Source organism: Glycine max, chromosome 6, assembly GCF_000004515.6.
Source record: "Glycine max cultivar Williams 82 chromosome 6, Glycine_max_v4.0, whole genome shotgun sequence".
Taxonomy (NCBI): domain Eukaryota; kingdom Viridiplantae; phylum Streptophyta; class Magnoliopsida; order Fabales; family Fabaceae; genus Glycine; species Glycine max.
The window spans coordinates 15,672,778-15,741,807 of record NC_038242.2 but is presented as its reverse complement, the minus strand read 5'-3'; the positions used below and the strand labels follow the sequence as shown (position 1 = coordinate 15,741,807).

The window sequence follows — 69,030 nt, the reverse complement described above, 5'->3', positions numbered from 1 at the left end:
GATGGCAAAAATATTATTCTTGATATTTGTTTTTGCTGAATTTTTTCTTGACATGTAAAAGTCCTACATATTGTAGTAGTTCAAATGTTGCACAAAAGCAATTAGTTGTTTTTTTCTAATTCAAAATTTACACTTTTAGATAAAATAGCATATTAACTTATATATAATATCTTAATTTATTAAAGTAGATTGTAATTAGAGTATTTAAAAGAAATTAAATAGAAAAAATAAATCAAATTAATTTTGTAAATCATTGTACAAATTATAAGGTTTTTTGGTGAAATTATTTTAACATTTTTGAAAATATTTTTTAATTATGCACAATTTTTTAATATATAGTTATATGCATATTAAAATGATTATTTTATCCCTGCATTAAAAAATATCCCTTACATCGAGGACGGATACAAACACTAGTTAGATCTTGTAATAAGAACTGTAATTAGTAGTAATCAAGAAAGGAAGGTAGTAACCGCGGCGGCAACACCACATCTTTGTTGACCCTAACATCATCATTGTAGCTAATCATTAGTTATAATACAATAAACTCTTCACTTAGTGATGAACTTTAACCAAACATTAAAATGATTTCTTATTGGGTTTGTAACATATTGCTTGTAGGATTACATGCATAAGTTCATTGGTATTTCTTGCGTTCTCTTTATTTCACACGTGTTAAAGAAAATTAATTTACTTCATTACATTATATTATTTTTAATTATTTATTTCATTTTAAAATATAAGTTGTTTAAAATATTGAATTTTATAAAAATACTATAAGTGATTTTCTTAATATATCATTTTATCTCTAATTGAATAATAGGTACTCTACAACAAGTTCTCTTTCATAATAACAAATTTATATACAAACTTAATCGATTAAGATCTTTCTATTTCACTTAAGTAATTAAAAAGTATTCATTGTATTTAGTGCTATTTGTGAAAAAGTGAGTGATTTTTAATGCATGAGTAAATATTAATGACTTAAAAAAATAATTCTCGAGAATTAAAAAGAATATTGTATTAATATATGAAATATTGATTGAGGATAATTTTAGAAAAAAATATTTAATGTAATTTTAATTTTGTCAAATGACTTATATTTTTTTCTCTAAAACAATTTATATTTTGGAATTAAAAAAATCATAAACTATCATTAATTAATTATAATTTGATATTAAACATAAATTTACTCTTAAATAAAGAGTATTTTGAGCACAATTTCATTAAATAAAAGTAATTAAACTTTACTTATATTTAAGAAGAAGAAAAATAAGTTTTTTTTATTATGAAAGAGAACATAGGGAGTAGCACTGAGGAAAGAATTGATTTATTATAGCTAGATCGACTTTGGAAAACAGATCTGTCATAGTTAATTATATTAATGACGATGTGGAAACTATAGGTCAAGATCAAAACGAGAATTCAAAAGTATTCATCCCAAATTACACTGTAACTTTCCATTTAGCTTTTGTTTGTGTTTTTACTAGATTTGCAACCTGAAAGAAAAATATTTGTGTAAAGTATGGTTTGTAAGTTGAGCAGAATAAGTACTTATTCTTTTGAGATGGATTATCGAATATGCATTAATGTATTTGAAATAGACAAATGAATTCTTGTTGATACTGATTGAAGTGAGCTTTTATCTGCACGGCCTACTATATTTTCATCTTCATTAATTAATCAGTTTTTTAATTCAACTATTTAGTTTCACCCGATTCCCCGGAAACAAAAAATATTCTAATATTTTGTGAGACAAAAAATAATATAAATTTTACTAAAAGAAGTATTAGAGAAATTAGAAACAGTAAAATTTAAACGATAAACGAGGAAAATTAATATTAATTTATTTTTTCTTTTCCCTTTTCTCTTTTATAACTTTTAAGAGGGTGTATTGGATTAAAATTTTAAAAGAATATTTTGATATAAAAAATCATGTAAATTTTAAAAGGCTTTGGAAGAATATAATAATTTTTAAGATTTTTTGAAAAGATTTTTATGATTAGGATTTTGTAGTTTAAATTTTAATGGATTTACAAAATATGAATTCATAAGATTTAAAAAAACATTATAGATTTTTAAGATTTTAAAAGATTTCATATAAATTTAAAAGAAATATTCAAAATTATTGATAAAGATTCATGAATTTTTTAAATAAAAATCTGTTACATAAGAAATCAATTTTCCATAACATATTTACTAACTCATTGGTTCATTTTCCTTTAATCATCAATTATTGTTAATTGTATAAAAATTATATACCACAATGTTTGTTACTAGTATGAATACTTGTAGTTGTTTCTATAATATAGCAATCACCCCAAACAAAAGATATGTCTAACAATTATTTTAAACTTCATTTATATATTTATCCACTTATAAATAAATCAACTTTTCACGTTCATTAAAACTATATACTTTTCATGATTATATATATTCGTGTACACTATATCTATAAGCACATAGTTGAAATGTCTCCCAAATTCAAAGAATTAGAAAAATCTCCCATATTATATGTTCTAAGGCATGTTGACCATTACATTGGTTGAAAGAGTAAAAAAAATTATAAATGATTATCACTTTCAATAAAGAGACATGAGATTATATGTCACGAAAAAATAAAAACATGTCAATTTACAAAGAAAGAAGGAAAAAAAATCTCCTGAAATCTCAAAGATTTATGTGAGATTATTTAATGTGTATTTTCTCATAAGAATCTCATCAAATCAATCAAAATTCTTCTTAAGAAAAAATCCATCAAAATTTATATATTTTAAAATATCAAAAGACTTTTTGAAGTTGTAAAAAATTTTAATTGAATACCAACGGACTTTATTAAATTTCTTAAAAAAATCATAATAGTCATGATTGAATACCATAACACTTATTTCTATTATTTAAAAATCTTGATTGAATATCTCAACATTTTTTTAAAAAAAATATTTTAAAATTCTAATTAAATATATCCCCTTATATTCATCTTTTTTTTTTAAATGTCTTGTTGTAAAGGCAACGTCTACTTTTTTATGGTTGTATAAAAATATTTACTCAATATATTCAACTAATATAAGAAAAAAATAATTTATGGAGACAATTACCCTGGTTAGCCTTCAAGTAAATCCGCCACTGGTCAGTCACTAATAATTAAACAAAAAAAAATAAAAAATAGTTTCACAATACTTCACAAATTTTTTTGGCTTTGATTGATATCTACTGTGATCATGGCGATCGAGTTCATTTTGTTCGTTCTTTTAGTTTTTCCAGCTAATTACTCATACTATAATATTGAGAGATAAAATGAAGTTATTTGTAAGCCTTCATCGATCCAATATTAACAACTATAGTTTTAAGAGATAGAGTTGATTACCAACTTAAATTAATCTTAAAATCCTTATAATAAACTGATTAAGAGCTTATCTCGCATGGTTTTATTAATTTAACATATAATAAAAAATATGAACATCTGTCAAAGAAAAAATGTTAATTAGTTCTAGATAAGTACTTGACAGTTACTCTTCTTCCAATGTCTTCAATATTCTTCAAAGTACTTGCTTCGTGATTTTTACCACCAAACCAAATTAATTAATTGCCAATATTCCTGGAACCATCATGAAAGATTTGAAAGTAAAGCATATATAGTTTACTGTCAAGACGGTTTTCCTAATAATAATGATTAAAGCAAAAGACCAAAACTTTCAGCCATTTGTGAAGTGCCCATTTACTAAATCTTAAGAAACAAAAAAAAGAAGGTTCCTCCAAGGTTACATAACATACATACATGAATATTTGAGTGTGTGTAAAAAGAACTTCATGATGTATTAGTGTCTATACCCTAGGCTTCAGGATTCATCATGTCAAAAGGATTCTTCTGGCCAAGCTCCAATACAATAATAAAATTTAATGAAGAGTTCTTCCTGGATCCGTGATTGACAAAAATTAATAATAAACAATAATTAAAAATTTATTTTATTTTATTTGAAAATATTGAAATCATATTATTTTAACTATTTTTTAAAACTTTAATTATCTAAAAGGATTTGTATTAATTTATTTAACTAATATTTTAAAATTTTTACTACTTGATTAACTGCTTACACATTTAAATTTAAAATCATTTGTTTAGTTATTTATTACGAGTTGTAATAGTAACTTTAAAATAAGGACTCTCTATTTTTCCTAAAATTATAAATAGGAAAACATCATTCTACAAAAATCATTTCAAACTTATTTTTTATATTTTCGTGATTTTATCAGAAAATTTACAAACTAAAACTTATCTGTTTATATTAATATTGAATTTAATATAATTAATCTCCATAGAAAACTAAAATATAAAATATGAAAAAAATTAACAAACACATGAAATATAAACGTTACTATTGTTTTCGTACATGGGAAAGTAATCAAGGGGAATAGGATATGGATAAAGCAACTTAGACACATGGCACGTTTCTTGGCTAAAATGTCAGTGCAAAAATTATGACACAACAAATCCAGCACAAGTGTTCTAGTTTAGGTAAGTATTTCTGGACTTAGCACCAGCTTCATATCAGAGTTAGACTCACAAGCTATCGAGGTAATTCCAAAAAAATCCCAAGCAATAGAAAGATCATTCTTCATGGCTAATCAAGAAATATAGAAATAAACTGATATTTAAATTAAAAAAAAAGTGCAATTGCCTAAAAAATGAATCTAATGAGCATTCAAAAAATTTTAAAAAAATCTAATATTAAATTATTTTTAGATATTCATGAGAATTATTTTTCATGTAGTTTTATCATATTTGAGTCCTTTTTTTTTCAAACATTAATTGGATTTTATAATATATTTTTAAAATATAAATGATTAAATTGAACATTTTAAAGCATAAAGAACCAAATTGAATATAATCTAAAACATAAAGGACTAAAAAGTGTATTTTAGCCAACTATCATTAGTTTTAGTATTATTCTAGCAAAATTGAAAAATAATTGAATATTTATTTTAATTTTTTATATATATTTATTAGGAATAAATTTTGATTTTATATACAGTAATCACATTAGTAAAATGAAAATCAATACTTTTATGAATACATAATATATTAAAATTATATTTTGCTTTTTTATATTTACTATAATTTAATTTTTTTTTATATTTTGAAATTTTGAATTTTGATCTCTATAACTTATACCTCATTTAGATTTTGGATTTTGCGACCAACAATATACCACCAAACTTATGTAACTCTCTAGAGATAAATATATCAAAACCAATTATAGGGATAAACCCAAACTTTAATATATATTGATAAGATAATGCATTACATATCAATTTTATATACTAATTACAAAATTCTCTTTTAGTATAATGTAGTATTGGATTGTAAGTGTAATACTGTAGAATTTCAAGGTTTATGTATATTGAGAATTGAATTTTTTAATCATTAAGGTTTAGGTGATTTAAATGTAAAGTGAAATATTACATTTTATTAGATGAACCTTAGTTGAATAGATGTATTGAAAGTTGTTCTTGTTTCAATTTCCAACAGAGCTTATTTATTATAGTTGGTGATATTCTTCACTATAAATGAAGTAGAGAATTAGTAGAGAAACACAACAGATGAATAAAGAGTGTGTGAGAAGAGAGATTGTGAAACAAAGTCACTTTGTTGAGAGAAAAATATTTTTGTGTGAGAGTGTTATCATTTCTTGTAATCATTGAGTGGGGTACTCGAATTTTTAAAGTGATACACTTTTGGGATGTGTTATGATTTTGTAATTATTTTTGTGATAGTGAAATACCTTTTTTAGACAGTTTCGTGGACGTAAGCAAGAGGTGTAGAATCATACTAAATTTTTGTATTTGTTATTATTTTTTTATGATATAATCTTTGTTGTGTTCTCATGATTTTTTTTTAATGTAGGTAATTTTGTTTATAGGAGCGTTAAGTTCCCTACAAATACCTCCACCAACAATGCTAATTATGTTTAACAAAAGTTATACATACACCTATAGAAACAAATTCAATACTAATCTGTTAGCTAGTGTGTGACTTTTTTTAGGTGCTTATAGTTATTATTGCATCATCGCTGGATACAAGCAAAAATTCATAATAAAATCTACAAATCATCGATGACAACTATTTTATTCGTGAACAAAACTGCAGAAGTTTTTTTTTTTTTTTTTTTGCCTTATGCAATGGAGGGCTGAGGCCCACTAAACTAGAGAACTGCACGACATAAACACCAAAAAAGTGCATCAAAAGCAATTAAAAACAAAAATGTAAGTCCTAGGGAGGCATGATAATTCCTCAAAATCTGGCATAATAGGTAATTACTTAAAGCACCTCATTTCTTTGCTTAGTGCACCTGATTATAAATAAATGACACCCTAAATAGACATTTTTGTCCTTCCTTTCTCAACCAAACCCTAACACCCTTCCCTCTTATTCTCTTGTCATGAACCCCAACCCTTGCTCCCTATCGCATTGGTCATCGTCATTGAAGCAACGCCTTTTGTCATAGGTCCAACATCATCATTGTAGTAGCCACGTTCATTGGTGAAGGTGAAGGCACCGTTGCAGCCCATTGCAATTCCCTTTAACATTCTTAGTCACCCAACCATCATCGTTGAAGGCAACACAAAAGATGCACTCGAAGATTAGTTAGTGTGCATTTTTGTGGATATGCATTATGGTCTACATATTAAGTAATCTGTAATACGAATGTGTTACAAATTATTCAATCCATAATACATTTATATGTTTACATATTGATAAAATGTTAGAATTAGATATGATCACTATAGGTGACAAAACTTTATATTTGAGTATTTAACACAACTATACATTTAAGACTTAAATTCAAATTAAAATAATTTTATACTAATTGATTCACATATTTAAAAGTATATATATTTATGTTTAAGTATAAATACAGTTAATATTATTTAAGACTTGAACTTCAAATCACTAATAAAATTAAAATTTTGGACATTCTTGATGCTTAACTATACGTCGATACATTAATACTATTCTTTTATTGATATATATACTTTTTTAAAACATTCTTGTCATTATACTGACGTACCTAACTTATTTATCAACATATGATATTAGATGAACCGTATGTCATAAAAAATAGTATACAGTTCCAAAAATAATAGTACTAGTATTATGTTATTATATACACAAGTTGAAAAGTTGTGCATGCAATCATGCATGCATTCAGACGAGGAGATATTATATTTGAGTGAATTATGTGGGATGGCTTCAAATTTATAACTTCAACTAATAAAAACATAAAAGTAAAATAATGTTATTGAAATTTTTTTGAGTCTAAATAATAATAAAGCAAGTTATACGTAAGCAATAAGAGCCATCGATCGGATGTTCTTAGAAATCAACGGCTTCCAACCTATGAAGTACAATGTCCCCAAGATGTTTTAGGTGCATATTAAAATTCAGAGAGAGAGAGAGAGAGAGAGAGAGAGGAACAAAAGAGAACCACCCACCGAATAATCGCAGATACGACACCAAACAGTCAAAACTCAAAAACATTAAAAAAAAAAAAAAAGCAGCAAAAGCTACACAGAAAAGAACAAGCACAGAACTAAAGAGAAAAAGGAATTGAAGCTAATTGAAGCAGATGATCAAGCCGTGACATGGTTTCTCACTTTCTCTCGTATGATACAAGACCATTCCAGAAGTGTAAAATTAAAAGGTTAAAGGGCAATGCAAGAAGTGATGATGGTGGGTCCTCATTGTCTGATATTGTCCCCTGCCTATGTCATGCACCACCCACTACTAACCTATCATAAGCTACGCTATCACTATGCTTTGTGATCTTGCATTTGAACCTTTGATCATGGTCCTTATTTCTTTTCTTTGCTTGCACTTAAAGCTGCAATGTTTTGCATGCTGTTTTTTGCTCTCACTTTAGACCGCACAATCACTCCACCTCTCAACATGCGCACTTCAATTTATCCACCATATTCCTCCTTCTGCTCTTCTTCACGTTCACCCTAGCTACAGTGAATTTCACTTACACCTCAAAATGAGTCATATTGAAGGAACTAGCATAAAGGCACTTATTTGGTTCCCTAGCCAAGACATATTGTGCAAGTGCAAGTGCAACTGTGCATAACAATCAATCAAAAACAAAGCCATGCCTACATCCCATCACTACACCAGAACCCAGAATATGCTTCTCAAATGTGTCATCCCCCAATGGCTCGATTGGGCAAGCAAATATTTTCTTAAATTCGTGTAACATATTCCCTTGTCCTCCCCACTCTGTCACCTGAATGCACCTTCAGCCTTCTCTTCTTTTCATATATTCAAAATTAAAAAATTGACTAAAATTAACAATCACACAAGCATTTAAATTTCTCAAAGACAGACACAATAAATAGTAAAAAGTAAGTCATGGGTCATGACAACCGAATAATCCAAATTCTTCCAAACCTCTACAAAACGACACAAGCTGAATTATAAATAGAATTCCAAAATATGACAATATTAAAATTATCCAGCTATTTTGAATTTTGATTATGATATAGTAGTAAGTAGTAACTAACTGAAGAAAAACCAAAGTAGAAATTCTCATTCTCTCCTCAATTGGCAGTGGTCCAAGTCATGTCGTTCTCGAAAATCCAATGGCACACTTCAATTTTCCCAGGGCCAAACCCCAAAGCCAAGAAGGCCCCATGTTGCGGGCCCCAAGCTGACGTGTCAAGGTGACAGATGGCAACCCCATGATTGATCATCTCCTTGGTGTCCACGTCAAGAATTTCAGCTTCGTATACTCTCACTTTGGGTACACTGTGGCAATAGTACAGTAAGTAAGGGTACAAACTCTGATGACACGACACTGACTTGGTCACTTTTCCACCGTCGATTGCGTAGACCTTCCCAATCATCACACTCGACCCTGACCCGTTCACGTTCTCGGTGCTCCGAACCGCCACATTGGGACCCAAAACCGAAACCGCGAACCCTATCATTTCTTCCCCGGACGATACGCACCGTTTCGTCTCGTCTTTGCTTGGTTCCCTCTCGCACTCTTTTAACGCGTTCACCATCACGCGCTCTGTGGAAGACCCCTCCCGCGCGTGGAATATTTCCCTCATTTCGTCGATTCTCGACGACGAGAACGGTAATTTCGACGCGATCGCGAGGGGTAAAAACGACCTTGCAGGCATTTTATCTTTAATATCAGGCATTGGAATCACGTTTCCTTCTCTTACCGTAGATTCTCTAAAAAACTTACCCGGCTCCACCCTCTTATTTACAACTTTGCCACTGGCTGCGCTGAAATTTCGATACTCAGAAAACGACGCGCCGTCTTTGTTGTAAACTTTAAACCCACGGCCTAACCCGTATGATTTAAAACCGAAAGAGGTTTTCCCCGTTGCTCCCTTTCCGTACTCAGTGAAACTGTCGTTTCCGACGTTAAACGACATGCCGTAGTTCGCGAACGTGGCGGCACCGGACTTCGACCTCGCGGCGTAGCTCTGGAACGAGTCGTCGCCGACGTTGGCGCGGTTCCGGTAACTGATGAAATTGTCAACTCCGGAAGCCGATCCGGCGGCGTAGCTTTTGAAAACGTGCCGCGGATTGTTGCCGTTGAAGCTGTAGAACTTGAAGGAGTCGTTGCTCGCTCCGGTGCTCAGGTCGCCGTAGCTGTTGAACTCCGACTGAAGAATGTTCGCGTCGTCGGCGTAGCTCGCGAACTCGCTCGTTCCGCCGCGAACGCGTTTACCGTAGCTTGTGAAACTTTGCGATCCAGAGTTAGTCTCATTTCCGTAGCTCGAGAACGAGAGTTTGTGATTGCTTGCGCCGGAGTCGTAGGTGGTGAATCCGAGATTCGGAACGTTCACCGTTTTGTCGTAGTTGCTGAACTCGCCGGAGGTTTGATTCGCGGCGGAGCCGTAGCTTGAGAAGTTCGTGTTGGCGACGTTGCCGTTGTCGGCGTAGTTATTGAACTGTTCGCCGCGGCGCGTCGAGGCGGCGCTGTACCGCCGGAACGCGTCGTTGTTGGCGTTTAGGCCGTTGGAGTAGTTCTTGAACGAGTCGACTCCGCCGACTCGGGACGATCCGTAGTTGGCGAAGCGTTTGTTGTTGTAAAGGGCAAAGTTAGCGTCGTCATTTTTACGTGTTTGAGCGTTTGGTGTGTCGTCGAAGGAACAGAGTAAGTTCGGTGAGGAGCAGAGAGAGTGGTGAAGGTTTTCATTAGGTCTAGGTTTTTGGTTGGTTAGGAGTTTGTTGAGAACGGCGTAGTTTTGTGGAGTGAGAGGTGAAGCTTTTGAGAGAAGAAAATGAGGGATTTGATTGTTATTCGAAACGCGAGTGTTCCAATAACGAATGAGTGAGGCTTTGGGGCTGAATGGGTTTATGAGTTCATGTGTTGTTTGAGGCTGAGGCAATATTCTTCCCTTAATTGCTAGAGAAACCTGCATTTATAGAACAAAACATCAGAATGAAAGAAACAACTTAAACAAGCAATGCAATGTGGTAATAAAGATTATTATTATTAATATGAGTAGTTTGCAATTAATTTATAGAGGTGAAATTGTGTGGGTTGTGTTTGGTTCTTACATGGAAAGATGAGAGCGACAAGAAGAAGCAGAAGAAGTAGTGAATGCTCATTCTGAAGAAGTTGTGAGCGTGTTGTGTGGGGAGTGGGGAGAAACTAGACAGTGATATAGAAGAAGGAAAAATATAGAGAGACCATTGATCACTTGGGGCCAGGGGACAATAAATTTGTGGTCTCCCCAGACATAGTTTGCTTTTCTCTGCCCGAACATGGTATCAAAGACTAGGTACCATTCTTTTCTTTTCTACTTTTATTATTAACAATAACAGTAATCAATTGATTTAGAGATATTCATACGCTTTTTACTCATCCCTAACAATATATTTTGTAAGAATTAAAATCATATTTTTTCCTATAAATTCAACTTATGTTATCTAATGAATTACACTCTCATTGCATACTTGCTTTTGTTTTATGGCAGCCTCTGAAGATATGTATGGGTATGTTTATACTTTTACTATATTTATATGAAATACAGCTTTTCAAGAGTTTTTTTTTTATATATATATTTGCTTGTCTTTTCTGCTATTACACTCCTCAGACAGATGAATATGGCAAGGTCGATCGTGCGTGGCCTCGTTATAAATGCAGGTGGTGAAGGTTTTATTAGATAGGTTCGGATAGTTAGTGGACCGCAAATGGTTCAAACAGAGTGAAGAACCGCATAGAGTTTATATTATTATTATTATTATTATAATGATAATAATGATCAAGTGGATGATGAGAATTGGATCAGAGTTTTGAACATTATTTAATTGATTAGGTATGGTTAAAGAAGATAAACTAGGCAATTCTAATTGGAGATTGTACGTTGAACTCTGAACTCGGGTTCTGTAGAGTGTAGATAGTAGATGCTTCCTTTTTGACTTTAGCTATCCATTAACCAAGTAGTGGGGCCTTCCTTTTTTCTAACTACGTTTTTATCTTATCATTGATAATTTGATGAGTTTATTACTTTTATAAAAACTGTGAATGTGGACAAGTACTACCGTTTATCCTAAAGTTGTGCTGACCACAGAGAATGAGTCGGCGCATGAATGATTATTTTTTAAAAAAATCTTGTGAAAAATTAATAAAAGAAATACTTATTTCTACAAAATAATTTGTATTAAGCACACAATTAACAATGTGATGAGTTGGGACATGCTTAGCTAGTGTTTCCTTCAAGTTCAAGCTTCGGCGGTACACTGTGCATACTTATTAAAGGTTTTCTAAGTCCGTGTGTTTGTGGGTTTGTTGGCTTGTTTGTTCTGTTATGTGAGATCCTAGTCAAATGTGTAGAGGGAGATAACATGAAGACCTTGATACTTTGATTCTTTAATCAGTTAAGGTTAGAGGTATATATAATTTAGTTGGCGAGGTAGAAATTGTGTCTCATACTATATTGATATTGACATGAAGTTCCTTCTATGGACTTTTTTCTTAATGTAACTAACTGGATTAGGTAAGATAAATTAAATGCTGGGGTATTCAAATTATTTCTAGGCTATAAGGAGCATCTTTCCCCTTGTGTTAGCTGTTGGTGTCTCAGTCCTTCTTAGCATATTAATTGGGTCTGACAGGTTATGTGTTCCTATCCTGAAACCATTGGATACTCAAGGCAGAGTAGGTTGTTAGCTCTAGTACAGTTAAAACTTATCAGAAAATATTTTGAGACAAACCTAACTCAATGAATGAAATTAAATGCTTATTCCTATTTTTAAATTACTACCTTGCGTATTGATAGTAGTGCTGCTCAAATGCCACCCAATGGGTGTTGATGGCACTTGGAGTCGTGGTAAGGCAACACAAGGCACAATATGACACTTAGAGTTTATGTCAAAAAATTAAAAGGAAAGCAATTATTGAAATGTATAGAATTATGTTATTTTAATTTATTTTTATAATTTAACTCGAGTTTTACAATAAATATTTTTTTCATTAATTCTTTGATTAATATCTTAAAGACACTTACTAACAAGACCTAAACAATATTTAGACGTGTTTCTTAGCTTCTTGGTGTTGCTGATCTTCAGTTTCATTGTGTTAAGACTAATCATTTGGTCATTTTAATTAGGTTAAGAACACCCAAAGCTAGATTTCTTAGTGAGACTACCAGGGTGCTTTTATTTCTTGGAGCTCTAGTTGTAGTTAATGTAAGTCATCTGTAACCACAATTCACCCGTTACATATGCTCACGATTTATTAAAACAAATTAAGAAAAACTATTATAAAGTATATTATCTTCCTGCAATTTGCACTATATTTTAAATAAAATTTAAGCAGTATGAAATTAAATTAATAATGATAAAACGTACTTACCCCAAATTAAATAGGAATAGCCCATAGTATTGCGTGCATTGCAGTTATATATATCTGACATATCGGATCGCACATGCTTCAATGCCATCCAGACTTGAGATAGATGTTTCGGTCAAGGGAGGTATTGGACTCTGGGTAATTAAATTTTGTGCACACGTTAGGTCAAAAAGTTATTGTAAAAAAATAATATTAAATTATGAGTTTAATATCTATGTAAATATACAAAAAAAATTATACTTGTTTCCGTCATAAAAAATCCTTCACAGGAGAACTTGAAGATCATCCATGACCCGAACATTCAAGGGTGTTTGTTCTATTTGTGTTTTAAGATCTGAGGGGATTTAAACTCGAGCTAATAAGCCAAAGTTTCAAGAGACATTAAAGAAATGAGTCTAATATTTAGGGATGAGTGATGAGTCCGTTTAACACCACAATTCGAAGATGTATATAGTTCAATTTGAAATTGAGAAGGTACATAGTTCTCTAACCGAAAATAAATTTGTATGATTTGAAATAAATACACTTCATAGTTTTAAACACAACAAACTTATCATCTATTTCTCTCATTTTATTATATCAAGAAACTTTTTATTTTAATTGTTTCTCGGTCTTATAGAGGGTTAAAGGATTAAAATCCTAATCTCGATAGAAGGTCTCACATATTAACTATTATTGCCTTCCTCCATGGATTAGGTCTCAAGCCTATTGCATTCGAAATTTCAAATTTCATTGTTAATAGCTTCAAATTCACATGGAGAATATAGAAAATAATTGATAAATAAATAACAATTGTTTTAAAAAGGCATGGCCTTCAAACAACCTTTGAAACTAATAAGGCAAACCCTCCCAAAATATATGAGGATACTAAATAATTGCTAAAAATATGTTGGAATTTGGGCTTTGGAAAAGTCATTAATGAGTTTGATATCAAACTTGAGTACAGATATGCTGCAGTGGAATTATGCAGTATTTCGAGTAGTAATTCAATTACTGATCAATATAAGTCTTAAACTCTATACTTGATCACACCAAATCAATTCATTATAATATTTATAATTATTCCATCAAGGTCCAATCTCAACTAGTTCTTCAAATTGGAAGCCTACAAAGTTTATTAAAAAATATAGTAAATTATAGTTGCATATAACACACAATGATGATTTTTACTTCCTTCCCTTTATGTTGTCCTAACTCGAACCTAAACTTGAGACCATTTTTAAGCTAAAACAAAAATTCATACACTTGACAGTGTTGCAGTCTCTCTGTTTTTAATTATAAAATATTTTCAATCCACGTCTCTTGAGAAAAATAAAGTTTAATTAATCATATTAAATCTAACAATTATTGTATTATCATTCTAAAATTATTATTATATTATATCACTTGTGTTTTTATTTATATGACTCAATTTTGTAAACTTGTTTGTTCTTTTATGTAAAACCAAATTCATATTATTTCATACATTAATTATTTCTAAAATAAAAATACTCCTAATTAAATAATAAAGAGAGAAATTAGGTTAATATGTATTTACAAGAGAAAAAAACATTAATAACAATAATACTTTTAAAAAAGTATAAATTTATTGTCATCAATTACAATAATTATTTTTTCTTAATCTTGATAAATCATGTAACTAATTAATTATTTCTTAAAGAAAAAATAATTAAATAAAAATATATAAAAAATAATTAATACGTTTAAAATTATAAAATAATTTTATTAAAAATGATTTTTTTTTCAAAAAATAGATACATATGTGTAATTTTTCTTTTTTTTTAATCTCTTACATTATTCATTACTCAATAAAATTTTTCTTTGATCTCTTACATTATTCTAATTTTTCACCTTAGGAATCTCTTTTTCCTCACCTTCCCTTCATTACCCAATAAAATCGTAGAAATCCAATCCAATCTCTGATGAACAATCAACCAAGAAAACAGTGAGCACAGTTCAGTTGCACACACCTTCTCTGTGCTTCTTCTTCTTCGATGTTCAATTACAATAACACCAACTCGTTTCATGAAACACCCCACTCCAATTTCGCCCTTTCACAGTCACAACACCCATGCATTGTCCACTGTCACATAGCCGCGATCACAGGATACGACACCGTTTCGGTCTAGGGTTTACCCTCCACCACTATGGCCATCAGAGGCGTCAATTTCAAATGGTTTGTGTCAAATCTCAATCTTTCTTCCTTCATTGTTTTTCAAGCATCCAATTTTGTCCCAATTTGACATGCAAATCACGCTGCTCGCAGGTTCGATGGCCTTTTCTTGTCCATGCTCGCCACCAGCATGTATACTTCGAAATTTCACCTTCTATTGGATTCTCCTAGTTTTCCTATGGTTCATTGATTCATCTACATTCTCAATTTCCGTGAGAGAAAAAAATTATTAATTAAATAAATAAATCTGTTGCTCATTGATGAGTGTGTTTTCTTTGACCATTTTGACTTGTAGAGCTATTGTGGCAATTAATTGGAAGCGGTACCAATCTTGTACTCACCCTTTGCACATATGGACTGTGGTGGGTAATTTATTTTTATTTTTATTTTTAATTGTTTAGATTGCTATTTTTCTTTTCTTGATAAGATATAAAGTTTGACTCACAGATTATGATTTATTATTATTATTATTATTATTATTATTTATTTCTATGTTCAGGTTGACTATGCTGCTGTTTTCACTTTCCGGCTTTTGATGTTTGTTGATAACGGGCTTGCTTCGGGAATGGGCTTGTAAGACCTTTCAATCTTTTACTAACTTTTGAGGCTGTTATTGTTTTCTTGGAATGCTTCCAAATTGAATAGAGATGTGTGAGTTAATATAGGAAGCCCGGGTGAAATTAGAGTTTGATGAATTGATGATATAAGACGACTCATCGTATTTCAGTATTTTCATGTTGTAACTAAGAAGATTCTTATACACTCCATAATCATGTGGCATCAACTTATAAATTGTTGGTGGTATAAATCTACATGATACTGTTGTGGCTGTGTTTAATATATGGATATTGTATAGCACTTATTACACTAGTGAAAGGTTGTTGAGGCAGTGTAGTCGTTTGCTTGAATTACATTGGGCAGCACAGCACTTATGGCATTACTTAGGTTAAAACTGTACTCTCACCTGAAGTGGACAGGAGAATTTCTTGAAAATATAGTCCTCTCAGCTGAGATTTCGTGAAAACTCATTGTTCATGTGTAAAATTCTGAAATATGAAGTTTCCAGAGTTCATTTCTCTGAAATTTACTTTACTTGATTGCCAAGTGTCAACACTTGAGTTCAAGATCATTCATGTCACAACTGACTTCTTTGATTGCATTAATTAAAACTTCAAGAAATGGTTCTGGTACTTTAGTAATTTTTCAAATCTCATTACTGATTCAGTTGTTTTTATTTTCCACTATTTTTCTATGTTTCTAGAGATTTTGGGTGGCCGCAGAGATATGCTCGTTTCTGTGGAAGAGTAGTTGTACTTTCAATTCTTGCATTGCTTCTCTATCCATTTCTTTGGGCTTGGACAATAGTTGGTACCCTGTGGTTCAGCAACACTAAAATCTGCGTATGTTTCGTTTGTTGAAATCCTCAATGGTACTTTTGACTTTGTAAACAAGTTTATGATGCTTACTCCAAAAATTATGTACAGTTGCCTGGAGGGGGTCAGAAATGGGGCTTCCTTATCTGGTTACTTTTTAGCTACTGTGGACTCCTTTGTATTGCTTGCTTGGCAATGGGGAAGGTTTGTGGTGCTCTGTTCTTATCCATTGGATGTTTTTATGACTTTTTTTTCATTTCCCACGACACAAACTTTTTCTTTTCTGCATGTGGTGCTTTTCTTGTTTATGAATGACCTATCAACTGCACATGTCTGGAGAAAAATATTCTCCTTCATTGTTTCTTATCTCTACTTCTGTTCTGTTTTCATTTTGGTTTTTTTAATTATTTGCAGTGGTTGAAACGAAGACAAGCACGTATGTTAGGCGCTCAAGAGGGTATCCCGGTATCCGCATTTGGGGTAAGTTCTATCTTTACTGTGTTTTTATGTTAGAGTGTTAGTTAATAACACATGGAATCTCCATCTTTTCATGGCATGGTACCCCTATGTTTAGCATCATACAGGGGGTATTTCTAAGTGATATCCCGAATGGCATGGAATGTATTTCCCTTCCTCTTTTGTCCCTATGAAAAGGAAAGGACAATAAAGGATTGTATTATTTTGTATTTCTTGAATCTGCAGTTGAGTTTTGTATTGCTAGTATTTGTTAAAGTTCAAAATAACTTGAGCTATGATGAGTCTATGATGCTTTAATCACATTTAGTTTTTTCTTGTGTTGATTTCAGAATCATGGAGTAATTTTGTTCTTATGAGCTTAATTATTCTGGCAATGACGAAATTCAGAAGCTGTCCCTTCCCTTCGAAGACTTCTTAGTTCTTACTAACATTTTAGATTCTTTTGTTTTATGTAAATTTTCCATATAATATACTTAATAGAACTTGTTGCAACTTATTGATTCTAGATTCCTAGTGAATTGTGTTTTCTTTCGCTGTCAGATTTATGGTTGGCTGTCCTGTTAGCTGTCCTTATTTTTTGTTATAATGCACTCTATGTTGCTGAGGCACAGCACCTTGTTATGTTGTAACAAAGTTGTAAACTAACGAGGTGCATAAAATTTTATTATAAATCTCATTATCTCATGCAAACTCAATATCCTCCACAAATTTTGTGGGATTACCTTCAAGCTATGAAGACAGTATGGTGCTGCTGCCATGTTCTTTCTTGAGGTTTGAGGGAATACCTTTTTCTTATGGTGTTCATCATTTTAAAAATGTTGCATATACAGGATTCATGTTTATCCTTAGCAATCTAAGAGGGTGTTTCTTTTTTTTTTCTTTCATGTTTTTATTTTCAGTTGATCACTTGATATGTTATCTGTTGGAAAAATCACCTAAATTGTGGTCATCCCAAGATAGAGTGAGTGTGTTGAAAGTCTCACATGGCGGGTAGTTGTGGGCAAAAGGGGACATGTTGAAGTTCAACATCGACTATAAATAGTGCCGAGATAAACTATATAAGTAGGGAGCAGTCCTCACCTTACAAGCTGGTTTTGTAAGATTGAATTAGGGCCAAATTCACATTCTGACATGATATCAAAGCCTATCCTAGATGGATCCTTGTGTCTGGCACGGTCTAGGACGTGGGCAAAAGGGAACATGTTGAAGTCCCACATCGACTAAAGATAGTGCTGAGATAAATTATATAAGTGGGAAGCAATCCTCACCTTACAAGCCGGTTTTGTCGGGTTGAGTTAGGCTCATAACTCACTTTCTAACAATTATAATTAGTAATTACTGCAATGTTTTCATATTCTTTCCAATTGTCAAAATATTGTGAAGGGAATAGCGAAAATGTTCATATTTCAGAATTTCTGTGTATTGCAAACTCAATAAACTGAAAATGAAACAAAGCCAAACACTCCCCTATTGTTTGGTATTGATAACAACTGCTGTTATTTTTTGTTAGGTTCTAATTGAAATGATCCGAGTACCTGATTGGGCATTTGAAGCTGCAGGTCAAGAAACAAGGAGCATGGCCCAAGATGCTGCATATCATCCTGGACTTTACCTAACTCCAGCCCAGGTTATTTTATCTTATATTTCTTGATGCCTTGATCACATGTTGAAAATCATGTAAAGAAGCAATAAATGCTATTCTGTGCCAAGCTGAATGATATTTATTATCACATGCAGTAGTTAATGAAATCTGTTGCTTGGTTTGTCTGATGAATTATTCATACCAATACCTTGTGTTTTTGAATAATGTGTTGGTAGGATTATTTGGGCAATATGTTTATATGATATCCCTTTATGTATACATATTTCTGGTACATATACTTTTTGTATATTTATCGTCGGTTTGACTTCTGATAGCTAGGTTTGCTTTCTGAGCAGAGAGAAGCGGTTGAAGCTTTAATTCAGGAACTCTCATCGTTCAGGTTGACTGCTGTTCCTACTAATTGCAGTGAATGCCTCATCTGCTTAGAAGAGTTCCATGTAGGAAATCAGGTATACTTTTTGTTCCATCTGAGTACCTATGCTGCTTTATTGAGCAATAGGAAAAAAAATATTAATATACATACTACATATTCCGTCAGTCGCATTGCTTTTAATTAATTCTGAAGATTCTCATCTTTAAGTTCTGGCTATCTCTAGCGAATTACACATGCCCTATACTTTTAGAGTGTGTTTGGATGGAGAAATTTAAAATTTTGAAAAATTTTAAATTCTAAGAATTTTAAATACTTTAATTGAAATTCTTTTATTTTCAAAATTTTGTGTTTGAATAAAAAAAAACTAAAATAATGAGGATGAAAAAAATGAATGAAAAACAAAAGAAAAGATATGGTTGATGTGCTAGTTATACGTGTTCCTCTATGCTCACATCTGATCGATATTTTAGGAGCTCAGACGGTATTTTTTTAAGAAGACTGTAAGAAGAGAATTTTAATTTCTCACTTTTTAGAAAGAAATTGAAATTCCAGATTTTTAGTTGTTTAAAATTCTGTTTTAAAATTCCAAATTTTAAATTTTTTATAAAAAGCATCCAAACAATAAATTCTAAATTACAGAAATTTAAATTCTCTGATAAATTACTTTCCTCAATTAAAATTCTCTATCCAAACGCACTATTAATGAAATTGTGATGCAATATATACCATTAGGAGCAATTGAAAATTAGTTCTTACCTTAATGTGGTGCAGGTCCGTGGCCTGCCCTGTGCTCACAATTTTCATGTTGAATGCATTGATGAGTGGCTTCGGCTTAATGTGAATTGTCCTCGGTGCCGTTGCTCAGTATTTCCTAACCTTGATCTTAGTGCTCTGTCCAATATCCGTTCTGAGTCTGAACAATCTTCTGCCACTGCTGTGACAAGCAGAGATATGACAGGCCAAACTTCTAGTCAGAGTTACCTTCTGAGATTACAGGGGCATCTCCACCCAGTTTGTGTTGACATTGCTGGGCCAGCTGGTGAGACAGATAATGCTTTGGAAAATGCTGAAAATGGTGTTGTACCTGTTGTGACTCTAAATATGTCAACTACAGATCGGGCCGCTTCTGGTGAACACATGCCTGTTACTCTTTCCTCTTCACAAAATTAGATTGCTTCTCAACTTCTGTTATATTCCTAACCCCTCCGTGAGAAGTTGCAGGGTACATATCAGTATCCAGCCATTGCCTGAAGCTTTATATATGATGTACTTTCTAACATGAAAATTTCTGGACTGATTCATAAAGAAATGGATCAGCTCCTTTTTTTTCTGAGGGATCTTGTAGAAATAAGACTTAAAGGGTGAAAATATACCTTTTTTACTTAGCTAAGAATTGTATATTGAATATTTTTTCCTACCCTTGTTTTTACCTGGGGTAAGAATTCCTTTAGTTTTTCATGTCTTGAAAGGTGGGGTCAATAACTTGATACAACGACAAAGCCTCTCAGTAGGACAAAGCCTCTCAGTAGGTGAGATCGGTTACATGAATGACACAACGTCATTCGACATTAAAAACCAAAGTTTCAGTATATCCAAATAAAAATACACATTTGTTTTTCTCTTTCGTTATCACGCTTTGGCATCACATTTTGCTTTGTGCATGTTACAATCTTCTGTTGTAGTGAAATATCAGTTTGGTACAATTTTACCTTCTGAGCCGTGGGATTCTTAGTTAAATCAAATCTGACATCCCTAAAGTTTTCACATGAAAAGTATCTTCAAATATACTTCGGTATGATGTCGACCGATTTGCTAGGAACTTTGGGTGCACCCATAGATTTGCAAGAAACATGATCAGTTTCTCAAAGTCGGGGTGTATTCTACGTGAGTTTGTGATTGTGACTCTAATATTCTTTTTTACTTCTAACGTTTGAGCTGGCTCTTTCGTAGCCCTGTGGCAACTCGGGATCTTCAACTTTTGGAATTATTGTGATCACTGATAATTTTCAATGCATGAAATATTCCACTTGTGGTTTTAAGGGTTATAAACACTCCACATGGAACTTCGATATGTGCACATTGGATTACGTGGTGGAAAACACTGTGCAGTGGCTGGTTAAATATTTTTAGACAGTGACGGGCAAGGACACCTGCTGAGTAATGAGATTAGGTCATTAGTAATGGATAAACAACTGCGAAGTTAACAGATTCAGTACGCATAAGTGGATAGAATTATTACTCTAATGAAAATTATTGACAACTTTGAGGGTAAAGGAAAAGGAGTGGGAGGAAATAAACGTCATGAAAAATAATCAATGAAACGAGAAGATATAAGATAGGTGAAAAATATGAAGTGAATAAATTATGATGAGAAATGTTAGTACTGTACTCTTAAATTTTAAACTTTTTTAATTATTGGTTAATATTAATTAAAAATTAAAATATTATAAAGTTGTGTATATTTCCCCTTACTTAACAACTCCCTCACAATTGTATTTTTTTTTTATCAATTTTAATTGATAATATAGAACGTATCGGGAGTAGTGTCTTGCTAAGACTCTTAATCGAGAATTCATGATTGATTTTTTTCTGCTTACACATGTTTGTTTTTTTGGTGGTTGGCCTCAAACATATGCTTACATGAATAGCGAAGTAAATCTGATGGCCATCACAAACTCAACCAAAAAAAAGGATTTGAATGTTTTGGACTATCGTAGGGGTGGGTGTTCATGGGTATTAGTCATTTGCGAACCCAAATTAATTTAAATCGATCTAATTAGTTTGGGTTGTGTCATTTATGTATTTGGATCAAAACCGAATTGAACCGATCAAAATCGATTATGTATGGGTTAGATTATGGGTTTAAATTTATAGATCCGATCAAAATCGAACCAAACCGATCAAAACTGTTCAAAAATTTTAGAGTTGTTTTGTTTGGCTTTAAATACTACTAATATTAGGACTCCAAGTGTTAGAACTCCAAGTGTTGGGACTACTGATGTTGAAACTTCTTATGATATTACTTTTAGGTACATTGGTATTTGTTTCAGTTTTTTTTTTCTTCATATTTCTATCATATTTATAATATTAATAGATCATACTTTCTTCATTTGTTTCAGCAAATCTGGCTGCAACAAATTTGGTTGCAGTAAATCTGGCTACAACAAATCTTATTGTAGAAAATAGTTGTTATTCAGACTATTATAATAAATCTCGTTAAAGAATATTTTACTTTAATTTGTATTAGTCTATTTTAAAATATTATGTTTATGGTATTAAATGAATCAATTTTACTACTTTGAGACATTTGATAATATTGTGTTAATTCTATTGGATATTTGGATGAATCATAATATACAATAGTAGTTCTAAGAAAAAAAATATCAAATTTAAATGGATAACTCGTTGGCCCGAATCGAATCAAATCGTTCATGAATAGATTGGGTTGGGTTTAAAAAAAATTGTGAAAATTGAATTGAACCAAACCAATCAAATTTGATTGGGTTGGGTCTTAAATTTGGTCAAAACCGGCTCGAATCGACCCATGAACACCCGTATCCAAACATATACACTTGGGGAGTTGAATCCCACACCCCATACCTAAATCTTACACCTTTCAACCACTTTTGAAATCACTAAATTACCCTTAATGAATAACACCCCCAACCCTAACACTTCCTTCCTTTAGAAACCTACCCTAACACTTCCTTCCCCCTGACGACAGCACCTCCCACCTGCAACGATGCGTCTCCCTCCAATGATTCCCACAATGGATTGAACCATCTCGTGATGGCAGCACCTCCCATCCGCCTGTAGCCTCCTTGTCACCATTCAAGGTAAGTAAGTTCCTTTCGTCTCTTTTGGCATAAGGTGGGGGTTGGGTTCTGGTTTTGGTGGCGAGTTAGGTTCTGGTAGGAAAGGTCTATAGGTGTCCGAACAATGTGTTTTGAAACACTTGTTTTGGAATAGGTGTTCTGGAACGCCCATTCCAGAATAGGTATTTCAAAACAGGTGTTCTGGAATAACTATTCCGGAACAACTATTCTAGAACACCTGTTCCAAAACACCTATTTTCGGAAGCCATTTAACTATTTTTTAGAATGGTCGTTTTGGAAGCTACAAGTGCACTTCAGAACAAGCTTTCTGGAACGATTTTGCTTTCAAAAAAGGTATTCTGGAAAATGGTTTCCTAAACGGCCATTCCGGAAGCAAAAGAAGTCGTTCTGAAAACATGTTCACAACGTGAATAAGAAGCATTGAAACTTACTTGGCGTGGAGAGTTGGAGGAGGAGAGGGACTTCTGCGCTAGAACCTTTGATGAAAGCGAGAAGAAGATTTGAGTTGGAGAAGAAGAGAAGAACTGGAAAGCAGGATGTGCTGCGAGAAGAAGAGAAGAACGAACGGAATGGTGCATAACTGCTATAGGAGAAAGAAAATGAAGAAGGGGAAAAAAATAAAAAGGGTAGGTTGGAGGTTTTTTTAAAAATGGGAGAGGCAAGATACACTTTGGGAGGTGCAAGATTCAAGTCCCATACACTTAATTGGTGTGTGGTATGTTTTTACTAATTAAAACAAATTAGTTACTATTTTTATATCACTCAAAAAGAAAAGAATAGAGATAATCAAACTAACTAAGAGCATATGAAATACCTATTGCATTTGCAAATAAACAGGACACAATTAGGAAGGGCAAGAATCCCACTTAATTTAAGAATTTGCTTATCAGTTACCTTCTTTCAAAGTGTGATTGAATTAAAGGAGAGTTATTGGTCTCTATTTGTAATACCTTTAATTTGATTAAGAGCTAAAAAAATAATTATCACTATCATTAAAAATGATAGAAGTGTTTATGAATTAAATTTGATTGATTTTGAAGGAAAAATCATCATATTCAATCACTTTAGTTTTAATTATATTTTTATTTTTCCTAAAAAATAATAAATAAATATACATAATAATTTAAAATATCAAATATTTTATTTAAATGTCATTATATAATTATACCTATGCATCCTAACTCAATAAGTTAGAAAAAATTGATCTTTAATTATTTTTTATAAATAAATATAAATTATATGATAATTTTACAAATATATAAGAAATAAAAAATATAAATATGAATGATATGATCAAATTACGAATAAAAATATAGATATATTTGCAAGTTCCATTTGGATGGAATTGATTTTAAAAATTAAATCCAAAATCCAATAATAAATTTCAATTTTTTTCAAATATTTTATTTACTTCATCTTTGATTTATTTAGATTAATTTTTTCTATTTTCATTGGATTACATCGATTTCTTAAAAAATAGAAACAAAAGTAGGTTATTTGATGAACTCAACAAATTGAATTAAAATATTAAATTCAATCTCTATTAATTTGAGTTTAAAAATCATCCAACCGCAGTGGACATGTTATAAAAACAAATTGCAGAGTTTCCTGTATTTGTTGAGTAATTTACAAACACGAACCATCGATCCACATGGTATATAAATAAAAACAAAAAGAAAAACTTATCAGCATCCACTCGGCAGCTGCAGCTCCTCCTTTCTTCTTCCAATTCCAAACATGGTGGTGGCCCAAGCCATCTCCATCGCAATCTCCACCACCGCCACCAGAACCCCCTCTTGCTGCTTCCATTTCAACACCAAGAAACCTTCCCTTTTGGGCCTGGCCCACTCTCCCCAGCCCAATCTTTCAATCTCCGCCCCAAGGAACCGCAACAACACCCACTGTTGCCGCTGCACCCTAAATTCCGACCACACCTCTCTTACCTGGGATTGGAACCGATGGTGCCGCCATTTCTCCCAAATCGAACAGGCCGAAAACTTCGCCTCTGTCCTCAAGGTACATCAATAATTATAATAATATGATTTAATATATTTATTTCCCAAATTTTTGGTATTCAGTCTCAATAATCACTCATATTTTTACCAAGGGTCTAGCTCAGGTACTTGAGAGGTAGTTGAGCAGCGTGTCTCAGTTGTTGTAAATTCTCCCTTAGTTGTCTTCAATTCCTATAGATAAAAAGAAATAATCACTCATATATGAAAATAAAATAAATCTAACTTCCTTCATATGTTAAAATTAGTGTATGCGTTTAGTTACCTGTTTGAGTCCCTACATATGCATATACTTTTGTGAAGTGCTAGCAATACACTTCTACTAACACATGATTGACTGAAATTTATTGGAAACTACTCAATCATGAAAGAGAGAAGAGTCAATAAATATGACGTTAGACCCACAATTTTTTTGTAATTTCCAATAAATTTCAACCAATGAAAGAAAATGTGTTCAAAAGAGTGTGACATAGAGTGTGTCGCTAGTATTTTTCTATACTTTTTTGGCAAATGCTAACTAGTGTCCTTAGGGCATTGGTTAAGCCATTAAGGAACTAAAAAAAGATATTTTTATTGGGATATGCAAAATTGCATTGTCCATGACTTTTTACGCTCTCCTTTGATTTTCACAATAAATATTCTTTTTTTAGTTCCTCAACCGATGTCCTAAGAACACTAGTTAGCAAAACCCATACGTTTTAATCCATTTTAATCTGGCATGGACTAAAACGGATTAACAGGTGTACACGTAGGGAGTAAAATGACTTAAAAAGTGTATGTATAGAGACTAAAATGGGTGGTTTTTTGATGTAGATACTAATATGTAAAGATTATGTAGGTACAGCGACTAAAATGGGTGTATATTAGCTCTCATTTAACTTAGTCTAAAGCTGATTTTAATGTATGTTTATATGGAAATAGGTGATGCTTATGTAAATTGTGTTTGTGTGCTTGTGTAGTTTCAACTTGATGATGCTATTGAGAAGGAGGATTTTGAAGAAGCGGTTAAGTTGAAGAGGGCTCTAGTGGAAGCAACGTCCAAGGACACTGTTGCTGAAGTTATGGATCAGTTGAAGGCAAGAGCAGCACAATTTGTCTGAATTAGTTGATTTTATCTACATACGGTTTGGTTGGTACTTGATGTTAATCTTGTGGTTGCGTTATGTTGCAGAGTGCTATAGATGATGAACGATATCATGATGCATCAAGATTATGTAAATGCACTGGAAGTGGACTGGTATATTTCTTGGTTGCTCTACTTTGTGCTACCCCTTGTTCAAAATTACTTTTACAGTTTTTGATTATCACATATGGGGGTTCATTTTGTTTAGGTGTTTGGCTCAGATTTTTCTAGACTTATTTTATCCTCAAGAAGAGTTGAGCCAAACTTGCTTTTGGAAAAGTTATTGAAAAGAAAAGTAGTTTTCCTAATGAACAAAAGCCCAAAAAATAGAACTATTGTACGAGGAATTTTTTCTTCTATGTAGATGAGAAGCAAAGAGAAGTTAGAAGATGTAGCTTCATTCTTTTCTGTTATCCTAACCTAATTGGTTGGGAAAATCCTCCAATAAAAGAACACAGTTCAACTTGGCTTCCCAAACTTGTCTTCATCCATAGAGGAAGACAAGTATAATATCCACTGCACAACAACAATTTACAATATTTATTTCTCACATTGAGTTTATCAGATACTCATATGCCACATTTAAGTTACAACTCATTGTCTGGAGTGGGAGAGTATATGGAATTAAAAGTGTGCTTTGGAAGAGAAATTGGGAGTGATGTGGATTTAAAGTTTGTGTTCTTGAAGGAGTAAATAAAATAATTGATATGTTTGGAAGTAATTTGGTAACTGTCATCATTTGGGGGCTTTCCTTTGTTAGAAATCCACAGACAACATCCTGGAACTTCCAAACCAAAGAAATGCAACATGAGAAGTCTTACGTTACGCTTCAATAGAATGAATTTGGTAAGGGTAGAATACGCCCAATGGTCGATCGGAGTGGGAATGTAGTGTGGATAAGGTAAGGAAAGTGGCCGCTAGAGAGGAAGCCGGCCTATTAAGCGCAGCTAAGCTAATATGCGCCGGATAAAGCCAGGTGCCGGAGGTAAGCTCTATTCTATTCGGCCTGGAGCATTGATTCCCCATAACGAACAGGCTAGCTCTATCTCTCAATTGCCTATCCTGTGCTCAACATACTTATAACTAAGAAAAGGTTTTATAAAGTTTATATATTTAATAGGAAAGAAATAACCCTATCTGGAAAACAAAATAGTGGTTGTGATTTTTGAGTAATGATTTTGTTACTGATTGATGGCCTCTTCTTGATATTGTGAATCATACTCTCATATTGTTTGATGACCATTTTTACCTTTATGTTCAGGTGGGTTGGTGGGTAGGGTACCCAAAAGCCTCTGATGACCCCTTTGGTAGAATTATACATATAAGTCCTGGTATGGGTAGATTCATTGGCAAGAGTTACAGTCCAAGGTATGATTGTTCTATTTTATAGTTCACCCTTTGGTTATTTTATTGGGGTGTTCTGCTTATTTCTGTTTAATACAGACAGTTGATGAGAGCATCTACTGGGACTCCAATTTTTGAAATTTATGTGGTAAAAAATGCTGATGACACGTATCATATGCAGGTAATATTCAAATTTTCTAAATAAATTATTCTTGTTCATTTGTGACTTACCAATATGCTAGAGGAAAAAAAATCTTATTTCAAATGTTGATTCATGGATGGTTTTTTTATTGTTTTACTCTTATAGAAGGCCCACATATTTATCAGTAAAAGGCTTAATTTTAGGGGTACGATGCAAATATTATGTAAGGAAACTAAACATTAAATGAATTATAGAATGGGAACATCATTTTTGAGGTTTTGCTTAAGTTTATGAGTTTCAGTTGGCTTGTCTTTACTGAGTCTCTTGTCCCTAATATCTACTTGATTCTGAGTAGTTTGCTTTAGTAGTATGTGGGTATTGCTTATGATGTCATATTTGGCAAAATCTTATAGGTAGTGTATTTGCGACAAGCCAAAGGAAAGTCAAGGAGAAACCCTCAATCTGTACCTGCTAAAGGCCCATCCAAACCTGAGGTGGAGAATGCATCTGCAGTTGAGGTGCAGGAACCTGAAGAGAAGATTGAGAGAAATGATGAGAAAAACACTAATATCGAGGGAGTAACTGAGGAAGGCATTAAAAGTGTCATAAATTTTCTTAAAGAAAAAATTCCAGGATTGAAAATCAAAGTCATGAATGTTAGCGTTGAAGAGGAAGCAGCAGAAAACAATGATTCTATTAAGCAATTGATGGAGGAAGATAGCAATAAAACTGGCTCCAGTGAGAATCATGAAGAGGAAGTTAATAATCTTGATGAACCTGATGCGGTCACTCTAGAAAGAGATGGAGATGCCACAGAAGAAGAAAAGGATTTGGAAATGAAGCTTTTAATTGGTGGGGTTGTACACAACAATGAAGATACTCCTGTCAAGGATGAATTTATACGTCTTCCAGCTGAAATAAAAAATATGGAAAAGGATTCTTTTGTCTTTCATTTTGATTGTGGAAATGTAGATTATGGTATCAAAGAAGATAAAATTCCCAATATCAAAGTAGCAGCCCTAGCAGCACAAGGAGTCTCCGAGCTTATGCCTCCTGATGTTGCTAATGCATTTTGGAGTTCTGACAAAGTCTCTTCTAAGGTGAGATAGGGATAAGTAATATTTAAGCTTTATTAAAAAAAAACTAACCATGCATTTATATGTAGTTCTGACTGATGCTTCATGTAGATCTCCAAAAGCATGCGTGATATTGTCAGAGTTGCTATGAGTCAAGCACAGAAAAGAACTAAATTATCTGGGGATACAAATTTTAGCCGGATTATCTGTTCAAGAGGGGATTCTGATCCTTTTGATGGTGAGGTTGCTTATCCTTTTGTGTCAATGATGTTTTATGGAATTTAGGTAAAGAATTACTAAGAATTAATTGTGCTGGTTTAAATGTAGGACTCTATGTTGGTGCATTTGGCCCTTATGGCATGGAAATAGTGCATTTGAGGCGAAAATTTGGACATTGGAATGAAGTGGACAATGAAAACAAAACTTCAGATGTGGGATTCTTTGAATATGTAGAGGCTGTGAAGTTAACTGGGGATCTTAATGTTCCTGCTGGCCTGGTTTAAGCATTTTTAATTTCTTGATCCTTGTTAGTAAACTTCTATCAAGTTTATGTGTGAGCATGACAGGAAAGGAACTTTTTTTTTTGGTGTATAGGTGACATTCCGTGCTAAAATTGGCAGAGGCAATCGCATCACCAACCAAGGGATGTATCCTGATGATTTAGGAGTGGTAATGTTATAAGTGAATGTCTCTGTGTGTGTGGGTGCTTATTCATGTTGAAGAATGCTTAATTTCAAAATTCACTTTAGCCCATCATGTTGGACCTTTTATATTATAACCTCACACCTGCTGGCCCACATAGCATTGTGTCCTGTTCAGGTCCTATTTTTTGCCACTGCAGTGCTCTATCCAGTGCCCACTATAACAATAATGTTAATTACTCAAATCTCCTTACTTCTTCAGTATTATTCAAATTATTCAAACAAATGTGACACCCACCTCCCTCACTTTCTATTGAATGTTTGTCTTGTATTAATACAAATGTCTTTTAAATTTTGTGAGTTTCCTTGACTTGTATTGTTATTTAGTTATGTCATGAATTTTACATATATTTTTTTTAAAAATTTGAGTATTTCTATTTTCTATGCATATAGTATAAATTTTTAATCTGTATATTAAATTTCTTATTAGTGACCTGCTTTAGTGAGGTTTGCCGCTAGTCATTGTTATCTGAGATAGATAACTGTGGGCTGCAATCACTGTGAACTGTATAATACCAAAGAAATAGAAGATAGTGGTGACTGTATAGGCTTTTTCGGGGAGAGGCAAAGGCTACTCTTAGCTATCTCTACACCTAGAAAAGGATTAGTTTGGTTGTTGGCTAAAGGATACCTCCAGGGTACACCCAGAAACATTTAAACTTTTTCTACAATTTCCTTGAGGTTGTTTGCTAATGCTTTTATATGTACTTGGTGTTTTTGAGACCCGTATGTTTTTTATTGGTTTGCATCCTTTCTTTGCTTGAGTTCTCTCATTTTAGTTTGCCATTTGGATCACTTTGGATTGTTCTGGAACCATGCAACTAATCGTAAATACTGCACTTATTTCCAAACAGGTTGCTAGTTATAAAGGCCAGGGGAGAATAGCTGACTATGGTTATCGAAATCCAAAATGGGTCGAGGGAGAACTGCTCCAACTTAACGGCAAGGTAATTTAGTTGTCAGACATGTAGCGTTTTTTTTTTTTTTCTTTTTCTCAATGTACTAGCATGATTATTGATCTCTATCAATAGACATTTTTTTGATAGAGTTTCTGTTGACATTTTTTTCTGTTCTGCTGTTGTCATATTCAGGGCATGGGACCATACATGAAAGGTGCAGATCTTGGTTTCCTTTATGTCGTTCCTGAGCAAAGTTTTCTTGTGTTGTTCCACCGGTTGAAACTACCCGAGTGAGCCATGGTTGATGGTACCCTAATCCTGTCTAATTTACTTTCTGATGCGGGGAAGAACACGAAGCATTCTTACACCAGCGATGAGATTGCTGTGTTACCTTTTTTTCTGAGTGGTAGTTTTACCCGACAGGCAGGCACTTGTTATTTTTCTAGCCCCTTCTACGAGTTTATTTTTTGTTGTTCCTTTTACCAATCTCTTTGCTATCTATCATCTTGTGTATATAAATTTTGCTGACCAGTAAAATAGTATGATAGGAACTCTGAAAGTACCATTAGGGATCTTTTATGTGCATGTTATGCCTCCTTGTTTGGACTTCTCGTTTGTGTTAGTCCCACTTAGTCTGCATGTATGAAAGGGAGTTATTAATAATTAAATTTAATAGTAAAGAACTTCAGATCTGTGGTACTTTATGCACAGATTTTGTTTTTTTCTTTTTTTTTTATCGGTTCAATGTTAGTTGTTAATTTTTCGTTAGTAAGAAATTCAAATTCACTATCTTTCTCCTTTTTCTCTTCAATGATGTTAAGTTAATCTTATAATTCCAAATTTTGTTATTTTGTTACATAATTCCTCTTGAAAGAAAGGAAATAATGATGAAAAAAAGGATCATGCACAATGTCATTCAATCACAATTCTGTTTATTAATAATTATAAACTTTATGCTTCGTATGCCCTTATCATGAAGAATTATGGTCAAGGCATCGGCAGCTCAAAAGATGCCTGAAGCTAGATTTCTGAATAAACCTTATAGTGTTTTCGGTGACGTGTGGAGATTTAAAAGGTGTCCTGTGAGAAAGCAAGAGCACCATTATGTAACATGTTGCTTTCAATGGGTGTTTTTATAATGTTATTTGCTTGGCCTTAAGATGTTTGTACATGAATAAAATTGCATTAAAATGCTTAGTAGGAACCTTTCCAATCGACGCTGTGTTAAAGTCTGATGGAATTGTCTTTATTATTACACCAAAGTGAACGAAATCAAATTACTTTTATCCATTGGAAAAGGTTGTTTAGATTTTTAATCGGACCCGCTTGAATTTCCTTCGTTTATTCTTTAGAGTCGAGACTTAAATAACGCAATAGGAAAATAAGTCTTGTTAAGTCATGAAATCATTCACGCATTTTAATCTTATTTAATATTCTAAGGGAGCTTGTAAAGTATGTGTCCATGTTTAAATTTTATAATGCTATCTATGATTATGATGTATTTTAAGTTGGATCATGGGTGCATATATTCGTAAATTTTACAAACAAGGTTTTTTTAGGACTTTTATCCCGTGGCATGACATTACTTGTAACGAAATAGTTTAGCATTTGCATCTTGAATAAAAAATAGTTTCATCTCTAACTGACATTAAAGTTTCTTATTAGTAATTTGTCTAATAAAATAAGCCATTAAATATTGGCATTGGATGTCGAAATGAAACTTTATTTTTAATTAAAGCGTAATATTAAAAGCAAAGTTTTACCTTTTAAGTATTATTCTCTTGAACAAAATATGAGGAATGGGAAAAAGATACACAAACAAAGTTTTCAATACTTGTATACTTGTTAAAAGAACTAGTAATAAAAAGTTTTTATTAGAAGCAGTAAAAAAAGGTTTTTTTATTTATTAGAAATCACCCTAGAAATGCATTACAAATCATGGTGGAGTCTAATATTTTAAAAAAAAAATACTTTCTATTTATTACTTCTTAAATGGTGTCCTTTGAACACCTGTTAACATCTTTCTAATCTTTCTAATGTATAACAAAAAAATATGTCCCCTCAGTATCAGTTTTTCATAGTGTGACTAAATTGAGCATCATTGATTTAACTTAATCGTAAATCTTAAGTCTAAATCCTTGAGAATACAACTTTGTAAAAAAGCGTCACTCTGTAATAATCTTATAGTAACACTCATTTATATTAGTTAGAAGGTCTTGTTAACCAGCCTCTAAGACATTGATTAAGTAATCTATATCAGCATTTGTTTGAGTTAAATACTGTACCTAATGAAACATCCAAGGTCAATCAAAAAATAAAAATCGAGCATCATTGTCACAGGTGTCGCTTCATTGCTGTCTGTGAAAAACTAACCCAATCTTTTCATCTGTCACATACTCACATGATTCTTTTTTTCAATTAAATGATTAATTAATATGCTTATTTATGTCTATATGAAGTGATTAAAATAAATGACTAAAACGAAGATCATCTTAATAGAAAAGAATTTTAAGAAAAATATATTTATTAATTTTTAACTACCAGTAATATCTTTAAGATCCTTAAAAAATTTCATAAATTCATAAATATATAATTACAAATTATTAAAATTTGCCTGGTTAATTAACCATCAATTATTATTTTTCTCTTTGGCATAACACAAAAGAGCACTACAAGAGACCACCAAACAACTAAATCAGCTGTGATGTGTTTCAAATCAGTTGTGATAGAGTAGTTTTAGTTTAATTGGAGGGATAACTTTATTAATTTATAATAATTATATTTGATTTAAATATTCTTAATTATGATAAAAAAAAATACACATAGTTTTAAAAAATAAAAGCACTAGAAGAGTGAACTACGTGAAGCAATCGACGTGGCATGGTCTTGTACTAAGTAAGAAACAACAAGGAAACTAAGCCCATCGTTCTTCTGTTTTTTTCTTTTCACTTTCTTTCATTTTCCCACCACCCAAACAAACCTTTTCCTTTTCCATCTGTTTTCTCTTCGCCTTTATTGTTTTTTTTTCTTTCACTCTTGTTCCTTTTAAATTCCTCGCGACACAAACCAATGCAAACGGAAAACGCAGAATCGCAACTCACGAGAGTCACACCTCCGCCATGAACAAATCGCAGTCGAAGAACTCCGAGTCGTCGACTCAGTTCGACTCGCCGCACTGGGACGGCACCGAGTCGCCGGAAAAATCGCCGGAGAAGCGCGACAACTCCGTGGCCATCGTGACCGTTGGCAAGCTCAAGCAGTTCACACCGGAGAAGCGCGCGGAGCACCGGGAACCGCCGGAAAATCCGCCGTCGGCGGCGGTGGTGATGTTCAACGACCAGGCGGCGGAGGAGGATCAGAGGACGGCGGAAAAGGCGGTTCCGGCGGTCGGCGGAGGAGAACGGAGATCAAGGTCGGCGGCGGCGGCGGAGGGGTGGAAGACGGACGAGACGGTGAGCAAGGCGGCGCTGGGGTTCCGGCTGAGCGAGGTGGTGGTGTGTCTGATTTCGTTTTCTGTTATGGCCGCAGATAAGACGCAAGGTTGGAGTGGTGATTCATTTGATCGCTATAAAGAATATAGGTATTATTATCGTTAATTTCTGAAGTTTTGTTAAAATTTGCTTAGGTTGTGTTAAATTGTTAAATCAATATTTGGATGAATGACTTTTATTATATTTTTTTTTATCGATAAATGTTAAATTGTTAGAATGTTATAGAAGATCGAACAGTAACCTATATTTGAATGAATGATAATCGTAGAAATGTGCAAAGTTATTTATACATGGTGATGGTTATTTGATGTGGCAGGTATTGTTTATCTGTGAATATTATTGGATTTGCATACTCTGCATTACAAGCATGTGATTTGACATGCCAACTTGCCACGGGGAAACGCTTAATCAGTCACCACCTTCGCAACCACTTTGATTTCTTCATGGATCAGGCAAGTTGTTTGCACTTTGCTTTGCACCACTCTGTTTCTATGAGTATGTTACTAAATAGTCAAAACATGAGATTTTGCGAGCTTAATCAGTGATCTTGAGTTTAAATTTAGATGTACAATTAGGTTGAATACTCAAGGAGAATTTTGTCACTTATAATAATTTTACATGCTCGAGCAAAAGATTTCTCGTAAAGATTGCATAATGACATAAATATAATGTGCAATTTGAATTGTTTAACAACTAATATTACAATCTCAGTACTTGTCATTGATATCTTATTCGGTAGTATTGAAGGTGTCTTTCTGTTCTACCAGTACCCAAAAGTACTCACCAAAAAAAGGCTTAATATGACTGATGCAGCAATTTTAGGTACTGATTTAGTTATTTATTCAATTATTTATTATATGTAATAATAGATGACATTTAGGTCATGTTTGGTTTTCCATTTGAGGAAATTCAATTTTGTAGAAGCAAGACTAGGGTTTGCATTTAAGTGAAATTTAATGCTTTACTCTGATAGTTGTGTGTTTATCTGGAGATTTTGCACTAGAACAAGACTCAAACACCCCCGAAGCCTTTTTTCTTGTTGAAAATCATAACATCTTTGTGAAAAATTGATGTACAGGTTCTGGCATATCTTCTGATATCGTCATCATCGTCTGCAGCCACACGGGTTGAGGATTGGATATTGAACTGGGGGAAAGACGAGTTCACAGAAATGGCCACTGCTTCAATTGGAATGGCCTTCCTCGCTTTCGTTGCCTTTGCTATCAGCTCACTCATCTCTGGTTACACTCTATGCAACCGAAGCTCCATGTGAACCTCACACTTCCTAATTCCCCAGTTCTTACAACTTGTCTATCTATAGAGTTCTCTCTTGTTTCCCTTGTACTGTGACGTTACATGCCACTGGTTATGTCCTAACTAGTAGATAGGACTTTAAACCCAGAAACGAAGGCTTTAAAATAGTGACAATACTACATTCCAGTTTCCCCTATTTTATTTCTTTGGGGATTGTTTACCTGTTTGCTCATTATTACCGGAAAAAGAAACAAATAAACTTTACATCATTAAAGAAAAAGGATTAATTAAATTTTTAGTGCCTCATTTTTTTAAAATTCCATTCCATAAAAGAAAAACTTGGATCACGTTGAAGTAAAGGTCCCAATAGTCCCCAAAAACGTCAGACCACCAGATAATTGATAAGGAGATTTGAATTTTGAGTTATTTTTTGTTCATGAAAAATATGGGGTGGGTTAAGATGGTGCTTGAAAAATGAAAATTGTCTCGTTAAGTATTTGAAAGTTTTAGTTCATAGGTCAAATTGGTCTCTACAGTAACAGGCATGATTTGACATTAATAGGATGTTCTTGTGGCATGGTAAGTATTAAGGATTTTATGAGACAGTACTTCTTATTTGGGTCAAATTAGTATAGAGGTCCGAGGCAGTAATGCAGGGACGGTGGGAGTGGTTAGAAAGGCAAGACTGCAAGAAACACAGAAGAAGTTGGCCCTGTCAAATATCAAAAAATGAAGAAAAAAAATGTTAGAGGAGATATACTTCATCGTAATTCTTTATTAAAGAAAGATTATATTTATTTCATGCTTAAATAATTGAATTAATTTATTTTGATTAACTTTTTGTTTCTAACGCCTTAAAAGAACTTGAGAAAACATTTTCGATAATTATGCTGTTTTCACATGTTTTTTCTAGGACTCAACAAGGCTTAGGACGCACTCTATTGTTTTGAGGAAATGGGCTGAATGGATGTTAGTGACAAGGCGATTTAATGGGGGAATTTATATTGGCCCCTACCCAATTGCTAATGACCCCTTATCACTTTTTGAAAATGGGATAAAAAGACATTTTACCCCAATCTCTAATTTTCCCCGTACCTCACCAACTTTCGATTATAATGAAATCATGATTTTATTGTGTTGGAAACACATAATCATGATACCGTTATATTTTTTAAGCTGAAAAAATACTCAATGAAATCACGATTTTGTGTACAAAATCTGATACGCAATTGTAATTTTGTTGAGTATTTTGTATGTGGGATCGTGATTCTGTTGAGTATTTTGTAAGTACTTCGTATACAAAAACAAAAATATATTTTCATTGTAGTACAAGGGGTGCATATAGAGGGAACGTGATTTTGCATACAAAATACTCAACATTTATGTTTTATATTTTGTACGCAGAATCATGATTCTGTTGAATATTTTGTATGAAGAAACGTGTCTCCATCGTATATTTTGTACACATCCCCTATACTATAACCAAAACACGTTTGTTGTAGATTTTGTATGAAACTCTCATACTACAATGAAAATGTATTTTCATTGTTGTATATAAAGTATCATTGTAGATTTTGTTTGCACCTGCTACAGAACAACAAAAACATGTTTTTGTTGTAAATTTTATACGTGAATATATAATAGAACTATGATTATGTAAGAGAGACAATTTTTTTTAAAAAAAGAAAAAAGCACCCACATTGATAGAGGCCATAGCAATGAGGTTAGGACCAATAACAACTCCCTTTAATGGGATGACTCAAAAGAGCTAAGGTTATGGACAGGAGTCGTCGTTTATGTTCTTTTGGGCCTTGGGATTTTTGTTTTTGGTAAATACCTTGGGATCGAACTGCATAGGGAAACTCAAAATTTTTAAATTATTCTTTTACTTAGAGTTTTGAGTTTTGGATATAATTTTTTTTAAAAGAGGAAACTCTCTCAAAGAATAAATTTTATGGCTTAATTGTATTTTTATCCTAATTTTTTAATTTTTGGCTAATTTTACTCTTAATATTTTAATTTGTCACATTTTATGCCAAATTTTAAAAAACTTGTGAATTTTACCTCTAGTAATTTTTTTTTATTAATAAACATAAAAATTGGAGGTAAAATTTGCCAAAAAAAATTGGGGATAAAAATTGTAATTATATTAGAAGTAAAATGACAAAGTAAAATCCATAAGTTTCTTAAAAATTGAGATAAAATACACCAAATTAATTTTTTGGGAGTAAAATTCACCAAAAATAAAAAAGTAAAAAGTAAAAAGTAAATAGTACAATTAGGCCAACAAACAATAATCAGTATTAATTCACCTTTTAGGAGTAACACATCTACCAAACAAGAGAAATCGTTTACGGTCATTATTGTTATTAGTTGAAAGAGAAACATTTCGTGCCTCTATTTTATTTTAAAAATAAACAAAAAAAAGAAGAAATAGTTAAAGAAAATAGTGATAATAATTTTTTTAAAGAAGTGACAGCAGTTACATTTTGAAAGTTTATGAAGAAAATAAAAATGATTATATATATATATATATATATATATATATATATATATATATATTAAAAGGGTAGTTTAGGAATAAGAAATGTGTACATTAAAAGGAATAATTTCCTTTATTAATAATTATAAATGATAGTTTTTTTTATGATGGTTTATTTAAGTTATTTGGTGAGATCAATGGTGGAAAACGCAATCATTTTTTTTTCCTATTTTATGAGTTAAAGAGTATTACTTAATTATCATTATTCAGGATTTTAGGGTAAATTTGAAAAAAAAATTGTGATGATATAGTTTGTTAGAAATTACTCTTGACTTTTAAGAAGAAGAAAAAACTAAAATAGACGTTTTTTTAAAATTTATCTATTTATCATAAAAATTCTAAACATATTCTCAAGTTAAGAAAAATATTATTTTTTCTTGTAAAACACACAATTTATTGGTTAATTTCGGAATCATGAAGAGAAAAGACCTAAGAAAAACAGAGAGCAAGGGAATTCAGGTTGATCCATAAAAGGTCTATTTTTATGAACAATAATTTAGAGTGACTCAAAATATTATCTTGAAACAATTTGAACCGTAAAAGAGAACAAAAACGAAATATTGTTCAACCATGATGATAGAGGAAGCATATATAATTAGCATCTGGACTCTCCCATGCTGATAGTTCTACCCCTACTGTCAAAAAGAGTAGTGTTTCCATCTACTCGTAGGTCCCAGCTTGAAGGCCTTTAATATATGATTGTTTCATTTAAGAATCACAATTTCTTGATTCTTTTTGCATTCTTCTTTTTATTCTGCATCCAAACATCTCCTTAAGTTTTAGAATTTTTTTCAAGTTATTTAATAATCGTAATCCTTGAAATAAATTATGATTTTGAGAACTATCAAAAACTCCTCAAATTATCAATACTAGCTTGAGCCTTTTATTGTTTGAAAATTGTTGCAATTACCTCAAACAAAATAATAAAAATGAAGAAATGGTATTAATTTGGTTAGGAAGAGGGAGGAGAGAAATTTAGAAAAAGGAAACGTAATTTTCATATGTTGTTATTTTTTACTCTTCTAAGTTTTGTTGTTACATAAATTCAGAAGTTATGTGATCAACTCAGACATTAAGAATGAACATGTTTGGCGAACTTTGATGTTGAGTGTTGCATGTCTCAATCTAACAACAACACGATGTTCTTTCTTTGCCAGTATATATATAGCTGGAACCTTGTAGGGTTTTGTTCCCTCATATATAGGCCAATCCACATGCAATATTAGACAACAACGATGACGACTAAAAGGTGGAGAATATTTTTAAAAAAAAATTAAAGTAAAAATTACAAATGAGATCAAAGTTAACTTAATTTGAAAATTTTATTAAAAAACTTTTTATTAAGAAAAATGGTTCTCTAAAAATATTTAAATAAAATTTTTTATTACTAGTAAAGTAGTAAGCAATGCATTAATACTTTATACATTCATTTAAAAAGAGGTTCATCTCAAGAAAACTGTAAATTAATTTATAATAAATTTAAATGTATCTTTATTCAATCCCTTAAAAGAATAAATAGAATAAAAATTATAAAATATTTTCAATGAAATATATATAAATTTAATTTTGATTTGATAGATCATCAAGCTGTCCCAAAAGTGCCTTAAAATGTAGGATCAATACGATGTCATGTCTAAATTATTATTATTTTTTAAAACATATATAATGTCAAAATTTAGGATCATTAAACTATTACAACTCATCTTCAAAAAAAAACTATTACAACTCACAAAAGATTAATAAATTATCACCATTAAAGTAATTCCATTATTAAAACGAGAGATTTTTTTATTAATGATAATAATTATTATTATTATAAAAAAACATAAAAATAATAAATAAAAATGGAAAATAAATAGAAAATGAAAAAAAAGTTTGATATCAACATTAATTATGAACATGAAATAATAAAAGAACCACAAAAAATGAAAGTGTGGCAAAAATATGATTTGAAATAATACTATAGCGGAAGCTGTGCAAAAAAAAAAAAAAAAGATTTGAAATAATACTATAGCGGAAAAGGAAGTATCAATTCCCATTAAATCAACGTTCTGTATCTCCAACATCTTATTCCCTTTTTATTTGATTGATTTTTCCTTTCTACATTTAGCAATGGAATTCATTATTTACAAAAGGATATATTGAGAAATCCAGAACTCATTATAACGTGATAAAAGGATTATCAAAGTCTAGCTCTTTTTCTTCTTTTTTTTTGCTGAGTTTTATCAAATTCTAGGTAAACTAACTTATTTTATAGTGAGAATGTAATTAATTATTATTTTTTGTTTTTAACTTTTGTAATGAAAAAAATTAATAATCATTTACAAAGACAGCACGTACAAGATATAAGTCTTTGTTAACTCATTTTTTTAAAAGAAAAAAACTTGAAATTCCCATGTGCAACCAACAACAAAATCGAAGATAAAAAGGGCGTAATTGATGGATGATTTCATAAAATTGAATTTGATTGCTATTTTTTTTCTCCTTTTCCTTTCACACGTTAGCTTTCAATTTATGTTGAAAAGTCAACAAAAGTCCTACGTGAATTACTAATTAACACACCCTATAGTCTAGGTTGACAAAAGTCACACTGTTGCCATGTTCTGCAAACTTCTCGGCTACATGCAGAGTCATATTCTGAGTTTTTGTCAAAGGCCCTACCACACACACAAGCATCAATACAACGAAACCACCTTATTCAGAAACCCGTGGTTGCCATAATCAGTTGCAAATTCCATGTTGAAATGCAACTTGTTGATCAACAAATAGTTTAGATCCTTAAATGACATGTATCAAGTGGAAGGTAGCACGTTAACAAATAGAAAAGGACTTCACAATGCTAATAACCCTAGTGAAGAAAGATCATATACTCAGTTTAGAGATGCTTTCACGTACAGGGAAGCGAATAGAGCAATGCCTCTAATTGACTAATTGTATCAAGAAGAAAGAAGAAAGTAACAAGAATTAACAAGTCTTTAATTTGTACCTTCAAGAATCGCGCCATGAACAGAACATGGGTTATAATAAAAGACACCAGATATTGAAGTGTGATAATACATCGTATCAAACAAGATTCGACACAACAGCTAACCTATATTAGAGAATATATATACTAATACTAATTAAGTCATAAAACACCCAGAAAAATTAATTTCATGGCACATCATGCGAATAATCCGTTGTATACATTGCTATTCAAATCTTCAAGTGTTGTAGTATAGCAAAAATGAAATTTATTGAGACTTGGAAAGTAAATTTCATAACAAAAGCTTCCCAATCTCCTTAGATTGCGGGTGTAAAATGGATGTTTTGGATAAACATTTGAGTTAGATTAAATTAGATGGGTAAAAAATAAATCATTAGTACATTTATAATCGATATGTTAAGAAAATATATTGAAAAATTCAATGTGTCTGTTTGTGGGTCCTTATTTTTATATATTTTAAAAGCATGTGATTTATTATTTTTATATATTTTTAAATATATATCACACATGTCAACTTAAAAAAGTTTAATATAAAATTTTCTAGATACGATTTATATAAAAGAAATTTTGAATCTAACTATAAGTTTTGAAACATCCTGAAAATCATCAGCATTAGTCATACCATCCTTAGCCTCCAATACCATTGTGTCAAAGGAACAAGTGTGAGTGTTCCTTTTCAGCATCCTACTTATTTTCACCTACTACATGATAGTCCATATTGCCTTTTTTAGTTACAATTCCCACATCCAAGACACACAAAAAGAAAACCCTAACACCACGTTAATTTTTAAGCAACAGGCAAGATGAAAAAAATTAGCAAAACATTTAGCAGCATTATATAAAAAATATTCACTTTTAAGCACCATTTCAAATCTTAACCAACAGTAATTAACATTTTTATAATTTTTAACATATCAAATCTATCCACTTCAACTCTCAAATCACATTATACTTGACCAACATAAAATTTACATACCAATCATATATATAAGCCAAGTTTGGAAGCAATAACATTCCTAAGTTGGAAGCAACCCAAACTTCCTCCAAGCATTAAACAATCAGGGTTTTTAATTCAAAAATCATCATCTCATATGAAGTGAGCAAGCGACAAATGAAAGTGCACCAAACCAAAACATTTATATATATATATATATATATATATATATATATATATATATATATATATATATATATCCATACTCACAACAAGAACCAAAATTAAAGAATCAACAAACTTATATTAACATACAACACCAATTAAGTCTTAAAATAGACGTTACTTACACATAATCAACGCCTGAATATATAGAGACAATAACATAGAATTTCAACAATAGAGATTACAATTACACAAAATAAATGAAATCAGACCCAAATAGTAAGTTAACATAATCAATTATTGTAAGAATTGAGCACAATGACCAATTGTAAGATTTGGGACCAATGCCCACCCCAAAACTCGCTTTTGCCCTGGTGGTAGGGAAAAAGGAGAGGGGGGGGGATAAATAAATGGGAAAAAAAAAGGGGGGGGGGGGGGGGGGTGGATAAGAAGGCATACTAGTGCGATGGAGGCGAAATCGTGGTAGCATGAAAATGGACGTTTGATGGTGGTGGCAATGATATCAATCATGGAGGCTTGATCGTGCTTGTGGTTGTGATTGTGAGGTCTAGGATATTTTGAGAAAGAGTGAAGAAGTAGAAAATTATGATAGGGGTTTGGGTTCATTAATGGAATAGGGTCGTGATGACGATTCGTGGTAGGGGGTTTAGGTTTGTGTTGCTGACAAGTTCATGATGGATGCAACATGCGAGTGATGGTGGTGGGGTTGAAAGAAAAACTAGGGTTTGTGAAAAGCATGAATAGGAGGCAAGAACGAGAGGGAGTCAAATATTAGTATAAGGAAGAAAATCATTCAACATCGATTCTAATTTGAACCGATGTTAGAATTCAATTTTAACATCGATTCAAACACAAATTGGTGTAGAATTATGTTTCCTACATCGATTTATAAAAAAATGATGTTACAAAGTTGCATTTAATTACAAAAATGACACCACACTATTTACTACATCGGCCAGTTTTTGAAGAATATATGTAGTAACAACAACATAAAATGTATTTTGTGTAGTGTTTGTTATCCAGTATTTGATCATATAGGGTTTGGGGCAGAACCTGACATGATGATGCAAACTAGTGCAAAGAAAACAATGATCACAAAGGACTGGGGTTTTGAGAAATATATTGAGGGTTGGCATGTCCATTGTATGTGGTTTCATTTTTAGGTTTTATAAGAAAGAACAAAATGGATTCACCCAGTGAAGACCTAACTTTTCATAGTTGCAAAAGCAAAGGATACTTTTGCTAGGAATGAAGCGAGAGTGCTAAGTTGCGACAATGTGTTGTGTTGGTGTTAAAGCATGCTTCTTCCACATGACCATGATTTGGAAATCTTATCTCAGTGTCTCTTCCATTTTTATTTATTTATGTTAATTATTCTTTAGCTTATCTTATAAAGGCTAAAACCATTGATGAATACAATTTTTAATCAGCCTTTTATTTTTTCTCAAATTATCTTTGACTTATTATAAATTTTAATTGTATTAATATATTATATTATGAACTTATGATTTCTTAAGATTATAAATTTTCAATTTAAGTCTGTTTGGTGTTGTGATTTAGTGATTATTTTCTTTATCTATAGTTTTTATGCATGCATTTTAGTTATAAATAATTTAGGTAGAAATGTAGAACTTATAATTTGGGTTAAGATCCTTAAGTTACAAGTTTTCACTCTCCTCTTAATCTTAATTAGAACCTTGAGTTTAACAATCTTACTGGCAACCTCAAAGTTTACTTTTTTTTTTATTCTTAAGAACTAAACATTGTATCATGGAGTTTACAACACTCACACATGGTATGTTCAACCAACAAAACTAGATCCCTTTGATCTTAAAGCTTACTGTAATTGATCTATTGTAGTAGCGAGAATTTTTATAGTGACATATATAAGAGGAAATATTTGTGATTTTTTTCACATAAATAATATAAATAAAATAATTATTTACCTAGATAATACATCCAAAAACTGGGGAATCGATTTCTTAACTATCTTTTTTATTAGAACACATTTAGAAATCAATTCCCAACAATCAATTTCTAAACATGCCTTTTTTAAAAAAATACAGTTATGAAATCGATTCCTAGGGAACCAATTTCATAGCTTCTTTAAAATTTTTTTTATTTCTTTTATTTATTTATTTTTCCTTTTTAATTATCTATATTTATGTTTTGTTTAAACTAAAAATAATATTATTATGCATATGTTGTTGTTAATTGTTTTCATATTTTTTATTTTATCATTTTTTGAAGAGTTGAAATCCTTTGTATTATTGAAATCATTTTTAAAAGTGAATGATGAAATATGTCAATTAAAATATAGAAAGGCTAAAATCAATGATTTGAAAAAAATATGAAGACGAAAATAAGCATTTTTTTTCCTTATATCTTCATTGTGTAGTAGTTTTACCAAAAAAACAATAGTAACTAACAATATGGAATCATCTAGAGTTGAAATACTTTGTATTTTTATTTTATTTGGTTATTAAAATACATAATTGAAATTTAAAAAAATAAAATTTAACCAACAAGTTGAATTGAACTAAAATATTTAAATTACAAAATAGATATAAAATTACAAATAATAGAACAAAATATTTAAATTTGAAACAATACAATAAAATTTTTAAAATACAAAAAATATGACAAAAATTTAATATTGTTGGCTTGAGCCTACATGGTGAGGATAATTTTTTTTTAATGGCTTGGGATGGGGGCACATGAAACATCACTTTGGTTGACCCAGTTCTTGGATATTCATTTTAGTGTGGATGTAAGAGGAGACAAGATGACCTTTAGAATTTCTTATCTTCTTTGGATCGTGGAAAATTCTTGGCTCCTAATATGGTGACCAATACGCTTCATTGTGCAATTCTCCAAACAATCCTCTATGTATGTTGGAGACACTTTCAATGTATGCACAAGATGTATGTAGTTCATGTATTCATGATGAGCATGCTTAAACGTAGTAATAACATCAGAATAAGGCATGTGCACTTTTTAAGAATTTTCCACACTCACATCACCTTTCATCCAGCTTGACCGTGAAATTTCCAGTGGTCGAACCTCTCGGGTTAGTTGTGGGTGTAAAAATGAAATATCGCATACTTGGTCCAATGGTTGATATCGAATCCTTTGGTGGATTTTTCTTTTCAAGGCTTCAAGTGTGAGGCCTCGCTTTGTCTGAAAGAATGTCGGGTGGGGGCATTGAAACACATCCCTTTCATCTGTTTTGACTATTTGACCATGTTGGTGCACTAACCAATTGACAAATGAGAAAGACATGTTATGTATTGTGTTTGCAAAGTTGGAAAAAGTAACAGGGAAAGAAAGTGTTATGTGTATGTGTTAAATAAGGGTGAATATGACTTCTATGTATAAGGGTCAAGGTTAAGGGTTTATGACCTAGGGTTAGGGTTTGAAGCATTGGATACCCTAGCATAAAACAAAGTGTCTCTGGCACAATGGGGTAAAGCATTGGATTCTTTGACCTAGGGTTATGGTTAAGGTTATGGTTTAGGGGTGCAAAATTAGGGTTTACAACCTAGGGTTAGGGTTTGAAGCATTGGATTCCTTAACGTAAAAAAAAAGTGTCTCTGACGCACTACTCTAAAGCAAAAGTGTTTCTGACGCACTAACTTAAGCATTGAATTTCTTGACGCATTGGTGTAAAGCAAAAATGTCTCTAACGTACTGACGTAAAACAAAAGTATGTTTAACCTAGGGTTAGTGGTCATAGTTTATCAAATATGTTCAGGCTAGGGTTTGTGCGACAAATGCATGTTTTAGGGTCCAGAATTAGGGTTAGGGTTAGGTTAAGAGTTATCACTTTCATAGTTTTTATGTCAATTAAGCCATTTAAACAACTTTAGGGTCTCGATTCACCCCTAAAATGCATTAATGAAGTGGCCAAAAACATGAAGTAATCACTAAAACTTCAAGATTTCAGTCCATGAAGGTAACTTTTGACACTTAGATTGTTATGTGTATTAGTTATTTTGGTTAAAATAATGTTTCATTCCCGTAGTTTTCATGTCCATGAAGCCATTAAGACAACTTTCGGGTCTCAAAAACACATTAATGAAGTGACCTAAAACAAGAAAAAATCACTAAAACTTCAAGATTTCAATCCGTGAGAGTAACTTTTGACACTTATATTATTATGTGTATCAGTTATTTGGGTTAAAATAATATTGCATTGTCATAGTTTTCATGTCAATGAAGCCATTAAGACAACTTTCGAGTCTCGATTCCACCCTAAAACTCATTAACGAAGTGGCCAAAATAAGAAAAAATCACTAAAACTTTTAGATTTCATTCCATGAGGACAACTTTTGACACTTAGATTGTTATGTGTATCAGCTATTTTGGTTAAAATTATGTTTTATTCCCATCGTTTTCATGTCAATGAAGTCATTAAGACAACTTTTAGGTCTCGATTCAGCCCTAAAACACATTAACCAAAGTGACCAAAAACAAGAGAAATCACTTAAATTTTAAGATTTCATTCCATACTTTAGACTTTTGACATTAAAACACACATGACAAAAACTTAGTAATACGACAATGAACAAAACACACGATGACTACAAATCACTAAATAATAAAATAGCAATAAAATAAGTTTAGGGGGTAGGAAGGAGGTTCTTCAAAACTCGATTTTAGGTTCATTGCTTCATCGAGGTATTCATCCAAACCCGCCAAATTCAAAGAGATTGCAGAAATTGGTGGTGGTTGTGCACATGTTTGTGTGGGTGTGTTTCCTGTGGTAATATATAACTTAAGGCATGTGAGGTTGGAGAGTTGTCTGAATATAGAAACTAGTAATCATGTCCTCATAATCTTCCAGTATGCACGCCCTGTATTGAAAACAATTACCAATAAATGATATGGGTAATAAAAAAATGTATATCCATGGTCACCTTACCATTTGGTAGACTAATCTTGTTTCCAATAGCTTGTTTAAAGGCACCAAGTAACATTTTGCTGTCAAGTTGAACTATCTTTGGTGAACCACTTACAAAGTTGAACCATGTTTAATTGTTGTGATGTCGCCATTGTAATACACAATCGCAGTGACTAATGATAAATTCGTGGTTTAGGGATTAGGTTAGCAGTAAGATTTCTGATTAAGGTGATGTACCAGACGGCCTTAGTGTAAACTATATTTATAATGTTTAATGACTTGTCACATATAATTCAAAAAGAACGGTCAAGATCCCACTGACAGAATCAATGGCCTAGATATCATGATTGGACCAACGCACGTTGAACGACCAAGACCCCACAGATAAAATCAACATCCTAGATATCACTAATTAGAGCAACATATGTTGAACGATCAAGATCCCATCGAAAAAATCAACTGCCTAGATAATACTAAATAAATTGCATTACTGTTAAATTCTTTATATGAATACAATGCATGTATTGTCATCATATACACTCCCTCATAGACTCACTTTATTTCTTTCTCATATATCCCTCTTTAACTTCTTGACATTAGTACCAAAGCCTAAACCATGGAATCTACAATTGTTCCTCTTCTTTGGAAACAACACCTTCATAGATTTGGAGAAATATGTAATACATTTTGTTTAATTGAATGTTAATTGTGTTATGATTTACAAATATTGATGTTGCTATTATTTTGATTTTTGCAAGTAATAAATGATGTAATTCAGTCATATGTTAAACTTATGTCTTCTCTAGATCCCATAATTGAATCTTTGTTGGTTCAAGTTGGATTTTCAAATGTTGCAAAGTTCATATAGATTAAAATCAATGATGTTTTAGTAACTACTTTGGTTAAGAGGTGGAGACCTGAATCACACACATTTCACCTTCTAGCTAGTGAATGCATAATCACTTTGGAAGATGTTTCTCTTCAATTGGATTTACACGTTGATGGAAAACCAGTTACTCATCCAACATATTATAATTAGGAACAAACGTGCGCATAACATATAGGTGTTGTTCCACCAAAGAATGCACTAGTGGGATCAACACTGAAACTAAAATGTTTAAAAGAAAACATATTGACTCTCCCAACAAAACCCACACCACAACAATTAGTAGCCCATTGTAAGACATACAATTTAGAGTTGATTAAGGGGTATTGATGTCAGACAAGTCAGGGAACAGAGTTCACCTGATGTATCTACTTCTGTTAGCAAATCTTGATCAGGCTAGACGCCACTGTTGGGATTCAGCATGTTTAGCACACTTGTACAGAGAAATGTGTAAGGCAATTTATTCCATATCCAAAAAAAATGGGAGGATGTATAGTGTTGTTGCAGTCTTGGGCATTGTATCGCATGTCATTCATTCAACCAAGGGATTCATTTAACCAAGGGTCAAGCGCCAACCATCATATCCACTTGCAACTAGGTAAACAAAAATTTCTCACTCAAATAAATACCATTTTTATTAATGTATTTGACACTAACATATTACATTTTATTAAATGGAATGGCAGAGGACTATGATTTTCTGGAATCTCATGCAATGATGTTATAGACTATAGATCAAGATTTGATAACATGTGTAACGAAGAGGTGGAACCATTTGGTTTTTGTTTTATTTATTCAAACATCAATTACATTATTTTTAAAATTATTAATGCAAATTATTTTTTAGTTTTGTTGGATGCCTAACAGAGGGTTTGAGTCATTTATGCCAAAACATGCATATAATGATTCCAAAATATGAAATGCTTGTGTCACTTAATTTTTTTCTTCTCAATGGTAATATGGCAGCAAACTGATATGGTCATTCTCCAATTTGGACTTTGTCAAGACATATCAAATCCATCATATAATCTTGACAAACTTCATCATATTGACATGAGAAGACATAGTGAACAAATTGGGTAGAGGAACATCAGTAGTGGATTGCGATTTGGATGGAAAGACGCAAATATGTGTTAATCCTCCAACCTATTCAAGGACATCTTGAACATGAGTCATTACATGAACTGATACCAAGAAAATTCAAAAGTTTACCTAACACGGTTTGCAACTCATCCAAATGTTGCCGCCACATCTTGCTTAGCTCCAGTGATGAAAATTGAACAACATCCTCCACAACAAAGCCTATCAGTTGTTGCCAGCATGCATGATGAAGAACTACAACCACCACCTCAATCATATGAATTCACGCCACAACAACATCATCATCAAGATTATGAATACAATCTGAATTTCTTCAGTGCTAGCAGAGAAGACTTTATGAGCAACATCATAGGTACAAATCTTCGAACATCGAAATCTGCTTATGCGTACATGTAATATATGCCCATACATTCGTTTGCATCCTTTCACCAAACTATTGTCGACAGTTCTTCCACCAATCAACTTAATACTAATGACTTCGTCCAGAAAGAGAAACTTGTTGTTCTTTATGAACAACTTCAATCACAAGAACATGGACGAGTATGTCGACATCCGACAAGAAACAAGCAACCTGCTAAATACGAAACTGGTAAATACAAAGAATTTAATTGTCTTTTTAAATTATGTTCCTACTATGATGATTGTTAGTTTGTCCTTGTTAATTGATTGAGCATTGAACAATGCATTAATTGATTGAGTACTATATTTTTCTAAAACGAATTGACTGAACATTGCTTTTTTCGAGACGATTTGAGGCCAAGTTGGTGTTTCCCAAACGATTTGACCTCATATTGCTTGTTTTAAGATTATGTGATTGATGATACTTTTTACGAGATGATTTAACTGAAACTATTTTTTTCAAATTGTGCAAATCAACCATAATTAATTAAGATGCAATCTAAATCATATATATTGATGGTGCGATCTCAGGCGTTGGTATGAGTCATGGGAGAACACTTGATCACCTAATATATATAGTAGTAGGGGTTAAATGCAACTTAACACCTTTGTCTGATATTCACCAATTGTTTAAAACATGGAGAGTGTATCCGCTCTTATGTATTGCGATGGTGACATGATTCCATCATATGAAGGGTTAGTGTTTGATGCCTTAGTGATCCAAAAGTCATCATAATAAGTGAGGACATGTTGTTTGATGCCTTAAGGAAAATATTTTTTTACGCCAACAAAGGTTGCAAAATTTTACTTGATCTTTTTTACCGTCAACCAATCTACGTAAGTGATGGTTGTGTTAAATACGATTGTATGGAGCTCAAGCATGACGATGATGTGGGAAAAATGTTTTTCATCTATTCAAAATTTAGTACCAAAAGTTTGATTAAGTTTAATGCAACTTTTGGACATTCTCGAGATGAAATCTTTGCCTTAGTGCACAAACCAAGGAATCCAAGAACAATTATTGAGATCATTACTCTCATGTGTGATGAATCTATGTATTTATTACCTAAACTACTTGTAGTTACTTTTTTAGAATAAACTTGTAATTCATCATTAGAATTTTGTTGTTACTTTTTTTAAGATTCTCTACTTTAATTGTGTTAGTCCTAGAGGATTATGATGTTTAACTAAGCTTTTCTTCTTCTTCAATCATGCAAAATAACACTACATCCATAAAAAATTTTAAAATGAAAATAAAGTGTACAAATTAAAACTATTGTATGATTGAAATATATTTTTCTAGAGTGGATTTCCATTTTCTTTTCATTTCCATTTTTAAAAAAATAATATTTTAACTTTCCTATAAAAAATTAAAATTAATTTATTGTTAATAAAATTTATATTCATTCCACTATTTATATTTATGGGACTACACTAATATTTGATTAATAAAACATCATAAACATGAACAATTGCTTATTTTTTTTCATCTTTTTCAATCTAGCACAAAAAGTCACCAATTGTAGATAAACTTTATTTATTTGTCTAAGTTTTCTTTCTTTTTTTTTCTTCTTCTTCAATCTATGCAAACTTAGTTTCATATTTTTTTTTCTTTTTTTTTTGTTATGTTGAGTTTCAAATTATGCCTCCTATTCTAACTATTTCATTTAAGGATTAATTGTTTTTTAAAATAAACATACAAATTGATAAAAATGAATTACAAGTGTTTTCTTTAAAATAAATTAATTTAAAAGTAAGGTTTGAAATAATTGTAAACAAAAAAATTAATATAAAATTAACTAACAACATATGCAAAATAAAATTTTATTTTTTTATAAATTAATATATATAAATTAATAATTAAAAAAAAACATAAGTAAAAAAACAGTTATGAGTAACTGATTTGATAACTTTGTTAAAAAAAATGACACATCTACAAATCAATTCCTAATAAACTGATTTTTTAAACCTGTTCTAAAAAAAATGGTTAAGAAATCGGTTTCTCGTATAAATGATTTTTGGATTGTATTATTTGGATAAATAATTATTTTATTTACATTAATTACGCAAAAAACTTAATATTTGTTGGTCTACCACTATCATATTATATATCTGGCTAAATTTCGTGCTTCGTTGTTAAGAAATTGATATCTATGGTATTTTTACTTTGTCTTATCTACTAATCTAAGAGCTACTCTATTGTAGTTGTTTATGTTGATTCTTAAAATTAAACAACATGAGAATATTATTGGAGCAAATGAGTTAGAGTTCTTATAATTAAAAGAACGATTGTTTATATATAAGCAATTATAAGCAAGGATGCATAACCACTAAAAAAAAATCAAGTAAAAATGATTTTTTTTTTATTTGAGTGAAGAGAGAAAATGAGACTTGCTCAAATTTCTTAGGCTTAAAGTGATCTACTTTTAATTGTCACGTTAAAATGTTTATTATATATTCAGTAAATAATAAATATTTATCTCATATTACGAAAGACCTCTATTTAAAAGGTAATCAATAAATCATTCAAAAATTATATTAACACTTAAATATTTTTATTTAAGCTTACAAGGATAAAATTATTATTTTTTATAAATAAGCAAATTGATAGTATTTTAATGACATTGTACTGATATATATTTCACTTTTAATTTATTTAAAATTAATTGATGTATTAAAGTATACATTATAAAATTTAATAAATGCTTATTCATTGTAATTTTTAAAAATCATATAAAATTTTATTTAAAAAATTGAAAATAATAATTAAAAATAAAAGTATAATCGAAATGAACTAAAAGATAACAACTTAATATCACTTAAGTTAAAAAAATCTTAAGAAGTTAATATTATACGTGCATATTTTTCCATTTAACAAAATTATCTTCATATGATTATGATTCTACTTACAATGCTTCAAACAACATAACAAAAATAACATAATCCGAAAAGGAAAACATATATCAACGCAATTAGTAGCCAAACCTTAATTATTTTAGTGGATAGCTTTGAAATTTTTACGTTAGTTCTGAATTTGTTTAATAGATTATAGATGTTAGCAGTAATAAGCAGTTTTAGGATACTTACTAATATATTTTCATCAAATACTTTTAAGTTTCAACATTTAATTAGAGTTTTTAATAATGTTGTTAGTAGATAAATTATTTTAATCACCAACTTTTTTATAATAATTGTGCCTCGTAAATTGTGAGGTTGATGAGTTAAGGTATTCACGTGGTACTATTGAGAATCACGTTCACGTTGCACACAAATTTGTACTAGCTGACAAAAATTCCCTACCACACTCGTCTTTTTCCCAACTAAACTACCGTCAACTCCTTTTCTTTCTTTTTCTCTCGATCTATGCTCTTTCTCTTTACTGTACTACCAACTGTACAAGGTTTCGTCCCCTACCCTTTTCACCGTACACAACACCAAATCTCAATCATTCGATTCTCATCAACAAAGTAACAAACCCTCGTTATTTTACCAATATGATCTGATATTATTTAGTCGAATGAAATGAAGGATCTATTTAGTTTAAAGGAATGAAAGATATATTAAAATAAAAAGATGTGGAAAATTTAATCTAAAATAAAGTATACAAATATGAGACCCACATCAATTTTAATTTAAAACTTTCGTCTTATATTAAACCAAAAACTATCAAAATGAAAATGAATGAATATGAAAATTTTGAACTAATTAAAATAGAATTAAACTTATAGATTTCATCTTATTTTACTTTTACTGTTGATTTCACTTTTTTTTTTCTTTTTCACTGTAAACGGTTTACAGACTCTTAAGGATACAATTAGAAATTTAATTTTTGGTCTGCATGTAAAGAAAAGTATCTATTAAAAAAGTTAGTTCCTAAAATAGAATTTAGTATCTTTTGAAGAATTCATCCTTAGGAAGAATATTTGATTCACCAAAAGAAAAGAAAAGATCCTCAGTTTTCTTCCACGTTAACCAAGTCTTGAACCTTTCTTACTAAGCACCGACGTCATCATGATCACTATTTGAGTCTTGATTGGTTCTCAATAATTGGATATATCACATCTCATTATCGATCTCAACCATGTTCAACTACGCGCCAAGCCATGCAATTATTAAGTACGGCCATGGAAAATAGTTTGTACCACCAAACCACGCTCAATTATGCAATTTTGGCCAATTCTATTAGTACGCAGGGCAATTATTTTATCCTACGTTACATCCCATTAGTGCATGTGCTCCCATCATAATTAAAGGCTTTCTACAAGAGAAAGAGAACAAAATCGAGGATATATCAAATTATCAATTACCAGTTGTCATCACATATGATTCATTCGAAGAAAAAATGACATGAGAAATAGCTGCCAGCTATCACTTTTTTTTCAAATTATTATTGACAATATTAATGATCATATCAAATCATAGTTATGCTTGGATATTGATATCATTATTTTGGTGTCAAGCTTCTAATCAAATGATGTGCTCTAGTAGTGGCTTCTGTTACTTTGGATCATCTTAATTAATTAAATGAAACGAGCTATTTGCATCCCTTCTATATCCATAATACTCATAATAATACCAATAATTAATAATACCGTCGGTCATTTACAGAATATTTTCCTTTATTTTAGAGGGGGGGAAATGAAAGAGAAAATTGATGATTCAAATAATCACATCCGCAATAACTTGCTTAAAGCATATAGATAAGCTAGAGGTGTTGTAGCTCGCCTGCTGCTGCATTCTAGATTTGGCCATGCTTGGACTTGGTGGTAAATTTGATTTTTCTACAAATTAATTTTAAATAAAATACATTTGAGTGAATTAATATTTTTGGTACATATACTATATATAGGTATTCTCCATGGTAAAGACAATTCTGTTTGAATATAATTTAAAGCGACTAAACCATTGGAATGCAGCAAAACATATAGATAAATGCACCTATATTTACGTATAAACTTCGATAATAAAAAAATCTACAAATATTCAATAGTAATTTCGAAGACCCTTTGTAATGGATTGAACACCTATTAATTACAATAAGAGTTAACGGAATTAAAGAGATTTTTCAAAGCTTAATCATAAAGGTAAAAAAAAAACTAGTAAAATTAGAGTCCAATTCAAGAAATATTGTCACACTTTTACAACTTTAACTATACCCGAAGTCCCAACTTAAATACAACAGTTTGGAAAGCACAATGAAACCTAACATTTAATACTCATTACACACATGTGTGTTGAAGTTTAATTTGCTGATCAGTTACTTAGTTTTTTAGCTAACATAGTCAAACCAAGACTTATTTTCTTATTATTTTATGTAACTTTTGTATTTAATTGTGGTAGATAAGTTCATGACTTTTGATATTTTCTAAGTCAACTTTTATTATTATTATCAGTAGTAGTGGGTTTCTTAAACCATTATAATGGTCGGTGAGACTTATTAATTAAATCATGAATGGTTACTAGAAACTTATTTCTAGTGGGAATCCAATACTCAGTGAGATTTCATTTTCTAGTAAGAATTAAATGTATAGTAGAAGTTAATTAGAGGGAAATTTGCACATAAATAGGAAAACACTTTATTGTTCATTAATAAGTTGAATTAAAATGAAATATGGTTTTTCTTTTTTTGTGAGACTTTTATTTGTTTTTAGACAAATAATTAAATTTCATCTTATCATAACAACTTGTGATAATCAAGATCATATATATAATTTATCACTTTTTTTTTTTATCTATTTCTTGAGTGTGGCACTAAATCACTTATGTATTTTATCTCACTTGTTGTCAGCTTTATCTATATCATAAGTTATAGTATATGAGCATCAATTTGAATTGACTCAACATATTTAAGCTAGAGTCCCAACGAGCTAATAAATTATTAGAGTCAATTTCTTAACAGGTATCCTTTAATCATTCTTATTGCCGTGTCAAGTGTCGAACTCGATGACATTTATTATCCATGCCAATGAATTACATTCCTTTGTTCCTTATGAATTGACAAACGAACAAGAAATAAAATTGAGTCCTGATATATTTTTCAAATTTAAGAAAACTAATTCACTTAAAAAATAATTTAAGAATTAACTTCTCAACACTAAAATTTAGAACCCCTTTCATATACTGAAAAAAGGTTTTGCTTACATGCAGTATATTAAATAATGAAAGAGGTCGCAAATACATAAAATTTAACGCATGATAATGTTATACTAAAACTCATGTGTGAGCATTACTATAACATAGGAATTTAAAGATGATTTTTTTATTCTTTTCATGATGAATTCGAATTATTTTTGAATTTGTCATCATAAAAAATAAACACTTTTCACGATCATTCTTAAATTATCTTAAAATATTGATTTTTACGTTAATTTTAATGTTAATTATTTTAGAATGTGTGTTTTTTTATAAAATATGTTAAAAACAAAAGAATTTGAAGTTAATTTTCTAAAAATCGTATTAGAATATGTAATTTCTACCTATCTAAGTGTCAAGTTCCTACTCAAAATGCAAAATGCCCGAGCAGTGTCAAAGTTCCTACTCATGATCATATGAATCAATATAATATTTGGTCCCTTAAAATGTTTTTTTCTATTGCTTTCCTCTCTAAAAGTCTCTTCCTATACGAATTGATTTCTAAATTTATGAAGGAGCTAACAAATTCATCCCTCCAGAAACCAACACGTAAAGACAAAAACTTTCAACGATCAAAATAACAAGTAACATAATTGGGGTCCAAATTATATATTTACTCTATAACAATTATTTGTAGGAATGATCCATGAATGCAAATTTCAATGGAAAAACAACAACAATTAGAATGGACTCATTTATGTAGATTTTAAAATTAGGATACCATTGTTATTCACTCTTACAAAGATGAATAGTCTCCAGCAATCTAAGTGGGTCCCTCTCAGTTCCAACAGGGGCTGTGATGCAATGTTCCAAACCTTCATGAACAGAATTGGACATGCAAGACATATTAAATTAATCTTCCATCAGAAGCAAGTTAGAAACATTAGTCCATGAGGGAAAGACCAATAGCATTTGACCAAGATAGGATGTGCGCACACACTTAATTTAAATGAAAATAAAGCTATTGAGGTTGAAACTAACAAAGAACCGAAAAGACAGATTTTATTTCCTGACCGAAAAGGAACATACAAGGAGAAAGATATCTCTTTCATTTCATTCAAGTTACTCCTTTTCTTAATGGGAATATCAAAGCTCTTATTTCGACCCTCTGCCAGATATTAAAAATTGAATTAGGACATGCGTGACAAACAAATTATTCAAAGAAGTGTTAATTCGTTGGCAAGTGTACCAAATCGTCACAAGTAGTAAAGTTCTTGAAAGTCCGAGTGTCGAATCCACAGAGACTTTGTTTGTATGCAAATCCAATTTAAAAGTAAGAGATAAGAATTTAAAATAAAAGATAAAGAAAGATAGAAGATAAGGTAAAGAAAAGATAAGATATTTAAAGATAAAATTAGAAGATAAAAGAAAAGATAAGATATTTAAAGATAAAATTAGAAAATAAAAGAAAAAGATAAAAGATTGAAAGATTAAAATAGAAGATAAAATATTTAAATTGCAATATGATAAAGATGAGGAATAACTATATACTCCTAAGAAAACCCAACAGTAAAATAAGGAATAACTACTTTTAAGCAAAGCCAACAATAAAATAGGGAATAAAATCTATATATTAAAATCGCTCAAACCTAACAAGTCTAATCAGCCTAGATATATGGATTTAGGATTTGTCTGTTATCAATACCATTGAACTAATTCTACCCCACATCTATCCATCTACTTGTCCCTAATGTCTCATGATGACAAGCCTACCTTAATTACCTATCTTCCAAATGCCCTTTGCGAAGACTCAATAACTAAGATGCATTAAGATTAAATTCTAGATGTTTGCTAAAGCATGGGCATCGGGTCAATGCGAACCCTATGATTTCTTTCTTTTATTGTTCTATTAAGCGTTACCCTCTCCCGAATGGCCTAACCCTTAAAACCGATTCACGCATTCATTCCTTATCCCTAATTAGGCTTTACCCTCTCCCGAGTGGCCTAAAGACTGACAGAAAATAAAGTCCGAGATGCAGAATAAATAAGAAAGAAAAGCAGATAAAAGAACCTGGAAGGAAAACCCTCTAAAAGATAACCCGATAATTTCTTCCTTTTAGTGTTCTATTAAGCGTTACCCTCTCCCGAGTGGCCTAACCCTTAAAACAGATTCAAGTATTCATTCATTATCCCTAATTAGGCTTTACCCTCTCCCGAGTGGACTAAACCCTAACAGAAAGTAAGGTCCGAGATAGAGGATGAAAAAGAAAGAACGGTAAATAAATAAAAGAACCTGGAAGGAAATCCTCTTTTTATTGATAACTCTTGAAATGCGTCACTCATGGCCATTGAGGGCTTTACAATGAGAGGAGGGGTGAAAGAAAGAAAGTAAATGAAACCCCTAGGAGAGGGGGTTCTGTTGTGGTATTTTGTCCCTTGAACGGGCTCTCTATTTATAGTTGCTGAAGTGGGCTTTGGGCATTCGTAGACGCGCTTAGTGCGTGTACTTTCTGGCCCGCTTAGCCCGTGACGCACGCTAAGCGCGCATATTGGGTTGAGCCTTCTTCAAATTTTCTTATTTTCTTCAATTTTTCTGTTCTTTTTGCTTGTTACACCTCCAATTTTTATATATGCAACCAAAAATTCAATTTAATTAATTTTCTAGCTTTTAATCACAAATAACTGCTAAATAATTAATTTCAAACCAATATTTGACTAATTTTCTACTATCAAAATACAATTATTTAGCAGTTATCAAGAAACAAAAGACATAATTAATTCCTAGAGGTCATGATTGAAATTAAATAAACACAATTTAGAAACTATGAAGTGTGGGAGTTCGTGATTGTGTTTCTAAAATGTCAAAAGTGTAGAAAGACCAAAATCCATGTCTTTCTGCACTTCAATCGTCTCCTATCTAATCCCTAATCTCTTTCTTTCTAAACCCAAAAAGATCAAAAAATAATAATTTGGACTAACCTTGTTTGACATAGATTGTGAGCACAATTTAAAAAATCACAAGGGTGACGACAAGGGCAATGACAAGGGCGAAGGAGAGAGGAAATGAGGGAAAACAAACCATAGTTAGGCCACGCACGAGCTTTGATGGAAGGAAGCTTCAACAATGGCACAAACACCTTTAACGGGGGTGCTGAACACCTTCGATAGAGACATGAGTGAGAGATGGCAGAAAGAGACTTTGAGAGGGTGCGAGCTAGTGAGACTTTGAGAAAGGGCGCGAGCAAAGCCAAAACACTTGGCCTTTGAAGACAATTTTTCAAAACCATCTTTGAATTAGCAATTTTAACAATAATTCTCCAAAGATTTGTTTTCGATTTCACACTCCAACGTCATTTTTAAAAAAATTGTGGTAATTTTATTGATATTTACAAAAATTTTACTAGATTTGTAAGGACGACAATTTTCGTAAAACCGTCGTCAAACCACTTTCATTGAAGCTTGTGTTTCTAGTAGTGAGGTATCAAAGTGAACTAATTTAGTTTATTGTAGTTGAGTTACTATGGATTATTTAAAAAGTGAGTTGATTCAAGTCGATTAAATTTTCTTGTTAGACAAAAAATACATATCCTAGTTCAACTCACCACATATTAGTGAGTAAAGTGGATTGTTGACAAGATAATTCACCTATTTTATATATTAAAATATGTATAATATATATATATATATATATATATATATATATATATATATATATATATATATATAATATAACTAATCCTCATAATCATAAACATAAAAAAATAAGAAAATAAAACAAAAATTAGAGTTTCTAGAAAATTTATAAGCAAAAAGGGTAGATATAATTTAAATAAAGAAAAAAATAATTAACCCGACTCACTTGGTTTAACTCACATCTACTTATGGGATAAGTGATTCAGATCAAATCAACCCATAAGAAAAAAGGGATAAATATGATTTAAATAAAGAAAAAAAATCAACCCGATTCAATTGGCTTAACTCACATTTATCCATGAGATAAGTGATTAAAATCAAATCAACCCTGCCAAAGTGAGAAAACATTTTTATCTTGTGAATTGATGGGCTAGCTTACGAATTAAGACTCACAGTTGAATGCCACTATATTGAACTAACTAATAATTACTTGAAACTTATAAATGGTTGTTTCTTGAAACTTGAAAGCTTATAACCTAATTTGTTAAATTAGTACTAGTATAAATATATAGATTCTGCATTGACCTTTTAGATTGGTTGCCTATGAAGCGATAAAAAAAATAAAATCAATGTAATGACTTTGAAAATTTTAGGCAGAGTTTCTTGATTGATTATGTTGTAACCTATCAAGAAAGTTACTTTTTATTTCCAAGATCATTAATCTATTATTTAAGCCAATTCGGCTCACTTTTTTTCTTTATACATTTTTATTTAAATTTTATAAGAAAAAAATAACATTAGACCAAATAGGTCCAATAGTTATTGGCCTTATGTTATGGGCCTAGTTTGTCCCACTAAGCCAGCAGTATATTTTGAGGTTAATATTTAATAGTCCAATCCATCCAAGTCAATTGAACCATCAAGATGGATTAATTTTGACAAGTCTAATTATGCACTAGCATCATTAAATTAAACTATATTTATTAGTCATTATATTTACAAACCATTTTCTAAACTAATTAACTAATAACCAAAAAAAATTTGGATAATGTCAAATATGTCATCCTGGGCGATAAAGAATTTATCTTTTGCTACTTTAATATATACTAGACAAAATGTTTGTGCAATGCACAAGGCAGTACCGTCATAGGAATTACTTGAGAAGTTTATTTTAAGATAGTACAATTCATAAAATGATAATAAAACAATTACATAATTACCTAAAGTAAGAGCAACTGAAAAACAATTAACAACTTATTTAGATCAAATTATGATTTTTTTTAATATCATGGAAGAGTGGCATTAAGGAAAAAATGTTGCCAAACATATAATTATGCTCTCATTAATTCACAAAAAGGTTCAGTTAAAATGCTTTCCGTTAAATCATAAGATAAATCAGGCTCTCCAAAGTTTTAATTTATGCAAACAAATGTTATTAAATCATATGAAAGTCATTTTCATGTTGAGTTTGTTTATCCAATGATAACCAAATAAAAGTTGAGTCTGATCAAGAAAAAAAAAATTGAAAGGATAAAACGGAGAATAAATACTAATAATAAAAGTTATGTAATTTGCACAAAAGATATATATATATATATATATATATATATATATATATATATATATATATATATATATATATAAAAGTAATGTTGTGCATAAATACTACATAACAAACAAAAACGCACACTTTTTACATGCCATAATATTTTTCTATTTTTCTTTTGGTGGTGAGGTGTTTGTTGGGCTTCAATGTTTAATCTTATCTAATATACGTTGAGTTTGTTTAGTCTTATTTTTTTTTATATAAAATAAGTAATTTTATATTTTTTCTAACATGTTTATCTAAATTATTTTTATTTAAAATAAGTATTTTATTTTTATTTTTTCAAGAAGTAAATCATATTTACTTATTAAAAAAACACTTATTTTAAAGTTACTTTTGTAAGTTTAAATAAACTCACTCATAGTATAGTGTAATTAATTCATAATACTAATCACTTGAAGGCTTGAAAAGAAAATAATCCAATTATTTCTATGATTAAATATTGAATAATAGTGATATTTAGACATCCAAAATTTCCAACATCACACCAATATCTCTCATTTATCTTTATATATCTTCCTGTCATATTATATCATTAATCTTATTTGATAAAAAATATCATCAATTAATCTTATTAATCATTTATTTCTCTTTTCTTCTTATCTATTTTCGTGAGAAAGACTGAGGATATTATTTTTTATAAGAAAGATTTAAGTAAGTTAAGTTTTAAAAGTCACTAAAAACTTACAAATGTACTTACAGAACACTTATTAACAAAATATTTACATTGACAACAAACTTAATTTAAATTCACATCCTTTTGATATACAAGTTCAATCCTTACTGAATATATCAACTTTTATTGACATACTTTTTTATATATATATATAAAGGTAAATACATTCATAAGAATCATTTTTCCAATATTTTTTTAATTCATGAATATAAAAAATAATGTTAAATAATTTACAAGTCATAACCAACCAACTACCGAAGTAAGTTAGAGTACTTGACATTATTTGCCGATATTAAATTAAGAAAGTAATAAATATTCCTTAATTTCGAAGGGCCGTTTCTCTTGTGCTAACATGAATGAGAAAAAGATGGGTGCATGCAACAACATTTACTACTTTTAAAATAGTAATAACTGAAGGGGTCATCGAAATGCGTAAAGAGAGGATCAGAAACCGTATACGGAAGAGGACCATACGGCTTGTCCGACACACCCACGGATACCACCAGCTTGTGGTCCCCACTCCCAACTCCACTACGCTGGGACCCACATGTCCCTATTTCTTTTCTGTTGCTGCATTTTTTCTACTTCATCTTCTTCTTCCTAACCAGACATTTTAGTCACCCATGTTCCTTAAACTCACCACCCTGCCCCTACCATGGGACCAACCATATTACTCTCCAATTGACGTAACTCCACCATAATCCCATGCTCAACTTATGGGCCCAATTTATTTTTTCTTAAAAAAATTTATAGATCTCAATAGTTTTATACTATTAAAAAAAATTAAATATTTTTTTAACTTGCTACTTTTATGCGGTGTATATGAAATAATTAATACTCCTGTAAAAAAAGGAGGAAGAGTTGATATTCTTAATTAGCAGTATTAATTATTACTATTATATATTGCACTGCCAAAAAAAGATTATTATATATTGTTAAAATTGCTATATATCGTAACCAATAAAAACATTAATATTATATATATTAAAGCTAAATGATTAAGTACATAATTTAAAGAGTGTTGGTTTAATAATTAAAGACGCGAACAGTGTTGGCTTAATGATTAAAGTGGTGTGAGTACTATCTTTTATATTCACTACTTTTGGATTCCAATCTAAGCAATCATTCAATAAACTCAATTAACCCCTTTAAATATACTCTATACATGAGATATGAGGAGCTAAATTAAAATTTCTTCGAAAAGAAACTTAGTCGAGACAAAAGCCAGTTAGCCCAATATATTGTATGGTTAAAACTATGTAAGTTTAAGTGCCTTATACTATTTTTAGGGCTTTTATTTATCAACTAGGGTAGTAGTGTTGTATATATATAACAAAAAACCCAGACCTGATATTTTTGTGTGTTGTATAATAACTTATCGTACACATAAAAATTTGTTGTCATCGTACAAAATAGAAACCACCACGTGGTGCATGGGGACTGGGGGTTGGTTGGGGGGCATAAAATAATGAAAGAGAAGAGTGGGTGGGGGTAAAGAGAGGGAGTGAAAGGTAAAAAAAAAAAAAAAAAGGGAATGGCAAGGGTGGAGAATGTGGGAGAAAAAGAAGGGTAAAATGGGAAAAATAGATGGGTACCGGTCATTGTCACGCAGACCCGGTTTGTCTCCTCAGAAGTGGATCTTCGCACGTTAGGAATACCAACGGAATGTACCCAACCCAAACTCTCTCATCCATCTCCAACACCAAACTACACTAAGTAACTACTATACTACCTACTAATGTAACTTTTTTTTTCTTTTCTTTATGTATATATGGAGTATGAGATAAAAAAATTCATTTAAGAAATTGATTTTTTTAATAGATGATTTTTTTACAAGATTTATCAAATAATCAAATATCTAAACACATCTTGGTTTTTGCCGTGGTCACGGTTATAATTTTGTCACAATTTTATTGTAATATATGATATTGCCCAAAAATTATAAAAAAAATGTGACTGATATAATTGTTATCGTGATGGAGTTTTTACAAGTTAAAAAATCCTTTTATATTACAACTACAATTGCACATGTGAACTGCAATTTAAAATCATAAACTAGTTAGGAAATTAATTATTTTTCATTTATACTACATGGTACTCGTTACTACCATCTATTTTTAAACAAAATTATAACAGATCGATCTCGATACTTAATTAAAGAATATTTACTAAAAAAATATTTTCAGATTAACAATCAAGATTCAAACTCACTTTTCTTATATGATATTAATATTAAGTGTGCGTTGGAAAGGAAGATTACAAACATACCTTTAAGATAAACACAGGCCTAGGTTTGTAAAAACATCAGCACCATTACTTTTACTTTCAAAGTTATTTTTATTTGTTGGATTTACCTAATGTCACATCCATCACAATTTCAATTTTAATCCAAATAAAGACGGAGTCTCGAGCACTAGATCAACCTTCATTTGTCTTGTTACTACCTACTATAACTATTTCTCTCTCTCACTTGCTGCAGGCACTTGATTGGAAGTTGAAAATCAACAAAAACTTATCAATCTCTCTTTTTCTCTTTCTCTCTCCGGCACCTCTTGTTAAAAAATTGTTCTTTTCACCGAAACCCGTAAAGGGTCCTGAGCTAGCTTCTTCTCCATCCATGGTCCTGATTTTTTTCTTCCTCTTGTTTTCAGCTTCTATATGCAAAAGGGGGTGGACCAAATGCTGCAAAATATTTATAATGTAGTTACTCACTAACCACCTAAGCCATGAAAACCAAAATTTTTCCCACTTGGGTATTCTGCGAAAATTGGTGCATTTGTTTATCCCTCTAGTTTAAGCCGTGGTTGGATCTGCATTTGGTGTGCAGGAACTTTGGCAAAAAGGTTGAACTTTGATGGTTAATTTTGAGAGGCTTCAAGTGTGAGCCACATGAAGAACTTGAAGTGGCACAAGCAAATTTCCAACAGTGGCAACAAGTTGGGGAGAAGGCTTTCGCTTGGTGAGTATAACCGTGCAGTGTCATGGTCCAAGTATTTGGTGTCACCAGGGGCTGAGATAAAGGGTGAAGGAGAAGAGGAATGGAGTGCAGATATGTCTCAGTTGCTCATTGGATCCAAATTTGCCTCTGGAAGGCACAGCAGAATCTACAGAGGGGTTTACAAGCAAAAAGATGTGGCAATTAAGCTGATTAGTCAACCTGAGGAGGATGAGGACTTGGCTGCTTTTCTTGAGAAGCAATTCACTTCTGAGGTGTCCTTGCTCCTCAGATTAGGCCACCCAAATATTATTACTGTAAGTTTTTTCTTTCTTCAACCTTTGTGTTTTGCGTGAACATGATGTGATATAGTTGGCAGATAATTATGGTTCATAAGCATGTGGTCGGAGGTTTGATCTTAAGGTTGGTGTTTATGAAATAACATCTACCGAGAGATGTCATTAGCTTGGAGAATTAGTGCATGTTTGGGTATCCATTGCAGATGGAAGTTGGTGACAAAATGAAGTTTGCAAAAACATTCTCACCCTTCCTTTGGCGTTCAGTTTGCGGTAGACTATTGGATTTGGTTTTGGAATTCGTGCACAGTGAGTTGGACTGAAAACCAAATATGCTCTTAGTCTTTAGCTTTCCACCGAGGAATATCTTGGATTCACAAAAAAAATAAAAAAATTTGGTAGCCTTTGTCTAAATATCCAATTGTCATATGTTCTTCACCTTTAGAGGATAGGTTTTTACCCTCTTTTAAACGTTTTGATGGTTCAGTGCTAAGGTTGTTTTTGTCTTGCAATTCTAACTAGGTGTTGTGAAATTTGGTGAAGGAACTAGGAAGACCAAAAAGGAAACAATTATCTGCAAAATGAAGTTATGGATTAAAATACGAATTTTCTACATTTGATGCTATGGTTGGCAAATTAGTTGGAAAAGTGGTGCAAGAGGCTTGTGCATATGAAATTAAAATTGCCAAAGGTTCTTCCAATGCCTCTAGTGTATTGTTCCATTCCATTTGTTGAAAAGTTGAAAAGTTGAAACTGAACATAAGAGCTGAGATTCGTCTTTAACATAGGCTATTTCTTTAGCATGTCATTTAGTTACCCTCTCACCCCAATCATTCCAGTGTCTTGTGGATGTTGTTGTTGATCTAGTATTGAGTTTGAGGAGCTCTGAGAAGCAAGTGTTTCAATTGGTTGATTCTTTCTCTTGAAAGTTGATAATATGGTATTTTGGTCTAATTAATACACAAACACTAACAGCTGTTAATGCTGAGATTTACCATTTTTAAAGAAAAGAGAATGTTTTGAATGTAAATTTTCTGCTGCTGAATAATAGAGAAGAAATTAACCATGTCTCAGAAACTATTGACTTTTATTGATCATGCAGTTTATTGCTGCTTGCAAGAAACCTCCTGTGTTTTGCATAATAACTGAATATTTGGCTGGAGGTTCACTGGGAAAATTCCTGCATCACCAACAACCAAATATACTTCCACTAAAGCTTGTTCTGAAGTTAGCCCTCGACATTGCGCGGGGGATGAAATACCTTCATTCTCAAGGGATTCTTCATAGGGATCTCAAATCAGAAAATCTCCTTTTGGGGGAAGATATGTGTGTAAAAGTAGCAGATTTTGGTATCTCATGCTTAGAATCTCAGTGTGGCAGTGCAAAAGGATTCACCGGAACATACCGTTGGATGGCGCCCGAAATGATCAAAGAAAAGCATCATACCAAAAAAGTAGATGTGTATAGTTTTGGCATAGTTCTATGGGAGCTTTTGACAGGAAAGACTCCATTTGACAATATGACACCAGAACAGGCAGCATATGCAGTTTCGCACAAGGTTTGCATCAGAATTTACTTAAATTGTTTGACTCTTACTCTTTATTGTATTTTATGAAGAAAATTAAGTGCTCATTGCTTGCATATGTCTCATGATTAATCTACATATTTACCTCAAAAGCTAGTGGTATGCACATGCTCAGTCTGCATAAAATTGCCTTGCATCTTTATTGTTATATTTGTTAGTAGTATAATAGTTTCTTTATTAAATAATAGAACTTGTGACTCTAGACATATTGAAATCACTAAATTTATACATAATTCTGAATAGCATAAGAAGTACTTCCCAAAATTACAGTTACACTGGTCTGTGATTAACAGATCTATGAAATCAAGGAATGCTGTATATCTGTTGTTAAAGATGAAAACAACTGAATGCAAAATCAAATATTTTGTAAAGAAAAATACTGCTAAAACACTCTCAAACATTATCTTTCTGACACACCTTTTCATATTGACTGAAATTCATGTGGGTCCTATTTCCTTTTTGGCGGGTTTCATTTCCAAAAGCTTACATGAATTTCAACCAATATATAGAATAGAGTGTATTAGAAAGAGAGTGTTAAAAAATATGTTGGTAACACTCTTCATTTTGTAAATTTAATGTATGCTGTTGGAGATAACAACTCCAACAAAGAAAAGAGCTCAGGAAGAAATGAAATGCCATTTCATCAAAGTAGATTTTGTCAATGTAGCATTATAACAGTAGTACTGATCCTTTTGTTAACAGGAACAGTTTCCGTTTGCATTATTGTTTACACGAAGATGGAAACATGGGCATGCATAATTATCTATGTAAAGTTGTTATTATTATTCCTCACACCCTTTCATTTTATAATTTCAACCCACTATGTTGAGTATGTTCATGAACTATTTTGGCCACTATTGTTTACACTGTCAAAATTGAATATTTTAGTATACATAGTTACATATGCATACATATGTTTGTATGTTCGTTTTCATTATCTACTTTAATACTACTATTACTATGTCTGTATGCATGCACTTGACTATGTAACCCATTTTGATGGTTAATGTGCCCCGAATCTTTCTCAAGCGTGTTGGCGTTGTGGGCAACAATTATTCTCTGTCTATGATCTTTACAGAGCATGTGGTTGTGTTTGTGATTATGATAGCCTTGCTTATCCAAGCTAGGCACCTCAATTGCAACATTGAATTACGATAAAAAAAAAATACAAATAAAAATTTAGAGGTTTCTTTATTTTTTGCCTGACATATATAGATGATGGTTACTTTTCCAACATTTATAAGATATGGTATTGTGATATAACATTATTTATGAAAATCAATGATGGCTACCACCCCTGCTTCCCTGTCACATGCACAGCACATCAGAACTAGGTGCCATATAATTGAATCACTAATTGAAAGAGAAGCTTTATTTTTTTTTTCCCCTCCTTTTTGATATTGCTTCCAATCAATCAGAGAAATGCAAGAACTATATACATAGTCCAATCTAACTTTTCTCGTTCATTGTCTTTGCACATGCTACAATATCCCAGAGATATACTTTGAATCTATAATTGAAAAAAATATACTGAGAATATACAGGTCATTAACTAAAGGCGGTTAATGTTACTGTTTTGCCATAGGCATGTTCCATGCATGGGACTTGTGAAACTCAACAACATGGCTTCATATATATGCTTTGGAAAGTGGGATTTAATTTCTGTGCATTATTTGTATAAATTATATTGACAATCAATAATTGTGCTAGATATGATTTTTAAAATAGTTGGTATATAAGTTAATAAGTTAATAAATTCACGATACATGTTAATTTGTAATTAAATAATAGTAAGTACATAGATGATTTAATCTCTTAGTTTTGCTAGCTTTATGGGTTTCGAGCATGCTAGTATAAACTTCTTCATAAGCACGTCTAAGAGAGAAGAAAATAAGAAAAATAAGTAAAATAAATTTCTCCAAAAGCTAAAATGAGCTTATGCATAAGTTAACATGTAATTGGCTTCTCCAAAATCTTATTTTTAACTTAGGCATAAACCAATTTTAGTTTTTGTAAAAATTCATTTTATTTTTTTCTTCTGTCAGGTCTTATAGAGAAGTTTATTGAAATAGACCCTTTATAACTACGAGTGCTTCTCTTCTTGATTGATTCACATTTGAAAAGTAAAGTGGGGTTTTATATAATTTTATTTTCAAACTCAATTTGATGGATTTTAATTCATGTGTAGAATGCAAGACCTCCATTGCCATCTGAGTGTCCATGGGCATTTAGTGATCTCATCAATAGATGCTGGTCAAGCAACCCTGATAAAAGGCCTCATTTTGATGAGATAGTGTCCATTTTGGAGTACTACACCGAATCACTTCAGCAAGATCCAGAGTTTTTCTCAACTTACAAACCGAGTCCTAGTAGTAGTAACACAATTCTGGGGTGCTTCCCCAAATGCAATGCTCGCCATAAATTTGGTGCATGCAAAGCTTAGCAATATAGAAATATGCTACTTGTCAAGCAATAGATGCATGCTTCTCAATTGTGTGACTTGAAGAATTGTATTATATTCAATCCCATGGGAAGAAAGTTTGTTCAATTAACGGATACAATTATTCTCTTCCTTTTTAATGAGCTCTTTTGAGTAAGAGGTAAATATGTGTTCCTTCAGTCAGTTATTTTGATTGCTATCCGTAAGGATATAAATTATTAATGACTAAATGTATCTTCTACTTTTATCATGAATTCTCCACTCGTTTTTTGTGGGTTAGATGCAATGCAAGGTTCCCCCCCTTAACCTACTATGTAGAAGTTGTGGTAAAAACTGAAATTGTGTACAACACGAGAAAGAAATGTTATGTATCAATTAAAGCAACCACTACTTTATTAAAAAGGTAATTTTGTCATCCTATTTTTTCCTCCCGTGACTTATTCTTAACACATTTTTTATTATTAACTAAATTTTATTGTGAGTTATAAAATTATCAATAAAGTTTATTAAATGAGAATTGAGACTTGCAAATTTTCATGATTTTTAATAAATTTTACCTAGTAATATAGTGTGTTCAAAAGAGTATATTAAAAAAAATGTCAACATTTATCTTCTCCATTGTATTCGAACATAAGGAAAGAAAATCAAACCAATACCATGGGTTACTGTTTTTGTGTTTGCATGCAATATCTACTTGGAGTTTTACAATTTCCAACAAAATATACTCCTTCCAACTCAAATATAAGTGAAGTTAACTAATTTGTATGCTAATTAAAAAGAAAGAAAGTTAATATTATTTCATTTTTTATTTCATTTTTAAAAAGTTTTTTTCTTAAATTATCTTTTATTGGAATTTTATGTCAAAAATAAAAACTTTGTCATTAGAAATAGAATCTCAATCAAACATAGATATTGGGTTGATGATATCATTAAATATAAATAAATTAGTTAAGTTTTTCTTATATTTTTATTTTGGTCCACTATTCATGAAATGTTTTTTCTTCTTATATTTGAGTTCAAAGAAAGTACTCTTTTCATTTCAAATCTTTGGTTGATTTATTTATTTATATTTAAAAACTTTGGTTGTTTTAGAATTTC

General features: G+C 31.5%; 5 protein-coding genes across 7 annotated transcripts; 4 read left to right on the top strand and 1 right to left on the bottom strand.

Moving 5' to 3' along the window:
- Positions 1-8,415: 8,415 nt before the first annotated feature.
- LOC100784264 (polygalacturonase-1 non-catalytic subunit beta) lies at positions 8,416-10,968 on the bottom strand. Its single transcript, XM_003528105.5, has 2 exons — positions 10,580-10,968; positions 8,416-10,434 (listed from the first exon to the last, which is right to left on the bottom strand). Exons 1-2 carry the CDS (start codon positions 10,628-10,630, stop codon positions 8,596-8,598), a joined length of 1,890 nt encoding a protein of 629 aa, XP_003528153.1. The 5' UTR covers positions 10,631-10,968; the 3' UTR covers positions 8,416-8,595.
- A 3,730-nt stretch (positions 10,969-14,698) lies between these two features.
- On the top strand, positions 14,699-20,316 carry LOC100808817 (E3 ubiquitin-protein ligase SIS3). The gene is made up of 10 exons (XM_003526973.5): positions 14,699-15,051; positions 15,142-15,180; positions 15,344-15,410; positions 15,548-15,621; positions 16,310-16,448; positions 16,533-16,625; positions 16,836-16,901; positions 18,409-18,525; positions 18,837-18,950; positions 19,646-20,316. Exons 1-10 carry the CDS (start codon positions 15,023-15,025, stop codon positions 20,042-20,044), a joined length of 1,137 nt encoding a protein of 378 aa, XP_003527021.1. The 5' UTR covers positions 14,699-15,022; the 3' UTR covers positions 20,045-20,316.
- Positions 20,317-24,303: 3,987 nt separating this feature from the next.
- LOC100783733 (protein EXECUTER 2, chloroplastic) lies at positions 24,304-30,592 on the top strand. Its single transcript, XM_003528104.5, has 11 exons — positions 24,304-24,726; positions 25,682-25,798; positions 25,894-25,959; positions 27,107-27,213; positions 27,289-27,370; positions 27,745-28,431; positions 28,519-28,645; positions 28,735-28,904; positions 29,002-29,076; positions 29,963-30,055; positions 30,200-30,592. The coding sequence occupies exons 1-11, from the start codon at positions 24,448-24,450 to the stop codon at positions 30,299-30,301; spliced, it is 1,905 nt and encodes a 634-aa protein (XP_003528152.1). The 5' UTR covers positions 24,304-24,447; the 3' UTR covers positions 30,302-30,592.
- Positions 30,593-32,933: 2,341 nt separating this feature from the next.
- LOC100808291 (CASP-like protein 4A3) lies at positions 32,934-34,972 on the top strand. 2 transcript variants are annotated; one of them, XM_006581865.4, is made up of 4 exons: positions 32,934-33,587; positions 33,815-33,950; positions 34,266-34,320; positions 34,577-34,972. In XM_006581865.4, exons 1-4 carry the CDS (start codon positions 33,127-33,129, stop codon positions 34,627-34,629), a joined length of 705 nt encoding a protein of 234 aa, XP_006581928.1. In that variant the 5' UTR covers positions 32,934-33,126; the 3' UTR covers positions 34,630-34,972. The 2 variants fall into 2 exon arrangements, with proteins under 2 accessions (XP_006581928.1, XP_003527020.1); XM_003526972.5 differs by lacking the exon at positions 34,266-34,320 and having other exon boundaries at positions 32,935-33,587.
- A 28,068-nt stretch (positions 34,973-63,040) lies between these two features.
- Positions 63,041-68,097, top strand: LOC100807757 (serine/threonine/tyrosine-protein kinase HT1). 2 transcript variants are annotated; one of them, XM_041016583.1, is made up of 3 exons: positions 63,041-63,928; positions 65,010-65,465; positions 67,681-68,097. In XM_041016583.1, exons 1-3 carry the CDS (start codon positions 63,566-63,568, stop codon positions 67,933-67,935), a joined length of 1,074 nt encoding a protein of 357 aa, XP_040872517.1. In that variant the 5' UTR covers positions 63,041-63,565; the 3' UTR covers positions 67,936-68,097. The 2 variants fall into 2 exon arrangements, with proteins under 2 accessions (XP_040872517.1, XP_040872518.1); XM_041016584.1 differs by lacking the exon at positions 67,681-68,097 and adding an exon at positions 66,195-66,499 and having other exon boundaries at positions 63,104-63,928.
- The last annotated feature ends 933 nt before the right edge of the window (positions 68,098-69,030 follow it).

Coding starts and splice junctions, on each gene's coding strand:
- LOC100808291 (XM_003526972.5), top strand. CDS start 33,127: ATGAACAAATCGCAGTCGAAGAACTCCGAGTCGTCGACTCAGTTCGAC. Junction 33,588..33,814: donor GATCGCTATAAAGAATATAG/GTATTATTATCG, acceptor TTGATGTGGCAG/GTATTGTTTATCTGTGAATA. Junction 33,951..34,576: donor TTGATTTCTTCATGGATCAG/GCAAGTTGTTTG, acceptor ATTGATGTACAG/GTTCTGGCATATCTTCTGAT.
- LOC100807757 (XM_041016583.1), top strand. CDS start 63,566: ATGAAGAACTTGAAGTGGCACAAGCAAATTTCCAACAGTGGCAACAAG. Junction 63,929..65,009: donor GCCACCCAAATATTATTACT/GTAAGTTTTTTC, acceptor TTGATCATGCAG/TTTATTGCTGCTTGCAAGAA. Junction 65,466..67,680: donor CATATGCAGTTTCGCACAAG/GTTTGCATCAGA, acceptor ATTCATGTGTAG/AATGCAAGACCTCCATTGCC.
- LOC100784264 (XM_003528105.5), bottom strand. CDS start 10,630: ATGAGCATTCACTACTTCTTCTGCTTCTTCTTGTCGCTCTCATCTTTC. Junction 10,435..10,579: donor TGTCGCTCTCATCTTTCCAT/GTAAGAACCAAA, acceptor CTATAAATGCAG/GTTTCTCTAGCAATTAAGGG.
- LOC100808817 (XM_003526973.5), top strand. CDS start 15,023: ATGGCCATCAGAGGCGTCAATTTCAAATG. Junction 15,411..15,547: donor CTTTGCACATATGGACTGTG/GTGGGTAATTTA, acceptor TTCTATGTTCAG/GTTGACTATGCTGCTGTTTT. Junction 18,951..19,645: donor AGTTCCATGTAGGAAATCAG/GTATACTTTTTG, acceptor AATGTGGTGCAG/GTCCGTGGCCTGCCCTGTGC.
- LOC100783733 (XM_003528104.5), top strand. CDS start 24,448: ATGGTGGTGGCCCAAGCCATCTCCATCGCAATCTCCACCACCGCCACC. Junction 27,214..27,288: donor GGCAAGAGTTACAGTCCAAG/GTATGATTGTTC, acceptor TGTTTAATACAG/ACAGTTGATGAGAGCATCTA. Junction 28,646..28,734: donor GGATTCTGATCCTTTTGATG/GTGAGGTTGCTT, acceptor GTTTAAATGTAG/GACTCTATGTTGGTGCATTT.